The sequence below is a fragment of the Amblyomma mixtum genome, chromosome 1 (genome assembly GCF_055824585.1).
Source record: "Amblyomma mixtum isolate Tamu chromosome 1, ASM5582458v1, whole genome shotgun sequence".
Taxonomy (NCBI): domain Eukaryota; kingdom Metazoa; phylum Arthropoda; class Arachnida; order Ixodida; family Ixodidae; genus Amblyomma; species Amblyomma mixtum.
Window position 1 is genome coordinate 285,298,757 of NC_143012.1, and position 72,089 is coordinate 285,370,845.

Below are 72,089 nucleotides of genomic sequence, written 5' to 3' on the forward strand. Positions count from 1 at the left end.
ATTTCAGGCCCCGGAATACTTCCTGTAAACAGGCGGTGAATAGAATTGGCGAGATCGTTTCTACATCGTTGCCTGGCACCTTGCCTTATTGGATTTTTTTTTTGTTGACTTTGTGGAGGACTATGGTAGCTATGCAATCATTATAAATATCTTCCAATCTACACCGTGATTCCACAATGCCGAGATTTCCACTGCCGAGGTTTCCGAGCAGCCGAGGTTTCCACTGTGTCAAAGGCTTTATAGTAATCAATGAAGTCTATATAAAGGGGTTGGTTATATTCTCCGAATTTCTCTATAACCTTATTGATAGCGTGAATATGGTCTATTGTCGAGTATCCTTTACGAGAGCCTGCCTGATCATTTGATTGATAGAAGTCTGGGGTTGTCCTTGTTGTCTAGGGTTGTCCTGAAGTCTAGGGTTGACTAACTTGTAGGCAACTGACAGTAAGCTAATCGGTCTGTAATTCTTCAAGTCCTTGACGTATCCTTTCTTATAAATTAAGAAAGAAGACTTGCATTCTTGCACTCTTTGCACTCTTTGTTGCATTTATCATAAAGAGGAGGAGGAGGAGGAAGAACATTTATTTCCGCCGAATACGGCGCGGTAGCCACCTAAGTTTCCTTTCGGATTTAGAACTCTCCTGCTCTGTAAAGCAATGATTCTTTTCTTCCAATTTTGTCTCCAGTTTCTAATCCGGGTTTTTGAGGACTTTCTTTTTTATGGTCCTAAAAGGATGTTTTTCTCTGTTGCTGCCTGCGTAGCCTTTCGTAATCTTTCAAGTCGCTTTCCTCCACCGCGCGTGCAAGCTTTTACTGTACGAGTACAGAAAGACTGTTGTTGCCTTGCAGGTTTACAGGGGAAGCTGTTTATGGGCCGTTTTCCACGCAGTGCCACGTGTGGCCCCTCTCGCGCAAGGCCTGTGCAGTCGTCCTGTGACGTCACCGTACCTCGCCAGATTTACCATGTCATACTATGAATTTAGTCCGCAAGAGTCAAGAAGCAGTGGCCGCCAGAGCGTCTCGCCAACTAAGTCAAATGAACGTGGCATCGACACGAACTCCCCTATACTGCGGGGGATACGGACGCCGCCTAAATTAAATTAAATTAAATAAATTGATATTTGGGAAAGGAAATCGTTCAGTATCTGTCACGCCGCTTTACAAAATTTCTGTTCTGCGTTAGAATGGCCTATTTCTGCTCTTGAAGCGCGAAAATCCCTAGCACATAAAGAAGAAATTAGGACGAAGTAGTTAGGGTGCTCAGCTACTGTGCCAGAGTTTCCGGGTTCGAACGCGACCGCGGCGGCCGCATTTCGAAGGAGGCTTCACTCCTACCTTCATCTCTTTCCTTACAGCGCGGTTGAGGTGTCCACTGAGATATGTGAGGTAGATATTGCGCTATTGAAACCGATTTACAATTTGCATATTTGCATAGTTTACATTAACGCAAAAGGCACCCTGTGTGCTGTGCGATGTAAGTGCAACTTAAACATCCCGAGGTTAAACATCCAGCGCGACCTTTAACGTGTACTGGCATCGCACAGCACACAGGCGCCTTTTGCGTTCCACCTCCATCGAAATGCGGCCACCGCGGTCAGGTCGAACCCACGTACTCCAGCTCGGTTAACCACTGAGCCACCGCAGCGGGTAAAATTGTAATGCAACTTTAGTCTTCTGTCTATGTTCCGTCTCTTCTCGCGGTTTTCATTGCACTGAACATGAACTTCGAACAGAGAAAATCTCTTCAGCCGTGAAAATACTGTATAACAGAGCATGCATTCTATTAATGAAGCCTGAGTAGAAGTCATCTGTTTTCGTGCCTTATCCCTTGTCCACGGTGTCCACTATTTCTTACACCGTGCCCTTGTCACGTGCCTGTCAGTGCGTTACTTGAAAAGAAAAATGAATTAATGCTACACTACTCCAAACAACAGGAGGAGGAGGAGGAATAAGAGGAAAGGCAGGGAGGTTAACCGAAGAATAATCAGTTTGCTATTCTACATGGGGCGAAGGGGGTGAGGGTATAAAAAAATGAAAGAGAAAGGAGAGTAAGAGAAACTTGAAGACACATGGAAAGTCATCGTTCGTTAAAGTCACAACCTATCATGCAGACCAGAAGTTCGCAGAAGCGGAGCTATGCCTTGGTGGCCGGTTGCGATGCAAAGACGCCCTGCGGCTGGCGAATGCATTCGTAACCAGTCGAATCCTGTATTCGGCACCGTACCTCCACCTGCGCAAATGCGATGAGAACGCTTTCGAAGTGATTCTCCGAAAAATCTATAAGAGAGCTCTCGACCTCCCAATTGCAACATCCAACCAACGTCTCCTCGGCCAGGGGATGACGAACACCTTTGGGGAGCTGCGCGAGGCTCATCTCAGCAATCAATACTTGCGGTTAAGCAAAACACGTGCGGGTAGCCGCCTACTGACCCGCCTCCACATCAATTACACAACCCAAGAGGAGAAGCGGGTATCCATGCCCGAGGCCTGGCGCTTCGCACTAAAGGTTCGCCCCCTCCCCAATAACATGACAAAAGATGCCCATGATGGCCGCCGCCTCGCGCGAGCGGAGGCCATTTCCAAGCAGTACGGTGCTCGACCAGGGGTATTTTACACGGACGCGGCAGGTCCACACCATGGGGGTTGGTACACGGCTGCCGTTGTCCACCAAAACAACCCAGTTCAGGGCCTCACCTTCCGTGCCCCCAACATTACATTCGCGGAGGAAGTTGCTATCGCACTTGCAGCTGCGGATCCAGCGTCCCGAGTCATTATCACCGACTCAAGAGAAGCTTGCCGCAATTTTCAACAGGGCCAAATTCCAGATCGTGCTTTCCAAATTTTACACAGATGTGAGTACCGGGATTTCCCAACCCGGCGCACCATCATCTGGGCCCCAGCACATGCGGGGATAGAGGGAAATAAGGTAGCGGACACTACCGCCCGCGCGCTTAACCACCGGGCATCGCCTCTCTCGCCGCCTGATCCGGCTACTGATTTTAATCCGGCTATTACTTTTCGGGAGATCTCTCTCCTGTATCAAAACGCTCACGGCCGATACCCACCCCCCTGTAAAGTCCTCAATAAGGCAGAGGAGCGTTGGCTACTTCGCCTCTACACCAACACGGTACTGTGCCCGGCAGTGCTCAAACATTTCAATTCGGCCTTTTCGGGCGAGTGTCCACACTGTGGGGAAGTGTTTGCGGACACGTATCACATGGTGTGGGCATGCCCTGCCAATCCTGCTTTCCCACCCCACCCCCACCCCACCCGAGTGGACTGGGAGGCTGCCCTGCTCGGCTGCTCAACTCTCCAGGACCAACGAGCCCTGGTGACAAGAGCCCGGGCCGCCGCGGAGGCCACATGGGTCCCGGACTAGGGATCCCTCCTAGTGATTGTGAGGGCCGGGCCCTTCAGGCACGGTCCAAGCAATACCTCTCTTGTATATAGTATAAATAAATGTTTTCCACCACCACCACCACCTTCCGCGCCGATGGTCGCCGCGGCCAGTGGCCGAGAATCTTCATTTCCGTCAGTGGGCGTAGATCCACACGCTCCAGCACATGTCTGAGAGACTGCCTTTCGGCGCTGTAAGCAAGGCAGTCACAAAGAATGTGGCATATAGTCACGTCACACCCGCAGATGGCACATGCAGGGCTATCAGCCATTCCGATTAAGAAAGAGTAATGGTTGGTGAAAGCTACACCAAGCCACAGGCGACACAGTAAGGTTTCTTCACGTCGTGGTTGCGTCGCTACAATAGGCGTCGCTAACTTCATTACCGACGCGGTGAGAACTTTAGGCCAACGCAAACAGAGCAATTGTGTGGGCAATGGGCTCTGGCGACAAAAAAGTAAATGTCAGTTTTCAGCGCTCAAAACCTCTATATATTACCTTATCGGTCTACCATAAAACTGCGTAACGAGCTAAATCTTCCAACGGCGATGCAGCGATAAGAGTTAGCAGCTTCATCCGAAGCGATTTGCTTGCTACGTGTAGAGTAATCGTACACTCAAACGCGACACACTCTGAGTCGGCACGGATATTATTGAAGGTGAGGGTGGCGGAAAACTAATTTTCTGTCGCGTAGTCGATAGACAGCGCGTTTCCTGTCTCCATAATGGGGCTGGTCTATGGCACACAAGACTTCTTCCTATAGCTCGAATTATATTAACACTCGCGGTCCCGATAAGGACCCCATGTCACTCTCCTAAGAGGCGGGAGAAAATGTAAGTTGGCGCCTTTTGTCTTCATGGCGGTTGAAAGGCTAATAGCGTACTATGAAGCTTTAAATTTCGCATATCAGACGGCACTTATGTAACAGTCGAAGTTTTGCTGGATGACGAGCGTGAGACCACGAGCGCAGGTTATTCGTACAGCTATAAACTGCCGAACGAGCGCATGCCCGTTCACGGACGTTCCCATATGTGTATTGCAGGGTGCGTGTTCAAAAAGTGCGCAGCGCAGTAGCAAAGCTTTCAAGGCGGAAGCCTTTAATGCCCCACCCCCATCCTCACCCCCACCCTTAACCCCTCCCCCACCCCAACCTCCATGAAGCACCTTAGTTCTGCCGCAAGGTATCGGCCTACTAAATGCAGAAATAAAGACGTTTAAAAAAAATAAATAAAACCGAGTAGGAAATTGGTCGAGTTTGGGAATCGAACCCCGGTCTCCGGTGTACGAGACGAGCACGCAACCACTCCGCCATGCCAGCTTTTTTTTTCTTTATTGCATTTTCACAACGGGCACAAAGAAATAAAACATGTCAGCAACACTTGCACTGACACGGCAAGTTAAAATTTTTTCAGTTCAACCAAGTCATCCAACACATTTAACCAAGTTGGCTGATCAGGCAATGCCTGATACACTTCCCTCAGACGTATGACACCTTCAATCAAATGCTCGCGTGGAGATCTCGCAACTACTTTTGTGTTGTTGTGTTGTGTTGTGTTGGGTTTATTGGCGCATAAGCAGCTAAGGCTATCATGCGCCAAGAACAAGGTATGGAAAAAAATATGCTTGAGCAGAGTGTGAAAACAAAGTTGATAAAAACGGTGATGTAAAGGGCCTAAAAGTTATTTTTATTACCTGGCTGATTAAATACAAACTTTTTAGAAATGGCTGCTTGTAGAAGCTTTTAAAAGTTGGTTAACCTCCGTGGACATCCTTGGCTTGCCAAGGATCTCGAGGCCCTCAACTACTCAGATAAAAAACCTCAGCCTCCCTCTCAGGACTGAGAAAGTAGCTGAGGTGTATCGTTCTAAGTAGAGAAGCACAGGGTCAGAAAATTACAGGTTTTGAAGAACACCGGCTTCCCTTAAAAAGCTAAAAACATCAAGTATACTAACGAGTGCATATTCAGCTAAAATCAACGCTGGATGAAATGGGATATGTTCTTTGTAAAATGTAGCAAAATATTTTTTTCTTAATGATTCAAGTTTTGTGCATGATAGTAGTATGTGGTTTACGGTAAGTTCATGTCCGCATTGCTGGCAAACAGGTTTGTCTTTCTTTGTTAGCAGGAAGTTGTGTGTGAGATGTGTGTGTCCTATACGGAGACGGCATAAAATAACTTCGATGAATCGTTTTTGGTGTGAGCATGATTTCCATTCGTCTAGAATGGGTTTTACTAAATGTAGCTTATTATTTCTTTCGGTATTCCATTGCGACTGCCATTTATTTCTTAATTTGCACTGCACCAACTTCATACCATCTCTGTAGGGAATGTACACTTTCTTTATTTCTTTGTTTCGAGCTTTTCCAGCACATTCATCTGCTTTCTCATTGCCAGCGATTCCAATGTGGCTGGGAACCCAGCAAAATTTTATGTCTTGTCCCTGTATTGTGGCGCTTGTTATGTTATGTATGATATCCCCGATTAGTGGTGTCACTGCATTGCTATGGTGAAGTGAGGTTAGTATGCTTAGAGAATCAGTGTAAATGATACTGTTCTGAATGTTCTCATTTATTATTTTTTCTACAGCCACCAAGACTGCGTAACACTCGGCGGTGAAAATGGATGTACACTCAGGTAGCCGTACTATTTTTTCCCAATTATTCTGAACTACAGCACTTCCCACGTAGTGCGCCGATTTTGATCCATCGGTATAAAATGCTTCGTATTCTCCGTATTTTTCGTTGAGTGCTAAATATTCTTGTAATATCTGTTCATGTGGTGTATGTTTTTTCCGAAATTGTGTTAATGTGAAGTCGCACAGAGATGGTAGGCAGTACCAAGGCGGGAGTGGATCACGTTTGCGGGCAATATTAGGTAATATGTTCATTATGTCTAGTTCTTGGCATTTCTCTTCAAAGCGGAGAAGAAGTGGTCTGATTGCTAGAGGTTTGTTGGTAAATAGTGTTCGAGATGGGCACTTTGTAACGAGTGGGTAACAGATGTGTTTAGGCTGGGAACGGATCTTTAAAATGTATGAGCATGTGAGCATTGTTCGTCTGTCTGCAAGTGGTGGTTCATTGGTTTCTACTTACACGCTTTTTATTGGTGACGTCCTGTATGCACCAGTTGAAAGGCGCAATCCCGAATTGTGCACAGGATCCAGTCGCTTCAAGTACGACGGTCTTGCTGATCCATACACTATGCAAGCATAATCCAGAATGGAACGTACTACAGAGCGATAAATGTGTAGAAGACATACCCGATCAGAACCCCAGTGTTTGCGTGAAAGGACTGAACCCCAGTGTTTGCGTGAAAGTATTTTCAGTGCTAGCGACGCCTTCTTTTTCAGTGCGTTTATGTGAGGCAGGAAAGTAAGTTTTTTATCGAAGGTGATGCCTAGAAATTTGTGTTCGTTTTTGAAAGGCAGCTCGGTTTGGTTGAGGTGTAATGTTGGATTTGTGTGTAAGCCTCGTTTGAGTGAAAAAAGTAAGGCCACTGTTTTCTGTGTTGAGAACTGGAAACCATTCTTGTCTGCCCATGTTGCCATTTTGTTGATTGTAAGCTGCACTTGTCGTTCGCATGTGGATATATTGGAAGATGTGCATGCTATCTGAAGATCATCAACATACATTGAATACATAATGGACCTTGGGATTATTTTTCTAATAGAATTCATTTTTACAACGAAGAGAGTTGTGCTTAAAATGCACCCTTGAGGAACTCCATTTTCCTGAATGAAGTCCCTCGAAAGGGTCGAGCCTAGGCGGACATTAAATGAGCGGTTAGACAAAAAGTCTTTAATTCAGTTGAGCATTCTGCCACGGATGCCGAGCTCAGCTAAGTCCTGGAGAATCCCGAACCTCCAGATTGTATCATATGCTTTTTCTAAATCAAAAAAGACGCTAAGACAGTGTTGTTTGTGTATAAAAGCTTCTCTGACAGTATTTTCAAGGCGGACTAAGTGATCTGTAGTGGAGCATCCTTTTTTAAATCCACACTGATGGATATCAAGCAGTTCACAGGATTGAAGAACAAAGGTTAGTCTTATATTTAGGACACTTTCGAAGGATTTGGCGAGGCAACTAGTTAAGGCTATGGGTCTATAACTGCTAGGAGAGGTTGGGGGTTTACTAGGTTTAAGAAACGGTACAATAATACCTTTCTTCCAGGCTACAGGTATTTTCCCTGACATCCAAACTGTGTTAAAGAACTTTAAAAGTGCCTCGACGGCAGGCTCAGAAAGATGTGCAAGCATTTCATAATGTACATGGTCGGGTCCTGGAGCAGTTTTTTTTCCGGCAGACAGTGCTCTGTTGATTTTTTGGAGGGTAATTAGACTATTGTATTTTTCATTTGCACCTCCAGTTGTTGGCAGCCTCTGTTTTTCAGCTGTATTTTTGTATTTTAAAAAGGACTGCGTGTAGTGTGATGAACTTGAAACTGCAGTGAAATGTTCCCCCAATATGTCTGCCTGTTCCTCTATGCTTGTTTGTGTGCCAGGTGTTGTTAAAAGCGGAATTGTGAATGGTGAAAAGCTACCGTTTAATTTTCGAACCTGCTCCCACATTTTTTTAGATGGGATCTGACTGTTGATAGATGAAACATAATTCTGCCATGAAGCTTTCTCGGCACTGCGACGGACGTACCGAGCTTTAGCTTTTGCCTTTTTAAAAATTAAGAGATTTTCATGTGTCGGATACCTACGGAATTTACCCCAAGCTTTGTTTTGTTGTTTTTTAGCTTCTTTACATTCTTTTGTCCGCCATACTTTATGGTTTTGTCGCGTCACTCCTGACGACTGAGGAATAGCTGTGAGTGCGGCAGTTATGATACAATTAGTAAACTTTTCGTTTATCTGGTCGATAGTAAGATTTTCTAAAACTATATTTTCTAAAGTTGCCTTTGCTCTAAAAAGTGACCAGTCGGCGAGGTGGAGCTTCCAGCGACGTGGCCTTGTGGGGATTATTTCCGGTGGGGATGTTAAAGTGATTAGTACAGGGAGGTGATCGCTGCCATATGGATTGTCAATGACGTCCCAGTTAAAATCATTAAAAACAGAAGGTGAACTAAACGACAAATCTAAAAAGGTCATTTTCCCTGAGGTAGGGGAGCAGTATGTGGCTTTTTCTGTATTTAAAAGACATACATTATTTGTGAGGATAAAATCTTCAATTATTTGACCCCTAGAGTCACGGTGCTCGCTTCCCTAAAAATGGGAGTGAGCGTTAAAGTCCCCAACTACTAGATACGGTTCTGGAAGTTCATTGACAAGTTCTTGTAAATCGTGGACTGTTAATGTGAAATGTGGAGGAATATGTACAGAACAGATAGAAATTGTTTTATGGCTGACAACACTGACCGCAACAGCTTCAAGCTTTGTTTTGAGTGTGATTTCTCGAGCAGGGACGCCGCTTTGCACGACAATCGCGACGCCTCCAGAGAGTCTATTTGCCTGCTCACGATCGCGTCTAAAAGTTTTATAGTGTTTCAGGATATTTGCATGTTGTGGACCAAGATTGGTCTCCTGAAGACATTAAGCTACGGGCGAGATTGACCCTAGAATATCTTTTATGTCACTGTAGTTCCTCGACATTCCTCTACAGCTGCACTGAACCAGAAAAGCCATATTTATGTTTGGGATAGGAGTGATTGAGAGTTTACTTATTTTCTCGGGCCGTTATGACGGTCCTGTCTTTTTTCCGCTCAAGGGAGCTGTTCCGCCGCTGTAAAGCAGGCGGGCTGGGAGTTTGGTCCATCACCTCGCAAGAGGTGCTGGACGACCGCGGGGAAGCCGCGGGTGGGTGAGTGTCAGGCCTCCCCCGACGGGGGGAAGTCTTGCGGGATGTCGACCCATGGGCCGGCACTCCCTGGCTTGGAGTTGGCAGAGCAGCCTTCGCTGTCCCTGCCTGGGGCGTGGGTGGCCCTGCCACAGGCGCAGTAGAACTGGCCTCGGCAGGTGCCGGAGCGCTGTGTGGTGCTACGCCCCCGCGCACCACATCAGCGAAGTTAGGTTTCGCTGTGAAGGAGAATGTGTTGGTAAGCGCAAAACGCCTCCTCGCTTCTTTGAATCAAATGTTTTCTTTGGTCTTAATGGTGATTATTTCTTTTTCCTTTTTCCAGGACGGACACGCCCTGGAGTACGCAGCGTGGTCGCCTTCGCAGTTTGCGCAGCGTAGTGCTGCGTCGCATTGCTCAGACTGATGGTCCTTTGATGCGCATTTCGCGCAGGTTTTGCGGCCGCGGCAGCTCTGTGAGCCATGGCCAAACTTCTGGCAATTGAAACAGCGACGGGGATTGGGTATGTAATGCCTTACGTTGACTTTCAAGTATCCGACATCTATTGTTTCGGGCAAGCTGCTGGTGTTAAATGTGAGCACCATGTGTTTGGTGTCTACTTCCTTGTTATCTTTGCGGATTTTGATCCTGTGGACATCAATTACATTTTGTTCGGATAGTCCTTGAAGCATTTCAGTTTCTGTTAGGTGGATAAAGTCAGCCTCTGAGATTACGCCTTTGACTGTGTTGAGGGATCGGTGGGGAGTTACGGAGACAGAGATGTCCCCTATGGAATCGATGTTTGAGAGTTTTGAGCACTGGATGCTCTCGCGTAGTTCAAGAAGTAGGTCGCCGCTGGCCATTTTTGATACCTTATAGCCAGGCCCTAAGGTATCTGTTAAACATTTGGTTACAAGAAATGGGGATATTATTCGAGCTTGCTTTTCGTCAGTGTTGCTATGTATCACATGAAACTTTGTGAATGTAGGTTTCTTTTTCGAAAAAAAGTCTGCTGCCTCGTTCCACACTCTTTTAAGAGAGCGATCATGTTTGGAAAGGGGGGGACCCATAAAAGATTGATGTTTTTCGGTCATGGTGCCAGCCACCCACCATGGAGTCCAACAAGGGGACGCGACAGGAACTTGAAAGCAAGTCCTGCCAACGCCAGCTGTACACCTTAACTATAACCTAATATGACTCAACTCAGGGTAGTTGGTCACACACGGTTAACCCTCGCCGCCAGGAAAAAGAGGAAAAAACGAAGAAGAGAGGAGGATACAGGAGAGTTCTAAGAAAGGAAATAGGAAAGTGAAAGATAGAGGGGAGGACAGGAAAAGGCGACTGCCGATTTCCTCCGGTCGGGTCAGGCCGGAGGTGCCGTCTACAGGAAGCTGGGACCAAAGTGGTGTGTTGCCTCTGCCGAGGGGCCTTAAGGGTCCAAACGCTCGGCATCGGCTCAACCACCAGGATCCCCTTTTCCCCGGACACGGCGATGCCACGCACGGCTAAGCGCGGATGCTCGGGTCCGTGGTGACGCATTGTTCACCATCATCCCCCTGCGGGGAGGTCCCTGCGGATGCTCGGGTTAACCCCGTGGTGTCGCCACTCACCAACGTCTGCATGCTGCAGACGCCTCCCTGCGGGGAGCAACTACTTTTGAATGGTTGAATTGTGCCCTTGTTTTCCATAAACTATGGAGACCAAGGAGCATAATAGTGTCATAAGGGATGTCCTGTTTTCCTACCGGTAAGAACCTGATGCCATGCGGCTGTAGCGGTAAACCTTTCTTTTTGAAGCACATCCCAGAAGAAAAACGCATCCCAACAATCTAAAAACACGTGACCTATTGTTTCAGGTTTTTTAGATAGAAAACAATCTGTTGACCAAGGGACAAAGAGTCCTTTATCATGCATCCATGTTTTGACCGACAGTGTTCCGGTGTGAAGTTTGAAGAAGAAAGTTTTCAAAGATGGGTAAACTGGCATTCTTTTAACCCTTTTGAGCACATCTGCTCCTAGGCCTCCGCAGTTTGACAATCGGTAAATGGGTACAGGGAGCATTGATTCAATTAAATCTTTATACAGATTTTTTCTAGTGACATTAATGAGGTACTGCATTGAAAATCGCACTTGTAACATTCTGTAGGCAAGCACAACTTCACGCAGATAACCTCTCACGGTACCACGCATGTTTTCAACAGAGCATACTACAATTCCTGGTAGCAATCGACATAAACGAACTTGCATAACTGTGCGAAGAAAAATATCGTTCTGGTCGCGAAGAAACATAAAGCGGGACACAATTTGTCGTACAAATAAATGAACAAGACCGAGACCTCCTCTCTTCACCGGCAAGAATAAGTTTGTTCGACTAGTTCTTTCCCATGTCGACGCCCAAATAAATACTGCAAAAACCCTATGTATCCTTTGAATATTGATCCGCGAGGCGCTCAACACATTCATGACATACCATATCTTGGAGATGAGGAACAGGTTACACACAGTGGCGCGCGAGAACTTTGATAGTGGTCGCGTATGCTAATGACTGTGGGCTCCAATGTGCTCCAGCGAAATCAGAGCTTCTGCATGTCAGAGCGAACCCAAAGGATAGGACAGCAATACACATCTCTCTGTCAGGAGGTCCTATTAGAGAGGTGGAGGAGCTCCGTATTCTGGGCCTTTTCATTCACCAGAGACTCAGACCGGACTCCACTATTGCGAAACTCAAGAGAGTAGGCGAACAGGTAGGGCGCATGATCCGCCGCGTTTCCAACAAGCGGGGTGGTCTGCGGGGCAGGGACGCGCTTCGGCTCGTCTATGCCTTCGGGACTAGCCGGATCCTCTACGCCGTGCCATATCTCCGCACTACTAAGCAAGACGAGGCGCGAATAGACGCCGTCATCCGCAAGGCAACTAAGCGAGCCCTGGATCTCCCGGTGGCTACCTCTAATGCCAAACTCAAGGCATTGGGGGTGCTAAACTCCTAACAGGAGCTGCGGGAGGCCCACCTCGTGAACCAATACACGCGGCTCACGCAGACGGCTCCTGGGCGCCGACTGCTAAACCGCTTACACATCCAACACGACTGCACTCCAGAGGAGGCGGAGCGTATCCCAGTACTATGGCGCCATATGCTCTGGGTCTCCCCGCTCCCCCGTAACATGGACACCGACATGCATGAAAACAGACGACAAGCGCGGGCTCGGGCTCTTGAGAGACAACATTGCTCCCGACCCGGTGTATATTATGTTGACGTATCAGGGCCATCGCCCACGGGATTTTACTCGGCCGCTGTCGTTCACCAGAAAATGCACGTTGATGGACTCTCCTTTCGAGCCCCGAATTCAATGCGGGCCGAGGAAGTAGCGATAGCGCTTGCTGCCGCCCACGCCAATTCGAGAATAATCATCACGGACTCCCGAAAAGCATGTGAACATTACTTGGCAGGGGAGATCTCCCCCTTAGCTGCTTGTATTCTACGACGGACTGCCACTGATCCAACACCCAAACGAATCATTTGGGCTCCTGGCCACCAGGGCTTACGAGGTAATGAGGCCGCTGACGCGGCTGCCCGAGCGCTTACTCACCGGGCTCCTCATCCCAGCTCTTCTGGCTCGGAGACTAACCAGCCGCTGCTGCGATTCAGGGAACTATTAACACATTATAGCGACAACCACCGCCTTTTCCCGGCCCCTGCAAAAGGGCTGAGTAAGACGGAGGAGCGAACTTTAAGGCGCCTGCAGACAGGTCCTCTACCCTGTCCTGCAATAATAAAACATTACGATCCTAACACGGATGGGCGATGCCCACACTGTGGGGAGACCTGTGATATCTTCCACATGGTGTGGGCATGTACTCAAAATCCCCACCTGCCCCCTTCCCCTACCCCTTCCAGAGAGGCATGGGAGACTGCCCTCCTCAACTGCTCCTCGCTTGAGTCCCAAAGGGCTCTGGTGAAACGGGCGAGAGACGGGGCCTCGTCGTGCGGTGTCCCGGACTAGGGACGCCGACCATGTAGCGGGGCCACTCTGTGGTTCACAAACTCTTTTTCCCAAAATAAAAGTTTTCACCACCACCACCCCTGCCACCCACTGGCCCACTCCGCCATGCCAGCTCGATGGTTTGGAATGAACAAAGGCGCGTCTAGTAAATACGATGTCTTCGTTCACTCTCACCTTCCTCCCTTCCCTTATGGCGAGGTTCAGGTGTCCACCAAGATATGCGAGAAAGATACATTTCCTTTCCTCAAAAACCAATTTACCTACGAGCAAGGCGTACAAGCGAACGGGCGACGGTGTTCTATGAACTCCCTGGCAGCGTTGCAAGACGCTGTCGCGTTTCACTCTTAGAGGCGAAGCCTAGCATCTTAACAACGCATCAGTGACACAAGCAGCAACACCGCTCTTAAGGCTTTCGCCTCATCGCACTTTAGGTCAACAAAGTGCCCCCCTGAATTTTATAGCGCAGCCCTTTGGCGCTTTATGCGTTTCGCGGCGTCGCCTTCGTCGCTGGCGTTGTCCGCTGTAACCAGCAGTGGACACCTTAGTCGCGCCGCGCTTTAGGCTGCGAAACCAATGGAACGGGAGCTTGGAAAGGAGATGGAAGGTAAATTGGTTTTTGAGGAAAGGAAATAGCGCAGTATCTGTCTCACATATCTCAGTGGACACCTGAACCGCGCCTCAAGGGAAGGGAGGAAAGTGGTAATGGAAGAAGAGAGGGAGAAAGGTGTGCTCATAACTGCCCTCCTGGAACAGTGGGCAGCTCAATCATGCTTTAAGTCACGTGGCGGTAGTGACAGATGGGCGCTGCATGCGTTGAAATTGACAACGTTGTGCCAGGAACACGACGCTGAAGCCACAGGCCGGCGGCGTTCATTGTGTTCATTGACGTTTGCATTGACAATGTTTTACACTCCGATTATTTTACGGAAAGGAAGTAAGCATAACTAGCTCCCTGGGCCAGTGGATGCCTCAATTACGCTTATAGATACGTGAGGTGATGAGAGAGAGAGAGAGAGAGAGAGATGTGGGTTGCATGCGTTAGCGCCGACAACGGTGAGCAAACGCTTGTAATCAGCCTTTAACTGCCACCTGCCAGGGTGGGTGGTGACTTTAATGCAGATATAAAGACAAACCAGAATTTCTTACCACTTACGTGGGAGAACATCCCGTTCCTCTCGCTCGTAACGCCTCCCACGGCTAAGACAACCTCGTGAAGTATTTGCATAGACCTCGTCTTTGAGAACCAGGCATTGGTGCAGCAAGTCGAGCATATGTCCATCTATTTCTCCCACCTCAAAGCTTCCTTCATGACAAACAACAACTGTTGTTGGTGGAGAGAGAGAGAGAGAGAGAAAACTTTATTTACAAAGGAATTCGGGGCATGCCCCAGGGTCCCCGCACGACCCCACTGCACTCAAGTGTTTATGTTCCTGAGGTCCATAACACTGGCAGCACGGCCGGTGGCGATGGTCTGCACGGCCGGGTCCTCCGAGCGCAGCAGGGTCTCCCAGTCCTCCCAGGTCTTGAGGTTCTCTAGGTCCCGCGGGGGAGGGTCCGCCGGGCAGAGGGAAAGGATGTGGAGGGAAGAAGCGAAGGGTTCTGGGCATAGGGCGCAAGCAGGAGTGGGGAAGGAGGGATGATAGTGGGTTAGGGTAAGGGGCGAGGGGAGAGTATGTGTTTGTAATCTGCGCCAGAGTGTTGCCTGTCTGTTATCTAGGGAGGGGTGGGGCGGGGGGTAGAGCTGGCGAGAGGCTCTGTATGCCTGGGTCAGCTCACTGAATGAGTGCATGCGATCCTTCGTGAATCCCCGATCCGAGGCCACCTGAGCCCGGTTTAAAGAACCTCGGGCTAAAAGGTTGGCGGCCTCGTTTCCGGGATTCCCGGAGTGCGCAGGCACCCATATCAGCTCCACTTGGCGGGGCGGGGGTGCATCGGGCGAGTCCAGTATGCCAAAAGCAGGGACATGAACTCGGCCTCGAGCAAAATTTAGAATCGCAGTTTTAGAGTCAGTTAAAATATACCGGGCTTCCGTGCGGGTTATAGCAAGTGCAATGGCGGCTTCCTCTGCAGCCTCTGGGGACGTGTCTGGAGGGAGAGGTAGTGTGAGGAGGGTGGACGAAGAGGAGTCCACCGCAGCTGCTGTCGCTTCATCACCCGTGCAGGCAGCGTCCACCCATACGGCGTCCGGCTGGGGGCCGTACGCTCGATGGAGTGCCTTCGCACGGGCTCTGCGGCGCTGCTCATGGTGGGACGGGTGCATATTCCTCGGGAGCGGCCTGATGAGGAGCTCCTGGTGAAGGGGTCGTGGGATGGCGAGGAGGGTTGGGTCGTTGGCCGGTATTCTGATTCCGAGGGAGTCCAGTATATACCGACCTGTGGAGGTTTGTGTGAGCCTGATGTATTGGGCCTGTCGGTGGGCCTCCACCAGTTCCCCGATCGTGTTGTGGAGGCCCAGGCCTAGTAATCTGTCTGTGGGTGTGTTGAGGGGAAGATGAAGTGCTACCTTGAATGCCTTGCGAATCAAAGCATCCAAAGCGTTTATGTCATGTTTGGATAGTTGTAAGTATGGGGTAGTGTACAGTGCACGGCTGAGGACAAAGGCATGAATGAGGTGGTGGTGGTGGTGAAAACTTTTAATTTCTGAAATAGAGTTTGGGAGCCACAGAGTGGCCACGCTACATGGTCGGCGTCCCTAGTCCGGGACACCGCATGACAATGCCCCGTCTCTAGCCCGTTTCACCAGAGCCCTTTGGGACTCAAGCGAGGAGCAGTTGAGAAGGGCAGTCTCCCATGCCTCTCTGGAAGGGGTAGGGGAAGGGGGGAGGTGGGGATTTTGAGTACATGCCCACACCATGTGGAAGATATCACAGGTCTCCCCACAGTGTGGGCATCGCCCATCCGTGTTAGGATCGTAATGCTTTAAGATTGCAGGGCAGAGTAGAGTACCTGTCTGCAGGCGCCTTAAAGTTCGCTCCTCCGTCTTACTCAGCCCCTTTGAATGAGGCGACATAGGTCGCGCTCCTTCATGCCTCTATGATGTCCCGAAACCCTGCGGATGAGGTGCGATATCGCGCCTGCAACCTGCTTGAGTTTCTTGAGGGTAGTGGTGTTTTTGCCGGAGTGTTTCTTGAAGATCTGAAACATAAGTTGTCTGTACTTGTACATACACGTCTTGCTCCGCTCGAATTCATTGCCTCAATATATAAAAAAACTGAAACAGCTGGTGAGCTGCGCTCAAATTTCGCATTAGGAAGTAACCTAATTGTAGGCAATGTTTTTTTCCCCACTCTGGCATTCGTTTTTAAGAGAACTTTATTGGACGGTGACCATCGTCGCCTGACACACAAAGAAACAGAACCGCGACTATTGTCACCCGACACACAGAAATGTTACACAACGGAGACTATTGTCGCCCGCACAAAAAAAGGGCCTCCTAAACCGCAATTGGTTAGGGTTATAAACTCGGTCGTATTACTCAAGGACGAGTTAATATGAAACACAAGGCCATTCAAGAGGGACCAGTGGATGATAACGTTGATACAGAGATTGTAACCATATAATTGTCTTAGAATGTTCGGAGTGATATCAGACGATTCAGCGCGTTAGGGACCATAAAATTACTGGTCGAATAAATGCGTAGCATGTCATAGGGATTCACATCGGCAACCTTTGGTTCCCCAAACCGTCACTTCTTGAATCTCCAAGCGTCTTTTACGGCCAAACTAGTTGACATAGGACATTCGAAGTGGCGTCAATTGGTTTGTCTTGTGGCGCTGTATACGTTGATATATAAAAAAGTGGGCGGACGAGTATCTGTTCTCGCTTCGGCGACCGCGGCTTCGGCCGCTTATCTGTTTTTTGAGCAGCGTCCGCTCCGGCGGACGCAGTTGTTGCTGCGACGCGCGTCTTTCCTTTCCTCTCTCTCCTTCCTCTGATCTTTTAACTCTCCTCTATCTGCACGTGGCAGCGGTGGTGGCTTGGCTCGAGCCAGTAGCAGGCACGTGCAATTTCCTTTTCATGCTTCTCTCAGTCACAACAACAACAGTATCTGTCCTCGCTTCCGCGAGCGCGGATTCGGCCGCTTATCTGATTATTATGCGAAGCATACTTCTTTAGCTACCACTTCAGCCCTTCACCATGGTTATGCGCCTCCAAATCACGTGATACATGACGTCACACCACGTGACACGATGACGTCACGACAGTAGAGAAACGGGGGCCCATCTCGCGCCGTCGCTGTGGTTGTGCGCCTCCAAATCACGTGATACATGACGTCACACCACGTGACACGATGACGTCACGACAGTGGAGAAACGGGGGCCCACCTCGCGCCGTCGCTGTGGTTGTGCGCCTCCAAATCACGTGATACATGACGTCACACCACGTGACACGTTGACGTCACGACATTGGAAAAACGGGGGCCCACCTCGCGCCGTCGCTGTGGTTGTGCGCCTCCAAATTACGCGACACGATGATGCTTCGCATTCTCCAGGCTTAACCAAGTTAAGCCTCAGCCATTTTTTCAGCAGCGTCCGCTCCGGCGGACGCAGTTGTTGCTGCGACGCGCGTCTTTTCTTGCCTTTTTCTCTCTCCTCTGATCCCTTACCTCTCCTCTATCTGCACATGGCAGCGGTGGTGGCTTGTCCAGAGCCAGTAGCAGGCCCGTGCAATTTCCTTTTCATCCTTCTCTCAGTCACAACAACAACAACAACAACAGGCAAGTGTTACACCACCAACGCCACCGGATATAACGAAAAATTTGTACCGGATAAAGCGAAGGTTGTTAATCACGCAATATTCGTTCGATATTGCTAACGCTCGATACTCACACGTTTCCTCAGCGTTTTGTTCCTTTTTTTATAAGCTTCGCACCAAGACGTTTCCCGTTAAAATATGGCTAGAGAAAAAGGGTATTTTTGTGCTCAGGGTAAATTGCCGCCTTTGTGGTGCTCCCAAAACGATTGGGCGTTGTTTCATCAATTGTGAAGGTGCAATACTCTTCACGGTTATCATGCAATGGGCATTGAAAAACAGGCACTTTGTCACCGTATTTTGTTCGATACCTCACTGCACTACCGTTTGTTGGCGAACCTTTAGACATGTTATCTCCAACTGAACTACACAGCCTCTGGAAAACATGCGTGACGAACCGACACTGTGAATCCGAAGACCACTTCGGTAGAATGATGATACACCAAACCGATCTGCACGCCCAGGCCGAGTTCGAACCTGAATGGCTCTCACTCTTAGTGCTGTGCTTTGCAATGACTTTCTCCAAGTACTTCTTTCTTATGAGCATCGTATTATGATGTGCCAGTTATGCGCACTGCATTGCCCCTTTTCTCGTTCTCGGTTCCTTAGGTGTGTCGTGTTATACATCGTGCTGATTTGGCACTGATTTCCCAATGTTAGTAAATAGTTCATGTACATGGAACACTGCATCACTGTAATGAATACCATGTTGAATAAAAAAGCGGCTATGATGAAGGGACTTTAAGCAGTGGACAGCGAAGCTTATCTGCTCACGCCTCCAAGGGTTCAGAGCCCCCTCATAGCCATAGAGTGTTTTGCATAGCTGGCCATAAAGCTTGCTGGCAGGTTGCCCACAGCCAGGTGGACAGGTGGTTGCCGCCTGCTCACCGTGGCACATGGGTCATCGGCCAGAGGCCTAGGCAAGACTGACATTGGCCAAATCTGTGATTGGGGTTTTTCGTGCTAACGCACTATAAAACAGCAAACAGAAATTGTCGAGTTGTTGACTAACGAATTACAATGGCCTTGCATGAACCTACCAAACGCTAAGCACGCCATGAGGGTCTCACGCTGCTTAGAACGTGTGTTCCCACATGTCTTACTACCTTGCCGTGTAAGAAATGCGTATAGGGACAGACACGCTGTCACAGTTATTAAATATGAAGTGTGTTATTTGTACATACTGATACTGAGGGTTGTTGAGAGAAATGGTCTGAAATTTTCGCACGCAAAAAAAAAAAAAACTGATCGTAAATCCCAGCGCTTGTACTCAATGCAGTTTTCTATGAGACTTCAGTAATATCAGCTGCGTTGTGTCACGTAAGTGCATACCACAGTGAAACATTCCATGAATACGCAACCATTAGTCATGCTAACTTTGTGCGTTGTGCAGAGAAAGACCACATGTTTCCAAATATTCTGTTTCCTAACACGGTCCAGATGCACTGCAGTTTTATTCGGAGTCTCCGACTCATGATCTTTAAGCTTTCCTTGTTCTTCGCCCGTAAACAAACCCTTTCCAGAATGATGTGCACAACTGACCGGAGAAAATCGCACGTTACCAGTCAATAAAATACACCGAGGGCAAGCTTCGCGCTTCGGAGTGCACTTCCCTGTTATAAACAGCCACGTTCGCACCAAAAAAGAAGTACTGTCTTTTTCTGTAGAACTGAACCATGGCTTTTAGCGGCTGATTACCTCCCGTTCAACAACATAAAGAGGTAATCCGGGAAGCAAGAATTGTCCCTGTAAAACTTTACGGCACCCGTCATGCCGAGAACAGCAAAATAACAGTAATAAAATATAGTAAGGCGCCAGGCCTAAGACAAGATTTTGATGCCTATAAGGAAGTTTGAGAATCCGACAAGCAGAAATATGAAATAAATTGAGGTTTACTTCGTTGGAGGGTGTAAAGACGACATCGAAACGCACTCTGTGATTCACAAACTACGAGAGTTCATCGCTACCTCACAGCCAATCTTTCCGAGCGAAGGTGTGACGGCAGCGCCTACGCAAGATGCACACTTTTCTGAAGCAATGTGTTGCCCTTCCAAAACAAACGGGGCCCGAAAAGAATTGTGCCGAAGCTGAGAGCGGAGGGAGACAGACGCCGGCCGGGAAAGAATTGGCCCTACGAGCTACCGCACCCACCGCCGCAGAAGGCTTTGCGGCTGGCGCGAGAAAATCCTTAAAATCCTCGAAAAGGATGCCAGGAGCCCGGCTCAGAGCATAAGGGTAAATATACGCCTCCTTCTCTATATTCACCTTCGGCTCCTGCGATTATTTTTGCATTCGATAGCGCGCGCTTCGGATTTGCGTCTACTTATCCGGGCTCGTTGCCGTCTCCGCTATATCTGCAAATAAAGGCCGTTTCTTTTCCTCTGTTTTCCTCACCTTATCCGGTGTTATCTTAAGTGCACACTTTCTCGGCGGCGCGCCGTAGACTCAACACGAGTTGCCCTAGTGCCAGGCAAGCCCCAAAATCGCCGACACTCGTATGCCGCCATATTCGCAGTGCTCTCTTTGCCTGACCGCGACAAAGATAACTCTCCTGACGATAACACTTTTAACAGCAGTTGTTAAAACTGCTGTTTGTTTTCAATTGAGTCCTACCCAAGAAATATTACTCTTGAAGGAAGTTTTGTTTTCTAGTACATTAATTAGCCCCAGTTGTGCACGAAACAACTTACAAATAAGGCAGCGGAGTATATTACACAGCTGCTTGTTTGCTCTGAAGCCGACAATAATAAAATACACAGCTCTGGCGAAATTTCAAAGAGACAACATTTTATGCCACCAGATTTATGAAATGTCATCCAAACCTGTTCGGGACGTCCTCACTTCCGCCTTATTCCTCCTACCAAACTCGAACGAAAGAAAACTTTGCCTCTGATAACGACTTCACGGAAGTGCATGTAGGATACTAAAGTTTTCTTTCCAGCTACTTTTTTTCGCTATGCCTTTAAGATGGGCTGTTATTTCGTGCGGCTTATGTTTACAGCCCTCATTTCAACTTCAGTGGCTATAAACATTTGTCATCGCCGTCTATGATCTCCTTCTTGCCGGCAGACGGCAAGCCTGTATCTACTGCTGTCTGTAAGACCACCATGTTTCAAACCTAGAGCCCTGTAAAAAAACGAAAGAAGCAGCGCAATATCACCAAAATATCTAAAATACTGCGAAAACACGTATATAAAGCAAGTGGCGCCACAGACATGAGCTAAAGCCAAAGCTTCTCAGAACGCAAGCAATGGTAGCGTGAAAAATTCATGGCACTGAACGAAAATCGTTTGCCACCACTTAATTGTTCAAGTTCTCTGAAGATATGTATTTTTGTTTTCTTTTTTCAATTTACGTAAACAGTATACCAAGCTGTCGAAGCCTGAAAAGTGGTAAGCACTTTATAGAAACGCCAAAAACCCTTCCTTCTCTTCTTGCTTCTGTGGCTTTCACTCTACGAGGTCTGTTAGAAAAGTATCCGACCTTATTTTTTTTTTTGCGAACACCTGATGGATATGAAACAAGCGCGCTTGCACCAGCAGACCTTGAACCGTCGTGCGCATGCACGAATTTTTTCCCGCCTGTCGATAGCGTCAGTCGCTGGGAGGCAGCGTTTGAGTGATGTATTGCGCAGTGTTCTCGTCGGTTTTTTAGTGCAAGCAAAATGGCGGTGCTACAGGAGCAGCGCTAATGCATCAAATTTTGCCAGAAACGGGACGACAGCCAAGTGGAAACCATTCGGAATATTTAGACGGTTTTCGGTGATGATGCATGGAGCAGCAAACAAATTAAGCAATAGTACAACTGGTTTAAAGATGGCCGCACATCGGTGGAGAGCGAGCCACGCTCCGGTCGGCCATCAACATGCCGAAATGGCCAGGTCATTGCCGAAGTGAACGCTCTGGTGATGCGGGACCGTCGTGTGACTATCCGAGAAATTACGGAAGAGGTGGACATCAGTAGTTTTTCTGCACATTCCATTATCACCGAAGATTTGGCCATGAAGAGAGTTGCGGCGAAATTCGCGCCGAAGCTGCTCACGGTGGAGCAAAAGCAGCTTCGTGTTGAAGTCTCACAGGACCCGCTGGATTCCGCAAACAGTGACCCCGACTTCATCAACATCATAATCACTGGTGACGAGTCTTGGGTGTACGAGTACGACCCGGAAACCAAATCCCAGTCGTCACAGTAGAAGCATTCCACGTCCCCAAGACCAAAGAAGGCTGCCAAATGCTCAGCAACGTCAAGGTGATGCTGACTGCTTTCTTGGACTCTCGCTGTGTGGCACACCACGAGTACGCACGCCCCAGGGTCAAACAATGACCAAAGAGTACAACAGGGATGTCCTCCGTCGCCTACGTGATGCTGTGCGGCGCAAGAGACCGGAGTTGTGGTCAACAGGAAATTGGCGCATCCATCACGACAATGCTCCAGAACATTCTTCGCACTTGATTAAGACTTTTTTGGCGAAAAACCAGACCCCTGTAGTTCAACAGGCTTCTTACTCTTTTGATATGGGCCCCTGCGACTTGTGGTTGTTTCCCAAAATCAAGAGGTCATTGAAAGGAGCGCGATTTCAGACAAGAGAGGACATTATGGCTGTCAGACGAGTGTCGTCGTTAGACGATAGCTTGCGACAGCAGCGGCAACGATAGAAGCGGAGATGCACAGGAAGCACGGCGGAAGCAGCGGTATACGTTGGCCGAGTCGGTCTTCGGGTCACCGGACGGGATGATGCTACGCAAGGTCACGCTGAGCGAGGCTGCTAATTGAAAGACGCTGTGTACTCGAAGAGGTCTCGTGCTTCGGCCATCCGGCGGGGGAGTTCGAGGAGGTCATTCACCTGCGGGGAGACTGCGGGATTCTCCTTTCCCGCGGCGGCAACGCACAGAAGACTAGCCCCAGTGGACAAGGCGACACCTCAGTGTTTGTTGGTGCTCCCGCTCTCATCCCCCGAGCTGTGAGAGAGCGAGAGAGCTTCAGCACCGCCCCGTGCCGTGGGTGGTACCGCCAGCGTCATCAATGGCCCATCCGATTGGACAACGTTATTCGAACTAAGTTCCCCAGTCAGGGATCTGGGGAACGCGAACCGTATTTAACTGGATGTTGTTGTGTGATCGGAGCATTCGATTCGATTCTCTTCTGTAAATATGTAGAATAAACCCTTTTGTACAGTTTCCTCGATAGCGCAGTCCGACAACGTCATTCGGAGCCGGTACCTGTGGGGCTAAACGAGTTAGTCCTCTCCAGGACCCCTCCGTCTTCAACTCTGGTTCCAGCGGTGGGATAGAAGCCCCATCTTTAACACTGGTTCCAGCGGTGGGATTGTGGCCCCGTTCTTAACAGCGCCTGAAAGTTAGTTCAGTGGTTCATGTCACTATAAGAAAAGCAGAGATTTCCTGAATCCAGCTCAGCTTCCGCTTGGTCGCCATACTTGTCTTACTTCAGTGGATGAATGAGAATAACCGGGTCTTCCACAAAGTCAGCCTGCCGCATTGTCGACACAGCCGAGCACTCATAGGGAGCGCTATCAGCAAGATCCGGAAGACACTGAGCCCACTTCTATCGCTTCGTCTCTAGAGGCGCAGCTAAAGCCCAACATCACAAGACTATCGCTTTCCCACCACTTCTCACGAGCACGGCTGAATTTCGGCAATGAAAATTAGAAGCTTGCGGGCTATACCTGCACACGAATCATATGCTTGACTGCGGGCAAAACAACAATACTGTTCTTTCTGCTTCTGAGGCGCACCTAGGAGGACACGAAAACGCAATCCCAAATCAGGTGCCAGCTGACCGCACAGGGACATGCAGAACGGCTTCCCGCCCATAAAAAATGCACGAGCGTCTCTCGCCTTGTGTCTGCGCCCGAATGCCGGTGACCTGGCCGGAAGCCGAGCCTCGGCGCGTTGGCGTGTTGCTTTCTCACGAGGAGGGCCACCCTCAGGACCACCCACCCCGACGATGTGGCCAAAGAAACGCGGTAGCTTGGAGGCCTGTTCGCCGACCGAGTCTGCAAACAACTTGGGGTTCTGCATAAGACGCAGCGGAGATGCTGGGTAAAAAATTGGCAGGAGGTGCACAGCACGCTGCTCATACGATAAAAAAGAAAATTGAACGGGACTTTCGAAAGCAGCAATCCGAAGATTGAAATTGTCTCTGATGTAATGATTTTTCAGAGCAACAGCTCTCAAATGCAGGCTTCCCAGTTCGGCGTCATTGAAGTATACGCACCTCCTACTGATTGCTCAGCCTACAGTGACGTGAGTGCAACTCGCCACGCTGAATGGTTCCAGCACAAGGCGTCATGAGTGACGGCGCAGTGACGTCACACACACTCTACTGGAGAAGATAACTAATCCGGAATAAAACTCTTAGCGATCCTTGGTGGATTATTCGAATGCGTTAGTATTTCCTTTTGCTGTTGATTGGGTTGTAGCTTCGCCTAAGAGTATGACGCGATAACGTTATTGGGTTAATGCTCTTATATGTGGAATCGGTCATTCTCTGCATTTGTACGTCGGTGGGGGTCCGCATATCACTACTGGCGCAGTGGTGCAGCGCTTAAGCCATACGCTACTGCCTTGGCAGGTGGTTTCAAACCAAACCACCGGAGGACCTTGTGAAGCCCCAAGTTGCTCTTCCCGATGAACCTGTCATGACCAGTTATTTAATTTTGTCCTGCCGCGATGGGCAGTTTGCTTGCACTCCGGTGAGCAGGTTTCCAGGTGACACGGTGAGAATGTTGAGATGACGTCACTAAGTCCGCACCGCGCTACGCGTCACGCGTCACTAGTGACGGCGGCTGCCATTTCCGCTTGCACACACCCTTCTATGCTAATGCATTAATATTAAACTAAATTTTTGAAATAAAAGTCTCAACAGCCGCTGTTCCGCAGTGTCTCGGGGGTTAATGTTTTTTTTTTATCAAGTGCAAAGGCGTGGAATCGAACTTGCATGCGGCCCCGCATTTCCACACAGGCGGGGTGCAAAAACACCTGTGTACTGAGATTGCGGTGCGCGTTAAAGAACCGGTGCTGGTAGAAATTTTTCCAAGCACTCAACAAAAGCGTGCCTACTAAGCTACGGAGCAGCTTTAGCACGTGAAATTCAGCCAGTTAATCTTTCCGTCGGTTAGTGGCTCGGTAAGCGAAACCGTACAGCGGATATTCACCGAAACAAGTGAAAGTATACTGAGAGAAGTCTTGTTCTATTGAGAGAAAAGCTCTCTAAATCATGCCCGCGCAACGCAATACAGGCCTGTAAGCCTGTAAGGTCTTCTTTCGCCTTCCTCCATCGTGCCTGTACTCTGCGGATCTTTAAACAACAATTGCACTTAGCAGGGTCTTTTGGTTCTTTTCGTTGAAGAAGCAGAGCTTTTAGAGTCGACTTTCCATTGCTAAGCAATCTGTTACAAATTGTGACATCGTGATAAAAAGATAACAGGGCAGTTCAGTGTAATTTTGAACCCTATTAAATCTTCTCATACTGTAACCTATACGCACCCACTTCTGTTTCAAATTATAAGGAATGTGAAAGAATCCAGCTTATAAATGCTTTGACGAGATGGCGGCTTAATGGAGTGCAAACTTTCTTCTCTCTTTCTGACACCTTTGGTTACTCACCTGCTCCAGAAAAGGTGATGTCTAGAAATCAATTTAGACTGTTCTCAATGTGCTCCGCTGACCGACCAATAAGGACGGAGTACAAAAATGGTAAGATTCAACAAGTCAAAACAGCGAGCACACAAGCAGCTTCGTGCCGATTCGAAGGGAACTTCCCGTGTTTACGAAGCGCAGACCTCACTCGCTCACCCAACTTGCGTCATCAGCATCAACTTGTCTTTTCCGCCTTATTCGTGAGTGTCTTGCCGAGCACTTTGCTCTCAGGGCCGATGAACACTGCCGCGGCACCTGCATGGCAGTCGTCGAACTTTTATCCTTTTTTGCGTTCCATCAGTATCGCCATGTCATTTTCTGCCTTGTTTATGCCCCAGTTTGTGCAGGGTGGCAACTTTTTCTGTAACCCTGCGAAGAATGCGCAGAGTCCCACGGGACTGCGATGGACGGCTGGCGGAGGAGCACCGATGCTAATGGCCGAACGCGTTAATGCAGCTCCCGACAATGCCCGGACGGTGGTTTTCATCCCGGGAGGGCAGCCTGCGTGAGTTGGCCTGTTAAGAAGTGCCAGGCAGGGGCCACCAGACGTCGGAAGGCCGTACCTCTGCTGTCGCCTTGCTAGGGCATCTCTTTGCAAGTTTACCGAGGGTTTTCTGACGCTGCCGGGAATAAGGACACCTTTCCTCTATTATTAAAAAGACAGTAAGACTGAGAAACCTGGTGGTCAGTCTTTTACAACCGCTGCATTGTGTGGAAACTTAGCTCGAATGCCTGACTGGTTCTCCCGGCTGTTATGAGATGTTTTTCGGGGCACTAAAGCAGCGAGAAGACTGATTACACTGTCTTGATCAGCCGTTTTCAATATTTTGTCGCCTTGCCTTTGAACGCATGCTGCGGCTGCATAAGACCCAATTCTTTTTCTTGCAGTTTTGTTTTTCCTGACCCTCCGCCACGGCGACTAACTCGTAGGTGATGGAAAAGAGAGAGAGAGAAAAAAAACTTTATTTACACAGGGATTCGGGGCACGCCCCAGGCACAGCCTCTACGCTGACGATATCACCTTGTGGACCGCCGAGGGCAGTGATGCCGAAATCGAAGAGAGACTCCAGCGTGCCATCGATATCGTGGGGAACTATGTAGACCCCAGGGGGCTGCGGTGCTCTCCAGCCAAATCTGAATTTCTCATATTCCGCAAAATCAGATCCCTTGCGCAACCCCCACCGGCCATCGAGTATTCGCGGAGTCCCCATTCCTCGAGTACCCAAAATTAAAATCTTGGGCCTAATTCTACAAGAACACGGCTTCAATGGTGACGTAATTCAGAAGCTTCAGGGAACCTCGCAGCAAATTATGCGACTCATTCGCCGCATTAGTAACCGCCACTCGGGTTTGAGGGAAAGCAATACTCTCCGTTTAGTACAAGCCTTTGTGATCAGCCGCATCGCTTACGTATGCCCTTACCTACATCTCAAGTCAGCTGAAAAAGAGAAAGTGGAAGCCATAATCAGAAAATGCGTCAAACAGGCAGTTGGGCTACCCATGCACACAGCGACTGAGAAAGTCTTAGGTCTCGGTCTTCATAACACCCTAAGTGAGATTATTGAAGCGGTAACCATCTCGCAGTACGAACGACTAACGGCCACACCAACTGGCAGACACATTCTGTCCACACTCGGCATAACATACGAACGACAAGGCGGACCAACAACTGACCTTCCCAAACATATACGCCAGCTTCTGGTCATTCCTCCACTGCAGAGAGAGCCAAATCATTAGGCAAACGCTTCCTTAATGATACCTCTGTGGTATATGTTGATGCAGCAAATTCTTCTGCTGACAAGATGGTAGCTGTGGTCACCACGGAATGTGGTACACTCATAACTGGGGGCACTATACGTACTCAGCACACACATGTTGGAGAAGAAACAGCCACTGCTCTAGCCATTGCGGGATCCTCGGCAGAAACCATTGTCAGCGACTCAAAATTGGCAATACGTAACTACACGTTTGGAAGAATCTCTCCACAAGCAGCACGGATTCTGCTAAATTATCAGCCCACGCGGCGCATTCGCCTAATCTGGACGCCTGCTCATGCCTCCCTTGCTGGTAATGAGGCGGCTCATAACCTAGCTCGAGAACTATCCCGCCGAGCTGGGTCGTGCAGTCCACCCGCCCTATACTCCGGCAAGGAGAGGTTGTTTTCTTACAGAGAAATCCTGCAGCACTACAGGCTTGCAAGACTCAGATTTCCCCCAGCAGATAAAACGCTTTCCAAGCAACAGGCCAAAGCCTGGCGTAAACTTCAAACTAAAACCTATCCAAATCCCCAATTGTCTAGCTTCTATTCGGATGGACTCTACTCAGACAAATGCAAAAATTGTGATGCAAAGCCGATCTAAATCATATGATCTGGAACTGCCCGCAGTCCCTACCCGCGAGTCGCTTCATTACCGACTCTGATCATTGGAAGGCTCTATTGCTCAGCCCCGACCCGGGGACACAGATCAAGCTCCTCCAGCTGGCTGAAGACGCCGCCGCTGCCCAAGGGATAGCGGCCGCCGTTTAAGAGGGGGGCGACTTCGGGTCGCTCCTCTATATCCGCTGGAAATAAAGTTCCACCACCACCACCACGACCCAGGGTCCCCGCACGACCCCACTGCACTCAAATGTTTATGTTCCGAAGGTCCATAACACTGGCAGCACGGCCGGTGGCGATGGTCTGCACAGCCGGCTCCTCCGAGCGCAGCAGGGTCTCCCAGTCCTCCCAGGTCTTGAGGTTCTCTAGGTCCCGCGGGGGAGGTTCCGCCGGGCAGAGGGAAATGATGTGGAGGGAAGAGGCGAAGGGTTCTGGGCATAGGGCGCATGCAGGAGTGGTGAAGGATGGATGATAGTGGGCTAGGGTAAGGGGTGAAGGGAGAGTGTGTGTCTGTAGTCTGCGCCAGAGTGTTGCGTGTTTGTTATCTAGGGAGGGTTGGGGCGGGGGGTAGAGCTGGCGAGAGGCTCTGTATGCCTGGGTCAACTCACTAAATGAGTGCATGCGCTCCTTCGTGAATCCCCGATCAGAGGCCACCCGAGCCCGGTTTAAAGAACCTCAGGCTAAAAGATTGGCGGCCTCGTTTCCGGGATTCCCGGAGTGCGCAGGCACCCATATCAGCTCCACATGGCGGGGCGGGGGAAAATTCGCCATATAGCATGGAAGAATTTTTTTCAGGAATAATTGTGCCTACATTATCCAGATTATAGATTCCACGCACATTTCCAGTCTGATCATACTCGTACGTTAAAATGCGTATGTTGTCATACCTTCCTATCAAATAATTTCTTCAGATTTTCCATGACTTGTACCTGTATAGGAACTCTTGTGAGGAATGCGCTGTTATTTCTAATTCTCTTTTTTAAATGTGCAGTTAAAACTCTATCTAACTAATCCAGATTTTACGAACTTCCTGATCTAGCGAACGAATTTCAACACGCTGGAAATTATCCAAAGAGTTGAGTGTTCTTAATAACCCAAAATGGCGACCAGTAAATCCGATTTCAGGGACTTTTTTTTGGGAATAATTGAGTAAAATATGGCTAAAAAAAAGCTATTTCTCACGAATTTTGCTCACGATTACTCGCAGCTTGTTGTGTCAGTATTGGCATCTAGGCTTCTAACTCACGGCCAAGGTTTTGTTCTGCGGGGGCTGCAAGCTGCTCCGCTGCGCGGAACAGAGGACTCGGCAGTGGCCGGCGTTTCACATCTTGGCTTCGAATCCATTTTACCAGATGACACTTTCACGCATGAGTGAAACGGGCCGCTTGTACGTAAAAGGCGCGGGTTGTCAGCATATACGATGCCGCGGTAGTTATTGGTTGCCGCTATGCTATGATTTTAGATCTAAAATGAAAAAAAAAATGCGTTCTTGGATTACATGAACTTCTCGATTTATCGAAATAATTCGTGGCTGGTCTTCCTTTCTTTAAATTGAGCTATAACTGCAAACATGTCGGGCTGTCTCACAGGTGACACCGCAGACGCGGGCGCTGCTGCGACTCTCCCATGTGTACATCAACGAAAAGGTGTTAGTGCTTAGGCGTCTCCAAAAGGGGCACACGAGATTTCAGACACCTCAGAGAAACAGATAAAATTGGCGTTGTTTACGCCAAGGATTCCATGGTAATCTTTGGAATGGCGCCGAAAATTTCCCCTGCGTATACTAAGTATGGATAATCCTCAGCGAGCAGTTATTGAAATCCGTATTCATTCTACACTTATCAAATCAAATCAAATCAAATCAAATCATCTTTATTTTCTCTCTCAAGGAGAAAAGGGGGTGTAGGGTAAAAGCCGCATAACTGCGGCTGGAGAAATCCCGGCCTCTTCTATGTACAGTTCGGCAGTAGTGCTCGTGCAGATTATATAGGATTCAATTTATAATTGCTATTTTTAACAAGTCGACTCTCGAACTGTTTTCACGTTGGAACGCATCTCAGGAATTTTGTTTTTGAATCTTCGTTCAAAACCTATCTGCACTTCTCTAGGCTTGTTCAAGAGTGCGCGTACGGTGGACATCTTTGTGCGCGCATTGTCGCGCCTTGCTTAGCACTCTGTTTTTTTACTTATATGCTATTATTTCGAAAAAGTAAGAGAAATTTTTCTACAGCGAGTTACTTCCCAAGTTTCGTAGGAGTATACCTCTTACGCCAGCCAGAAAAAGCTGAGGCGTTCCCTAAAATAAAACAAACAGGTCGCAACTGCCACTCGAGACTAGTGCCACGATTCTGGCGGCTAGGATATACCGAAACAGTAGCCCGTCAACTTGCATCACAATACAGATGCAGAAAAATGTGTCAGGTGAGGTAAGGAGCAGATAAACAGGACTGGGCCAACTAACGAATACCGATTCACACACATATACATGCATTGGTGTAGTAACAAACACCGCTGTGTGTTGTGTCCCTCTTCATAGTTACCACAGTTCCCACAGACCCTGTGCAGATCCTCCGTCTTAGTCATCCATAGCGGCCAGGTTCATGAAGGCGGGCAAAAGAGAGCGAGAGAGACCAACTTCATTTTAGAAGGTGAGATCTGTTCACCCAAGGAAAGACGGTCACCGCTCCTCGCCCAGCACTTGGGAAGGGAACGGGTGGCGGAAGCAGGGAGTGTCACTCGTCTTAATGCAAGCTGTCTTAAGGGCGCCTCTAAACTGCGGGAAAGACTGTAAAAGGTGAGGCTCAGGAAATTATGCCCCCCCCCCCCCCCCTCCCGCCCTTTTTGCACTGGAATCCTGGCTCCTGCCAATGTGCACGTGAAAAGGATTCGTGAAGCGGTGTTCATGCCACAGTCAACCATTTCTGAAGACAACTTTCAGAGCGATCAGACGGAGGCAGTGGAGAGCTCTTCAAATTCTTTAGAAGAAGATGCGGAAATGTTCTCAACGTTCAGCTGGAATATTTACTGCCGCATTTTAATGCATTTATTCATGACGGCATGACCGCTAGATTTTTAGTCTTCCTCTTTCCTTTTTGTTTCACTTTGCCATTCTGTTAGGACTTTTCTCTTTTGACAAATGAGATTTCGAGGACGACTGCTGCAGGGTTCAGAAACTGCACTAGTATTCAGTAAAAAGAACAAGAGATTCATGCTGTGCTCCGAAACGAACAATACAAAGTCCGACTGCTGCTAACAGAAAAGGTTCGGCACTAGTGAAATCTTCGTTAGAAAGCTGGAGTTGATCGTTACGCAAGGTGGTAGTAATCGGCCGTAAGTAAACGAAAGTGCTGGCCTGCATATGTTCAAAACCCCATTTCTCTGCACAGCCATTGAACACCACTCATGCATTGTTCTAAGACAATGAGGACATGACAAACCACCTTGTGACATGCACGAGTGTTCCAAGCACAGAGGCGTTTTGTAGGGTACGAAAAGACACTAAGGTAATTATTACCAGAAAAACCAGGGTAGAAGAAGAAGCGAAAGACACAAGATAACCACGGTTCCGCTTTATTGACAAGCGTGCGGAGTGCGAAATGTTAGAAGAATAGAGTTTTGACTTTTCCTGAGTCTGCATGCATAAAGAGCCTCCGCACCCATGAAATAAACGAGCTTCGTCGATGCCGATATCAACGGCAAGCGCGAAGCCAAAATTTTCTCGCGATACCGAAATTGCTCCGGCTAGGCATGCAGCGCGTCAGAGGTGGTCGCCTGTTGAGAAAATGTAGCTGAAATGGTTGAAAATTATCGCCGTTGCCGGCTCGTTTCGCTAAGCGGCACAATATGTCACACATTGTCTTTTACTATGTGAGTACTTTTCGCTGCAGCTACTGCTGCTTCTGGCGTCTGTACAAATGCGGCGAGAATTGACTCAGCCTGGTGCATGCGTTATTACTAGACGCCGGATTTTTAGGCACTAAAAAGCACGTTTTAGGCGCCATAAATAGGCGGCTAAAATTGCGTTTTAGGCACCTAACGGAGAAAAATAGGCACTATAAACATTATCAAAAGTGCACACAGTTCCGAACTTCAGCGCGCAATATCTGCGTAAAATAAAACAAAAACACAGCAGGAATGGTTTGGTTTGGTTTATTGCGGTTTAGCGTCCCGAAGCAACTCAGGCTATGAGGGACGCCCTAGTGAAGAGCTGCGGAAATTTCGACCACCTGGGGTTCTTTAAAGTGCACTGACATCGCACAGCACACGGGCCTCTGGAATTTCGCCTTCATCGAAATTCGGCCGCCGCGGACGGGATCGAACCCGCGTCTTTCGGGTCAGCAGCCGAGCGCCGTAACCACTCAGCCACCGCGGCGGGGCACATCAGGAATGATTTGGGACCTTAAGCAAGATGCAAACATTAGGAGCCGTTTTTTTTAAGGCTGTCGCGCAACTTTTCGCACAATACACATGCTTCAGCAGACGAAAAGGGACGGTTACCAACCCTTTTAAAACACTTTGGTATACCTCGAAACAAACAATTCGCTTGTCGTGTACAAAAGTAGAAACAATGAACACCTTAACAGGAGGCCATGTATTTATAAATTGATGGAAACATTGTCAATTCAAAGCATCTGACAAATGAGTTCAGTCTTCGTTCACACAGGAATGGAACTTATTTATTGCAGGCATCACGATGCTTCAATATTAATAAATATGTTGTCATTTGTGTAAATAGTTTGTGGCTTCACGTGTCTGGAGCCAAAGGGTGCTTGCCAATAGAAGGGTCTGGAAACCATAAATACTAGATGCTAGAAAATGTTACACACACTGCTGCTTGATGCGGAATATGCCGAAAAGAATCATAGTTCTGCACGGGCCTACGTACATCCACGAGGATCCATGGTAAAGTAAACATCATCCATCTAGAAATCACTTTTAAAGCTATGGAAGCAGTAACAGACAAGCACCATCTGGGGCACAAGAAACGAAAATACGGCAGGTTAGCCAGGTGGAAATTTTAATCAGTTAAACTGTTTCCAGCAGGTTTATGGAACATTTTACATTTGGTTTCAATTGAAACCAACTGGAATTATTTGGACGAACCTATAACTTATTCCGTATACTTTCCGAAATGTGGTGCCATCTGGTCAACTACTACTTTAACAGCCAAAATCATTAACAAGCTTCCAAGATAAAATGGCAGAAAATAGGAAAAAGGTTGCTTCGATATTTTCGGCTGACGTGGTTGGTATTGTGTACACAGCCGGCGTAGGTGCAGTGTTCATCACAGCCAACTGACGAGGTCATCTACTGTTGCCACGTGTGTGCTCTACTCAAAACCGAAATGGATTCGAAAGCAAAAAGAATCTGAAAGCAAAACCACAGCGTATTACAGGCCCCTTTTCTCTAAAATAGGGCATTTTTAGGCACCGACATCGGAAATAGGCATTTATAGGCACTGACACCCAAAATAGGCATTTATAGGCACTATAAAAAGAGTATTAAACATATTGTCAACACCTAATTCGTGCTCATATGTAAAAATGGTGCGCCTACGAAGCGTTGAAAAAAAATAGGCATTCGCCTAAAATCCGGTCTCTAGTTATTACACTCCCATATTACTGTGTTTCGCGGTTCAAGAACAAAAATAAAACGTCTAAAAATAAAGGGCTACACAGAGGCAGCAGCTACGCAAGGAGCGAACAAGGTGCCGGAACAGATTCTTGCACAGGGGTCTGGCGCGGCGCAATAAATGAGCAACAGCGCGCACAAGGAAAGTGTTCCACCTCGCTCTGTTATCATGCGTTCGTTGCTCATATTGTTCACAGAAGCGTGCCACCTAGCGAAGAATACACGTGACATAGCACTTTCTTTAACTGCGTATCTTCCTGTATCGTGCTTAGCCTCTTATCCAGAGTCGTCTGCCGCTCTAAATTTAAAGAATAAAAAGAGGAAAAGTACATAGACGTTGAGCTGCTTTTAAAGGAGCTGCTTCGGATGTTTTTCTTTTGCAAGACAAGGGGACTGGGGGAGTTAGGAACATGCAGAGTCAAAACGGCGGTTATTAACAGGTGAATCTTTAAGCACGCAGCCGAGCGGTAGACACCTCCCTCGGACAAAGGAAAACTGACTTTAGTGCAAATACATTTCGAGTGAGTGAGGTAACACGAGGAAGAGGTAGGAAGATAGGCGGGCAGGAGTGAGAGAGAGAGTGAGACTACTCCAGTGGGCACAGATTCAAAACCTGCGTCTCGGCACACACAGATGTCTGAATTACTATTCAATTATGAGTCGGTCTCTTTTCCTCGCGTTCCTCATCCGCTGCTCCTTTCATACCAGGATGACATTTTCTCTGTGAGCACTTGCTTTTTAACGGCGTGTTCTTTTCTCTGTAGCTTGCTTCTTTCTTTGCGCGCCTCCCTATCCCCATCCGCTTCGTGTTTTGCGTCGCGGGTTTTCTCTTCTCCTGCATTCCTCCTCACTACGTGATGGGGCGGAGGTCAATGTTTTCGCTTTTGTACAGGCGCTCCTAAGACGTAGCTTTTATCTCCACACTTCCTACCCTCCAACGAGCGCCTGGAGCAAACCACCCGGAGAAAAAAATGCAGAAATGTAGAATGACTTTTCAGATTTCTTGTGCCTAATGCGAACTTAGGAGCGAAAGAAAGAGATAGAGAAAAGCGCTGAGAAAAGAGAAGCAAATTCACCGAAGATTCAGTGCTACGACGAGGACACCAAGCAGCATAGACGAGCTCTGAGCATGTGTGTTCTGCATAAAAAAATGGATGCACAAAGAAAACTGTGGATATTCCGCGCTAAAACTGCGATGGCAACCGAACCTTCTATTGGCCCGCCCTTTCAGCAAATAGAAGGGTGCGGTCAAAGCAAAGGAAGACAACAAAAATGAATAGCGGGAGTTACGAGAGAAACAAAAAAAGTAACAAAAAGCTAGCATTGACAAATATCACCATGCGGTTACAATCTACTGAAATCATAGGGGGAACGAAGTTTTTGAGAGTGTAATCTGGCGCTCTAGCTATCCACGGATGCCTCTGAATGTTGCTCTTTAATTCCTCAAGAATTGACGGCCACGTAGACAGCGATTAATTCCCTCCCGCACATACCCCTCAAGTCAATGTATTCAGACGAAAGCAGGCTAGAGTTAACCTGATCACTACTAGGGCTAATGCAACTTGGCAAACGAAGTCAGCTGCTTCTTTATGTGGCCCCTTCATGCTGCTCCCCCTCAGAATGCTTTGAAAGCACCGGCCGGAAGCCAAGTGCTAAAGAACCGGCGCTAAGCCAGGGCGTGGCACCAACCGCTCAACAAGGCACACACAACAGCCTCCCGGCTACCCGGAAAGTTCACGTAAGAGAATTATGAGTGAAGGCCACGTGAGTGATGGGGACTCAAACCAAGGAAGAAGCAGCGAATACACCCAATGTAAAAGCAATGATCGTGATCTGTATTCTCCCGACGCCATCGTTTATTGACTCCCGAAGCACTTTTACAACTGTGGATATATTTTCTCCCGATCAAGACGGCACAGGCCACATCCGAGATCGTCCCTGTCTTCCACCAGGCCTTGCCGGAGTTACCTACGTCTCCGTTGTGCCGTTGCTTCGCCCTTCTGCGCCACTCCCTTCTTTCCCGCTTGTTGCAGGCTGTCTTTCGTGTAGGGAACATGATGAATTACTTATTGTTCCGGACCCTTGACTTTGAGCCTCAAAACACCGCTGCTCATAGGAACAAAGGGGACCCGGTAACTTTGGTGTGAAATGACAGGTTCGCAAAGAGATCGATCTTACGGATGCGGTAAGGGACCCCAAGCGCCAAATACGTGAAGCGAAAAACTACGCTTGCGGTTCTGGCTCAGCGCTATGGGCATGCAAGCTAAAGTGGTGGTAATGGTAAGCATTTTACTGAATAAAAAGCTCTGCCCCCCCCCCCCCCCGCCCCCCCCAGAACAGGACGATCTCTTAGTCCAGGGCTCCTACGATCTCAAGTGCTTTCTCCACCCGCCGAACTAGCAACCAGCTGCCATTGGTCCTGTGAACTTGAATGGATAGCACAGCCTTCACCTATAGTTCATTTTCTGGGAAGCTAAAAGAAACGACGGGAACGAAGCAGACACAGTAAAATCGGCATATTTTTTCGATTTCAAGTGCTTAGCAACTATAGTTCAATATCATTGACATTTATACAATTATATATTTTTCTAAGCGGCCGCCAATTGTCGTACTTCCGTATTTGAGAAGCAGTGGTCCGCAAAAGCTAGATAAATTAGACAACTCATGCGCCTAAGGTGGGCGTGAATATACAGGTCTAACCAATCATCATGGTCATCAATATCATCATCAGCCTGACTACGCCCACTGCAGGGCAAAGGCCTCTCCCATGTCTCTCCAATTAGCCCTGTGCTTTGTCAGCTGTAGCCACCGTATCCACGCAAACTTCTTAATCTCATCTGCACACCTAACTTTCTGTCGCCCCCTATTTCCCGTCACGAAATTTTTTACATAGTCTATAGATTGGCGATAGACTTCTCTCTTTAAAGACAATAAACTCCCTATAGACATATGGTAGAGAACAGTAAATAGGCAATACAAAAAGCTATAGGCAGTATAGACAATCTACAGATTTATGGCCATACATTTTTATAAGACTGTCTATAGACACTCTATAGACTATGAATAAATCAAAAGAAATATCTAAAGGAAGCCAATAGAGTCTATAACAAGTCTATAGACTCTCTATAGACCATTTTTTATAAGAGATTTGCCTTTTCGTGGAATCCACTCCGTACTCATAAGGACCAGCGGCTGTCTTGCCTTCGCATTGCATGTCCTACCTGTCAGTTCTGACTACACAGTGTTAGTTTGACATTTTACTTTAATATTTGTCATTATTAGATGGGTGGATCAAACGGCTTGCGTTACGCAGTAGAGTAAAAAAAAAAAAAACTCGCCCGGGCGCGGAAGCAGCTTGAACTGAGGAACGGATTTTTTGTCCAAAATCAAGAGTAAGAGGTTTAGAAGAGCAAGGTTCCGGCTAGTTGCTAATGCTTTTAAAGGAAGAAACAGCGCGACGAAACACGGACACACGAAGAAACGACACACACACGAGCGTTGACTCACAACTGAAAGTTTATTCTGGTAAGTTCTAGTAAGAGGTGTATTGTTTTCTTTTAATAGACTGGCCTATCCTGGTTTATACGGCTGCTGGGAGTTGCAACGCGAAGCACAACTCCAGGCTACGCCTCACAACGTCGTTGTGGAGCGGAATCTGAACCCGCGGGGACGACTTTGACAAGCGTGTTGCTCTAAAAGAACTGGTGTGCGGGCTAGATGATTTACGTTTTCAGGAAGCACATAGCGTATATAACAGGCAAACACAGAAGAGGGAATGGACACAGGACTGGCGCTAAACTTTCGTCTAGGTTTATTGGCTGACAGGCTAGCAATATATGCCGAAGCAACAAGGCATGGACAGTATGAGCTTTCGTGTTGCTCAGGTGTTGAAGAGTGGTCTACTCAGTGCAGAATCGCCGTCGAGCTCGTATATTAAACTTCGCATTAAAGAGGTTATGAGGGTGCGTTTTGTACAAAGATGATTTAGTAGTCAACATTTTAACGAATATCATCATAGCAGTCTGTGCAGAAAGTACGCACTTTCATAATGAGGCGCAGAGAAAGATGTGGAGCTACTTGACAAGCGTGGCCTGTGCGCGATCATACTCTGGTCGCTCTGGAGCACTGGTCATCTTGGAGTGTTTATGACTATCTGATGAAAAAGCGAACGGCGCTGTCATGTCACATAGCTGATAGTTCAAGAAAGTGCGGCGCTGCAAAGACGCTGGAACGATTATGCTTAACCGAGTGTTTGTGAGGATTTCGGAAAACTCGCCAATGAAAGTTCTTTAATAAAGCGTTTATGCGCTCTAGTTGCTTCAGTTGCTTCATGTCTGCTGAATTTTTTTTTGAGAAGGCTGCTATAATGGCTGCTTGAGTATGTGCGAGCTATGAAGTTGGCTGCAATCTTAGGTTATCTGAGCCTGGGATTTCGCTCCCAAGAATGAACAGTTGGAAGTCTGTGTCCGAGGCGACATATTTGTTTCTGCGCGGTCTATTCTCATGCTTTTGCAGTTTTAACTTCCTTGAAAATTTCCACTGCTTTCCACACGCGGTACCTAATAGAGGGAGACAGATATGCTAGTGATTCTGCTCGGGTGCCACAGCGCCTAGTAGCACAGCAGCCCGTCAAGCTCGCTGGCGACCTTTCACAATTGCTCGCGCCCTTGTTCAGAGGGCGTGGCACAATAGTTTCTTCATTGATGCCATGATGAGTACGACTCTGGGGAGGAGAGCGAAATGAAGCCTAGAGCCGGCGTACCCGCCTTGGCAATAATCTGACACTGCCGTGGCGCCGTCGCGCCTACCCTCTGGTCATAGGTGTCGCTCGACTATGTTCCTCTGCGGCGCTGGAGACGATGAGCCCCGCACCCGCTGTCAGCGCGCATCGCTCGCTTGTACGTAAAGAGCGAGCGATGTGGGACGACGGTGCCCCCCCCCCCCCCCTCTTGTTCGCCCCTATCGATCGCTAGGTCAACGCGCTAATCAGCTCAAAGACAAAGTGTCCGAGCAAGAGCCCCTCCCTCCACTTTCCCGTGACCAAATTATGTTTGCTGATTGAGCAACTTTTCTCGCCCTCTGACCCGCAGTCGTCGCACACTTTTGCCAAAGGCTACGGCACACTCCTCTGACCAGCGCAGTTGTTCGATCTTCTCTGCGCGCTCTCTCCTTTCATCGTCCATGTTGTTCAGGATATTTTACTCGCATTTTTTGTTTTCGCCTGTCTTTGTTTTGATATTCTCCCGATCGAGGTAGGTGCACGCGGATGAGAGCTGCTCTGGCTACGGTTTGTGGGCGCTAATGAATTGGATCGATCCACCCTGCCAATGTGAGCGTGAACGGTTCCGAGCATGGTGGGCTCGAACATAGGTGGCGGATGCCTTCATTAGGCATTTGCAGCCCTCGTAAACGAAAGTCCTCCGCCACGGCGCGTGGGTGCTAGCGTGGACACGGCGCAAAGTATTCACAGCTCGAATGACTTCTGAAGCACCGAGTATGCATCACGTTAACACGCACGGCGCGAATGAGCACCAAAAAATTCAGGGGACACTTTGTTGACCTAAAGTGCGGAGAGGCGAAAGCCTTATGCGCGGTGTTGCTGCTTGTGTCACTGATGTGTGGTTAAGACGTTAAGCTTCGCCTCTAAGAACGGAACTCGACAGCGTCTTGCAACGCTGCCAGGGTGTCCCTATGACGCCATCGCCCGTTCAGTTCTACGCCTTGCTCGTCGGTGAATTGCTTTTTGTGGAAAGGAAATGTATTTGTCTCTCATATCTCGGTGGACACCTGAACCTCGATGTAACGGGAAGGGAGGAAGATGGGAGTGAACTAAGGCACCGTATTCACTAGACGCCCCTTTGTTCATTCCTAACCATCGAGCTGGCATGGAGGAGTGGTAGCGTGCTCGTCTCGCTACCTGGGGTTCGATTCCCGAGTTCTCAGGTTCCCGAGTTCCCGAGTTCCCAGGAGTTCCCGAGACTGGGGTTCGATTCCCGAGTTCGGCCAAATTCCTACTCGGTTTTATTTATTTATCTCGTCTGATTAGAAAGGTTAATTAGGCTAATTGGTTAGGTAAGCAATTTACTAAACTCAGTCCCACTTGCTTGGAGCATCACTATAAGATCCGTTTAATTGGTTGCATGGTTAGAAGCCAAAGTACAATTGGCCCCGTTTGAAATTCGCTCACTGTGACGTCACGACCGTTTGGACCAATTGAAAAGCGTGACATTTCTATCGACAACCCCTGCTTACAACGATGAGGCATTAAAGGCTTCCGCCTTAATATCTTTCACAGATATACAAGCTGTCATTCCTGCCAGAAGAGTATAACGATTACGCAGTAGATAAAGAGAAATAGAAAAATTTAATGCTTTGGTTGCAATCACGCAAGATCTCTTTGGTTGTGCAGGTGGTCATTTCTGTTCGGATTATTTTCTTAAAGAAACACTCAGGAATAAATTGAAGATGACGCGTATCGATAGATCTCCGCGATTTTACGAAAACGAGACAACTCTAACTGGAAACGCAGCTTCTGTAAGATGGAAAGAAAAGCTAAATCTATGTATCGCTGGCATCGCTTGCTTTCGCCCGCAGATTACGATGATGCCAACAGCACGGATCGATAAGGCCAGTCTATACCGTAATTGATTTCCAAATAATGATCGCGGCACCATTTCCGGAATTGAGGTCGCGAGATTGTAAGGAATGATGGAATGAACTATCCATTTTTAAGTTTAATTTTCTCAGGAAAAAATCATGCCGAAGAAACGCCAATGCAGCAAGAAAGAGCCATAACTCACCTCCCATACCACATACTCACTCAGCGGAAAACACAACAGGCAGACATCCTAATACGCACGGCTGTCACCTCCGGCCTACGTCTTCCACGGACGGTTAGCACGAAACGCCTCCTTGCCACTGGTACCCACAATACAGTGATCGAATTAATAGAGGCTCAACGCACCAACCAATTAGTCCGCCTGAGTCGCACAGAAACAGGACAACGCCTACTACGACAGCTACGTCTCAATCCACCCATTCCCACCCCAACAAGTCCTACACCTTACATGATTTCTCTGCCCACTCAGGATCACATATATCAGAAGCTACTACCGCGCAATATGAGCGCTAGTCTCCATCAGGGCAGGCGGCAGGCACGAGCGAGCTATTACACGAAAACATACAGCAACCGCTCCGATATCCTTTATGTCGGCGCGGCAGAAAATTCGAAACCAGTATATTTCACGGCAGTCGCAGCCCATGAAGACGGCACAGTGGGGGCCGCCGCCACCATCCGGACTAATTCGCCTGCAGAAGCGGAAGGAGCCGCCATCGCACTTTCTCTGGCCCACTCGACCATTGACAAAAACGTAACCGAAATTTGCACAGATTCCCAGGCCGCGTACCGCCACTACCTAAAAGGCGTGGCGACGCCGGCAACACATCGTATTCTTCCCACAGTCACCTCTCTCGACCGAACGGTTACTCTGTCGTGGGTCCCTGGGCATGCCTCGATCCCCGGTAATGAGCGCGTTCATGCGCTGGCCGGGAAACTCTCCTCCCGGGCCCCGGATGATCAGGCACCCAACCCTGCGAAAGAGGCCCCGTCGGTCCTCTCTACATATCATCAAATCACAACACTACAAACTCAAGCCGCCGCGGTGGCTCAGCGGTTATGGTGCTCGGCTGCTGACCCGAACGACGCGGGTTCGATCCCGGCCGCGGCGGTTGAATTTCTTTGGAGGAGAAATTCTAGAGGCCCGTGTACTGTGCGATGTCAGTGCACGTTAAAGAACCCCAGGTGGTCGAAATTTCCGGAGCCCTCCACTACGGCGTCTCTCATAGCCTTAGTTGCTTTGGGACGTTAAACCCCATAAACCAAACCAACTACAAACTAAGCCGCATGACACTGCGACCACCCCACAGTACCTTTTCGCCCTCATCCAGCGCCACATGGCGACAATTACAGACAGGCTGTTTTATTTCCCCCCACCGTCTCTCATGCTTTCACCCCACCTTTCCTCCTGATTGTACCGCCTGTGGCGGGCCCAGATCCACACTTTTCTACTACCTTTGGGAATGTCTTTCCCCAAAGGCAGTACCCCCCATCCCCAATCCCACTCATTCTTCCTGGGAGGCTGCTTTGCGGACCGCTCAGCCCGCCGGCCAGAAATGGCTGGTGGATCGGGCTTTACGTAAAGCACAATCCCGTGGACTCCTGGACCAGTAGGGGACCACCCTGGAAGATTTGTTTTCTTTTGTGTAATAAAGTTGTTTCCGTCCATCCATTTATACAAAAGACCGAAAAGTTGGTAGCTTTTAGTTTGGTTTGGTTTGGATTATTGGGATTTAACGTCCCAAAGCAACTCAGGCTATGAGGGACGCTGTAGTGAAGGACTCCGTAAATTTCGACGACCTGGGATTCCTTAACGTGCACTGACATCGCACAGTACACGGGCCTCTAGAATTTCGCCTCCACCAAAAATTCGACCGTCACGGCCGGGACCGAACCCGCGTCTTTCGGGCCAGCAGCCGAGCGCAGTAACCACTGAGCCACCGCGGCAGGTAAGGACCAAAAAGTAAGTGCAGTACTTTTGGTTCTAAAGACCCGCTTAAGCCTGTTAAATAATTCCCCTTCCTTTTACACCTGTTTCTTCTTAACACTGTAGCGTGTGCCGAAGATAGCCGCCCTGTCTGGAGTCTCAATGACGGCTATTCGACCATTTCTTTTCTGCGCCGCTAATTCTCTCGCGGTCGTCGTGACATGTAAGAATGCCGCTGTAGAAAGCGCTGCCAAGAAGCACAGATTTTGTCAAAACTATTGAGAAGTAAAAAAGGAATGCCATCTTTGTAAAAGTGCGCTTCCCTCAGCTCGGAAATGCCGGGGCGTGCGAGCTTCGAATCTGTCTTGTCAAGCGTTTGGTCGGAAATAAGGATTCGGCCTCTGAAACTCACCAGCGTTGTGAGACTTTCCACTGTGCACTGGTTTACTTAATTTAATAGTGCATTTTGTTGTACTGTAATAAATATTGTTGCTAGTTAGTGTTCCATACTGTGGGCCTTCGGATATGAGCAAAGCCTTTATATGAGGTCAGCCTCGAGGAATATCGTACTCCTTCAGCTGAACGTCCATTTTTGCGAATTGGACCTTAGCAAAATTTTGCTTGCACTTAAGCAAAAGGTCTGCAGTATTGTATAAATCAACAGTTAAACTAAGTACGCCATCTTCACTTCCAGGCATTCGAGTGGTGGATGAACTATCACAACGCATTTTCCAATAGGGGCATTGTTTGGCAAACTTAATGCGGGAAGCAGGCGGTGAAAGCTATACACCTCGCTAGCCTAGCGCTAAGACTGAAGGCAGGCAACGGGCTAACACTTCGAAAAAAGTCACCGCTAGAGCTCTGGTAACCAATGCCACAGTGCGCCCTCGATAGAGCACCGAGCCAGAAGAATGTGCCATAGCCCTGGCAGTACGATTACTGAAAACCTAATCAATATATAATCATCAATACTGACTCGCAGTCTTCATCTTGCAACTACGCACAGGCATCCATCCGCGCAGTCGCGCAAAGCGTCCTACATTGCACCCACCCCATCCTGAAGACCCACCTCGTCTGGACACCTGGGCATACGTCTCTCCCTAGCATTTTGGTGTGTTCATATGACAGCCCGAGAACTCATCCCCAGGGCGCCAATGAAAGGCCATCCAAACCCAGAGGAGGTAGAGTTCGTCACACTCTCGTATTCGCACATACTCGAAAATTTCCAACTATGCTGCAGAACATGCTCACCACCTGACAAAAATATTCGAAGACAAGAGGCTAAGCATTGTGTGAACTCGTAGAGAAGGGGAAACAGTGGTGAGGCGTTGGTTCGGTGTACCCCTCCCTCTCGTTCCGCCAGTGGACCCTCCCGCCTTTCCGACATTCCCCACGGGCGAGGACAGCAGTAATTACGCGAGCAATGAGTGATAACGATCTCTCCTCCAATACTGGGGACCCCACACGGCCGACTACAGCAGCCTGGGCGCCACGCAAGCAACGGCCGGAAATGAGTAACCGGAAGCACTTCATTCGAATTTTTACACGCGTTCTTTCCGTTCCCCCGGTCACATGCACTGGCCTGGAGGAGGCAAGGGCGCGCTGCGTATAGCCGTGACCACAGAAAGACAAAGCTCAATGAAAGACAAAGACAATGATGGGCTTGCGAGTATGTTTTTGCAGGCTAGTTGGTGCCTAAGAAGACAATGATGGGAGTCGTACGAGGGGGTACCCAAAAGAAACCGGACTTATTTTTGTTTGAACTTATTTGTTCACATTTTAAGCACGGACCTTCAATCTCCTTCAAAGTATTCCCCACTTGCAATGATACGCTTGTCGAATGTTTCATTCCATTTTTCAAAACATTGTTGAAATTCATCTTTTGTGATGCTTGACAGTGCCTCCGTCGTTTTTTTCTTCACCTCAGCAACATCAGCGAAACGCTTTCCATTCACCTATTATTTTATTCTTTGGAACAAAGAAAGTAGCACGGGGCAAGGTCGGGAGAGTATGAGGGTTGAGGAATAGGGGTCATGCCATTTTTGGTCCAAAATTGTCATACAGACAGGGCTGTGTGAGCAGGGGCATTGCCATGATGGAAAAACCAGTCACCCGACCGCCACAAATCTGGCCGCTTCCACCGCACACTGTTGCCCAATCTTTTCAAAACATCCAAGTAGAAAGCCTGGCTAACTGTCTGACTCTGCGGAAGAAATTCTCAATGGACGACTCCTCTGAGGTAGAAAAAAACAAATCAGCATTGTTTTGTGGTTTGCTTTCACCTGACGAGCTTTCTTGAGGCGATGTGAATTTGAAGTTTTCCATTGGCATGATTGTTGCTTTGATTCAGGATTCGATTCAGGAACACTTGAGTTGTCCCCATAGCATCGTCCTTGTACGTCTTTCTTAATATTTCAAGAGTTTCTATTCAACTTTTTCCGAGCAAAAATCAGAATTTCACCGGCGCACGCTGTTCACGAAAATCAGCCATTGCAAAAACGACATTCACACAAAACTGTCCTCACTCTAAAACTCTGTATAAACTAGTCTGACATCCTTCAACGACGGCACTCGGCTTACTGACTCTGGAATGTTCGTTCTATGCGCTCCTAGTGGCAAAACGCGGTACCACAGAAGCTTTGCCGATCAAAAAATTTAGTCCGATTTCTTTTGGGTACCCCCTCGTACACGTTGGCCCAACAGCAATTTTTATGAACGTAGTTATAAACCTCCCGCCTTAAACGACAGAGGCGGGAACGTAATGACATGGAGCTGATTTTCCGCTTGTGGAGTTAGTCTTCACTTAATTCAAGATACCATGAGCGAAGAGGATTATCGGGGAATTATTGAAAAGGTTGTGCTTCCAAAGTCACGCGGGAATCTGGAATTTGGCGATGTGTTTCAACAAAAATACGACCCTGAATCAGTCCTCAAGGCTTCTGAAAAAGTCGATGAAGAAGTGGACTATATTTAGATAAGCAATATATTTGGATAAGTGAATAGATTTGGATAAGCATCGCACATCGTCCGAGCGACAAAAAAGCCAGCAGCGCCATGCCGAGCTGAAGATTCGAGAAGCTGCTGCAGAAGATGGAAAAACCTGGACCATATGTTCACTGACAGCTTTCTGGACTCCAGTCAAGCAGTCAACGACAGGAAAGGCTGGCGTGTGGAGTACTGATGCATTAGGCTGCTGTGAAAAGGCATTCCTTAAATTATTAGCGCATTTTTTGTTAAGGATCCGAATAATAGCTGATACCTGCACACCGCACAGAAAGTAATTCATCAATAAGTTTGCTGTGGGAGCGAATTGCTTCAGAATATGAGGAGTAACACTAATTGCTATTGCGTTAAAAGTAAAACAATTTTGTCTCGAAAACCTCGCACATAAATTTTATTGAGAAAAAAAATGTTGTTTTCGAAAAATTGAAATAGCGTGTCTTTTTCTCCACTACTGTAAGTGCATCAGTGCCTTACAGTTCGTCAAAGATGCAAAATATTTTAGCGATTTTCAGGAAGTAGTCTTTCAGGCCTTAAAACGCATCGTGGCACTGGTGCATCAAGACTAGCACATTTTTTTTTTCAAGCGCAGTCCACTTTAAAATTAACAGCAGCAATAAGGCAACAAACACTAAAACAAGAAAGGAAAGAAACCTGGCCCCATTTCATTCATTTCCAGTCCTCTGACATAGTCGGGCGTACTGCCGAATAGCTATGATTGCGGTCTTCCACGCCATCTCCAAGTTTCCCATATTTGCCTATAGGAGAGGAGTGGTGGTGGTGGAAAACATTTATTTACACATGCACTACTGGAGGTATTGCATGAGCTGACCCAGAGGGGGCCAGCCCTTACAAGTACTAGGTGGAGGTCCCTAGTTCGGGACCCCAGTGGCGTCGGCCGCCGCCCGGGCTCGCGCGTCTAAGGCCCGTTGGGCCTGCAGGTCAGAGCAGCCGAGCAGGGTCGCCTCCCAGTCCTCCCGGGTTGGGTTGGGGTGAGGGGGGATAGCAGGGTTGGAGGGGCAGGCCCACACCATGTGGTAAATGTCCGAAGACTTCTCCGCACAGTGCGGACAGCTGCCCGAGAAAGAAGGGTCGAAGTGTTTGAGAGCTGCCGGGCACAGCAAAGTATTGGTATACAGGCGAAGCAAAAGCCGCTCCTCCGCCTTTGAGAGACCTTTACACGGGCGGGGATAAAGACCATGGCCAGATTGATAATGTAAAACAATGTCTTTAAAGGAGTAAGCGGGAGTGAATTCGAGTTCCTGATCGTCGGGGTCGGAGGGGAATGTCCGGTGAGAGAGCGCGCGGGCGGCGGCGTCAGCTGCCTCATTTCCCTCAAGGCCCATGTGAGCAGGAGCCCAAACGATACGCCGGTGCGCGGGGTCCCCGGTGTAGACGCTCTTTTGGAGAATGCGGTAGGCTAGATATGGTACCCAGCCCTGCTCGACGTTCCGACATGCCCCTCGCGAGTCGGAAATAATTGTTTTTGAATTGGAATCAGATGCAGCCAACGCAATGGCGACCTCCTCCGCGTGTGTTATGTCACGGGCTCGGAAAGTAAGGCCGTTCACTGTTTTGGATTGGTGGACGACTGCGGCAGTGTACCATCCCCCGTGGTGGGGGCCGGAGGCATCCACGTAGAATACGCCGGGTTTCGATCCATAGTGGCGGGCCAGGGCTTCCGCCCGCGCCAGGCGCCGGCCATTATGGTCTTCACGGTTCATGTTCGCGGGAAGAGGGCGCACGTGGAGGGCGCATCTCCACTGGGATGGAATACGTACGCGCTCTTCCATAAGAGTGGTGTGTTGGATGTGCAGTCGGGCAAGCAGGCGGCGACCCGACGATGTCTTTGAGAGACGTGTGTATTGGTTGGTCAAGTGGGCTTCCCGGAGCTCCCGAAATGTGTTCACCATGCCCAGCCCCAGGAGGCGCTTGTTGGAGGTGTTCACGGGGAGGCCCAGAGCTCGCTTAATAATTTTGCGGAGGATGACTTCGAGTGAATCCTCGTCTTGCTTCCGCAGGTGGAGGTATGGAGTCGAATATAGAATTCGACTGGTTACAAATGCATGCGCCAGCCGCAAGGCGTCCTTACATCGTAACCCCCCGCGCTTGTTAGAAACCCGGCGGACCAAGCGGCCCACCTGGTCCCCCACCTGACGGAGTTTGGCCAATGTTGTTTCTGACCGTCTGTTTTGATGTATGAAGAGCCCCAGTACCCGGACTTCGATATTTTCAGGAATTGGACCTGTCTCAAGAGACAATGAAATTTTGGCTGTGCACTTTGGTGAGGGGCGTATGTGCACAAATTCAGACTTTTGGGTGGAGCATTGGAGGCCGCAGCGGCGAGCATAACGGTCCACTATGGTCGCCGCCTCCTGCAGGTTGGCCTCAATGTCTCCAAGGGAACCCTGTGTAGCCCACAGGGTGATGTCATCGGCGTACAGCGCATGCTGCACACCGGCGACAGCGCCCAGCTGGGCCGGTAGGTGCATCATAGCCAAATTGAACAACAGGGGAGACAGCACCGCGCCCTGGGGTGTACCCCTGGTTCCAAAATGAGAAGGGCCATGTTCTTTATCCTGGACTCGAATGTAAGATTGTCTGTCGGTTAAAAATTGCCGAATGTATTGAAAGGCGTTTTTGCCGCAGTTAGTTTGAGAGAGGTGGGTGAGAATGATCTCGTGGGTAACGTTGTCGAATGCACCCTTCAAATCCAAGGCGAGTACGACCTTGTCATTGTGAGGGCATTCGACGGGGTCGAGGACATCCCGATTTAGTTGTAGCAGGACATCCTGTGCAGATCTTTGTGGGCGAAACCCGAACATGGTGTCTGCGAAAAGGTGTTTGGATTCCATGAACTCGGACAACCTGTCACGTACCATCGTCTCCATGAGTTTGCCCACACAGGAAGTCAGAGAGATGGGGCGGAGGTTGTCCGTGTTGATGGCCTTGCCAGCTTTAGGAATGAAGGTGACTAGGGCGGTCTTCCACTCGATGGGGAGTGGCACTTCCCCAAGCCAGATTGAGTTAATGTAATTCAATAAAGACAGGTATGCCAGGTCGGGGAGGTTGGCTAACAATTTGACTGTAATTTTGTCCCGACCCGGAGCGGTGCCGCGTTTCATTTTTGCCAGGGCCGCCCTCAGGTCGTGGAGCTGGAACGGTTGATGCAGCTCAACGTTCTCAGAACCTGCATAAGAGTACGCCGGCCCGCGGGGGTCCTGTGTGGTGCACAAGTACTGGTCCCGGAGCTTGTGCGCCAATTGAGTTGTGTTGCCCTGAAAGCTGTGTATTGCTATTTGGAGGTGTTTTTGAGTTTCCATGCGTGTTTGCGTTGGGTCAATTAGGGCGCGAAAGAGCCGCCACGTGTTCCGGCTGGACATTTGCCGCGCGGCCGTATTGCATCGGGCCACCCAGTTGGAGTCGGCGAGTTGGGCCGCATACTCAGCCGCTCGTTGAGTGAGCTCGGCGATGCGAGCTTTAAGTTTTCGGTTGTGCTTTTGCCGGCGCCACCGACGGACGAGGCAATGCCGGGCCTCCCAGAGGTGGAGCAGGTGGTTGTCCACATCCGAGACCGCCTCTGAGAGTTGAATTTGAGTTTCGGAGGAGCGAAGGCAAGAGACCAAATGTTGTGACCAAGACTGGTAGCCTTGCTCATGTATGGGTGTGGTAGTGTTATAATTTTGCCTGAACTTGGTCCAATCTGGGAGTCGGGCTTGCGTTGTTGGTCGTTCGAAAGGATGGGTCCTAATCATTGTGTTCAGGAGGCAGTGGTCGCTGCCGAGGGTTTCCTCGGTGTTGACCCAGTCTGCATACTGAATGTTGCGGGTGAAGGTCAAGTCCGGACAGGTATCCCTAGTCACGGAGTTGCCTATACGAGTTGGATGGAGGGGGTCAGTGTGAAGAGTGAGGCCCAGCGTTGACGCAAGCTCCGCCAACTTGCGTCCCCGCTTCTCTTCACGACAGTAACCCCACATCCGAGCGGGAGCGTTGAAATCTCCCACAATCAGGAGGGGGTCCCGACCCGCAACTCTCAGCGCGCGGCTAAAGAGGTCAGCGAATGATACATTCGGCAATTTCGGATTGCAGTATACATTGAGTATGTGTAGCGGTGCATCCTGCTTGCGCAGTGGGAGGAGGGTCACCATTAAATAGGAGTATTCAAGTTGTATGTCTAAGTCGACCTGGTTGGCTGTATAATTTCTATGGACTAACAGACAAGACGAGGGGTCCTCCTGGAACGTCGTATAATTTGTTAGTGCGGCGCCTTTCCCTGGCTCTTGGAGGGCAACCACGGCTGGCAAATGCTCAAAGGTTGAAAGGAAAAGTCGGAGGAGAGGAGAGCGCCGTTCGCATACAAATATTTGCTGAAACTTCTCGCGAAAAACTCATTCCCCTGTGCTCCCGCGCAAAAGCTTGTTTATTTTCGTATCGGCACTAAATAAATTAAATTGATTTTTGAGGAAAGGAAATGGCGCAGTATCTGTCTCGCAAATCTTGGCGGACACCTGAACCGCGCCCTAAGAGAAGGGAGGAAGGTGGGAGTGAAAGAAGAAAGGGACAAAGAGGTGCCGTCGTGGAGGTCTCCGGAATAATATCGACCACCTGGGGATCTTTAACGTGCACTGACATCGCATATCACACAAGCGCTTCTTGCGTTTCGCCTCCATCGAAACGCGGCCGCCGTGGTTGGGTTCGAACCCGGGTACTCCGGCTTGGTAGACGAGCGATATCGGTACTAACTTTTCCAAATTTTACAAGAGAAGGCAGGCAGATTGGAAAACAATGTAAGAGACATCTGTACTGCCGTGGATGTCTAATGAAGCTGAGGAGCATCGTGGTTAAGCAGGGAATCTGTTTTCTTCCACGAATAGACCTCACCGAATATGCAGAGAAAAGAAAAAGATGCCAGCTCGACCTAAGAAGGTCTGTGAGGGAATTTTCATTCAGATGAATTGAATTTATTTTTTTCCTTGTTATACAATGAAACATTATTGTAGAATAATGAATAATAATAAAAATGAATAAATTGATACACCCCCTCCCCCATTCCTTCCTGTGGTTCCAAGTTACCCATTCCATCACCAAAATCTAAGATAGGATTAAGGATACCCTAGGACTTTTAATAACAGCAAAATTTGCATGTTCGTGACATCAGTACGAGACAGAAGTGTATATATGCGATGAAAACAGGTCTAAGATCCTTCATATGATGTTTCACATGTATATTGGCATAAAAAGCCTCGTCTGAATTAACTGCACGAATGTAGCGTATTTTGTTATTTCTGCTTTAATAAATGCAAAACGAAAAGGTGGATGTGTACAATGCTAAGCTGCTATGTCTGTTTATTTTTTTTTGCTCAGCGCTGGGGCTTAAAGACTAGAAAACATGGCACTCTCATTAGCCAGACAACAGTGCTAGAACTTGGGCACCTTGCGAAAGCGAGCTCCTATTCTTTATACCGAACAAGAAGCATGTTTCCCTCACTCTAATACCTTTATAAACACTATTTAAGTTCGTGTCCCATCTTTTTGCTGGCTCTCTCAAGAAAGTAATTTTCATTTTCAGCCTAAATTTTACGCTTCCTTTACTTCTACGAAAACAAAATTGTCACTGAAGTAGGCCAACTTTTCCACATGAAAATTAACTACTGCAGCTGCTACAATTCTTCAGGCAACGATCTCAGGCTAGAACAGCCCACGATTGTGCACTTGCTTTAACAGGGTCGCCGCACCTCAACCGGGCGAAAATTCCCAACGTGTCAACAAACTAGCCATTACGGCCACGGATGAGTTGGTGTGGTGAATTTCTTCTCGCCTCTTCACGCTAGATGCATGCTTACAGACCAGGGAGAAAGATACATGTATACGCTTTTCTTTCAATGTTACCGCCACAAGATCTCTGCCTGAGTCATTCGACAGACAGACGACGACATTTTGGCGGGTTTGGGTGCAGTTAGGAGATCTCGCCTCAAGTGTGAGTGATGCAACTGAGGAAATGTGCAGGTTAAATAAACTAGTACAAGGTAAGAAACTAGAAAGGAGAAGGAACGGCCTCTATTCGCCCGCTGTTTTCCCAGCAGACGGATATTCGAAAGCTCCCATAAGTGCACGCAGATCCGGAGCTCTCGTTCTCGGGGAGCCTATCAGCAGCAGACGGATGATGGAATGGAGGGGGCGTATACTTACCGTTATGCTCCGAGCAGGGATCTGGCCATCCGGTGGCTCAGCGGTTATGGTGCTCGGCTGCTGACCCGAAAGACGCGGGTTCGATCCCGGCCGCTGCGGCTAGAATTTCTTTGGAGGAGAAATTCTAGAGGCCCGTGTACTGTGCGATGTCAGTACACGTTAAAGAACCCCAGGTGGTCGAAATTTCCGGAGCCCTCCTCTACGGCGTCTCTCATAGCCTTAGTCGCTTTGGGACGTTAAACCCCATAAACCAAACCAAACCATTTCGAAGATTTAAGGTTTCACCGTGGCAGCGTCTATGACGGCGGGTGCGGTAGATTGCAACGCCAATTCTTTATTGGACGACGCCTATTTCCCTACGCTTGCTGCAGTGCCCCAATTCTTCAATTCTTATTTATTCCCGGTTGTTTGGAAAATTGGTGCTGCCGAAACTCTTGCGCATGGAAAGCTTCGCTGCTGCGTAGTCGGGATGAACGCTCGTAGTTTGTACATCACAGAGCGCGTTTAGATGCCATTCGCAGTGGCACGCAGTAAGCCTAAATTGATTTCGCCATTTTTCTTGTCTAGTTCTCTGAATTCTCGTCAGCCTTAAATGTGTGCAAAGACGTGTTTTCTTTGTCGTGATGTTTAGTAGCGGTTTATTAATAAAAAATCACAGAAGGATAAGGTAAAGACGTTGCCAGCCACGGCAAATGTTATCTAATATATTTAACTCCTGAGCTGCGTCTGACAGAAATATAGGACCAGGGGGAGGATAGCAAGGCGAAGTACCAAGGGTAAGGATAGAGAGAAAGGACAGGGTAGGTCTCATACACTATGTACAATATTTGTAAGCATATAAAAAATGATAAGTTTGCGACGCTCGCGCGCGAGTGCACAGACTTATTTGGCTGCTTTGTTGTTGTTGTTGTTGTGACTGAGAGAAGGATGAAAAGGAAATTGCACGGGCCTGCTACTGGCTCGAGCCAAGCCACCACCGCTGCCACGTGCAGATAGAGGAGAGCTAAAAGATCAGAGGAAAGATAAAAAGGAAAGAAAAGACGCGCGTCGCAGCAACAACTGCGTCCGCCGGAGCGGACGCTGCTCAAAAAGAAGCGGCCGAAGCCGCGCTCGCCGCAGCGAGAGCAGATACTCCTTTAGCGAATATAAGTGCACTAAAGATTTCTAAGCTCCTTCTTGCTTTCGGTACAATGTTACTGAACGAGCAGGTAACCGGCAGGCAAGAGGCGCAGTCCATTTTTAGAGAAAATTATTTTTTTTTCGGTGTAAGCGCAGCTGTTTATATATTAAGCAAGCCCGCTCTGAAACGCGGACTTTGTACTCGATTCATTTATGAGAGAAAACACGGGATTTTCTACCCCCATAATTAATTGTGGAGATGACTTGTTTACAGGAGTAAGAAAAGCGCAAATGTGGTTATTCGGAGACTCCGAAGATAACTGCCTCGCATCTTGATAACCGGAGCAGAAAACGTGCGCTTTTATGTCAGCACAATAAAGAAGATCAGCCCGAGTAAAGAATATATATTGATAATGTGCTTCTGTACACGATGTACATATAGCACACAATGCTGGTGTTACCTTTGGGCTGCCAAAGAAAAGGGCGTTCACGATAAGCCTTTAGGTCGACGCAGAGTCATTTTTCTTTTAAAATGCAAGCCTATGGTTACTTCAAGAATGCTTGGTATTGGTACGCACTAATAACAAAGTTGTTCACTGTAGAGACTTGGCAGGAAGTCGGGATTCTTCAGAAAACAAAACATAGTGCACAAGGTTTCGGTAAGGGGGAGAGTCTCGGTCTGCTTCGCCAGCGTTTTGCCGAGCCAGACGAAACAAATCATTGTCAAAACCTTTGCTAGGCAAACTGAGCTCCCCTCTCAACCCTTGTTCACGTTGTTTTGTGTTGTTAATAACCCACTAGTTGTTTAGGATCTGTGATGGCGTGCTTGTCCCTAGAACGAACTTCGTACCTGTCAGTGTAACCCTGTCAGTCCTGCTATGCGGCGTACAACGTTCTCGTAGAGTCTTTAACGGTTGAAAAGCTCATGCAAGACCACGGTAATTAGGTAGTTAGCACCTCTAGGAGTGCTATTCGCGATTTGTTTTTGTCTATCTAGCCTCTTAAAAGCCCCAGTGAAGATTATAGCGTCTTTCTTTTTTCCCCCGTTCACTACTCCTTCTTATTTTGAGACGTTCTGCCTCCAGCCATGCTTGGTATCTAAACAAACTACTTTATCACACAATTTGAAAGGTAGAGGCACAGCCTTTGCTCAAGGGCTTGTCCTGTGGAGAAAGCATAGAACCACAATATGCGAGGCGAGTGCTTTGAAGTGTTCTAACTGCCGCACCTCATAACGCCTTGTTTAAAGATTAGTTATGATAAATAGAGAATTGTCTTTGATATCTTCAACTATGCTAAATTCAAAGCTTCATAGTACGCTATCTCCTAGTATCAGCCGTCATGAAAGCGAACGCTTTCAACTCGCTGAGTGGTGTCTCAGTGCCTCCTTGTTTCTTAAGATTTTCTCCCACGCCTCTCTATCTCATCGAAAGAGGGTGCCTTGTTTTCCCTATTGGTCGTAGATGTAGACATAGTTAGCGCCAGGAACAAGTGCTCTTTTAATCAAGCTACCAGCCCCGACATGCCGACACGAAAGGCGCTGTCTTTCGATGACGCGACAGGAAATTGGTTTTCCTCCACCTTCGCCCTTCAGTCCCCCCTTCGCTGGCGCAAGGAGCGTCGCGCTTGGGTTTATGCATACTTTATACGTCGGAAGCAAATCATTTCGGATGAAGATAAGCGGATAACTTTGAACGTTGCGTCGCCACTAGAAGATTTAACTCTATTACAGAGATGGACAGCAAGGGAATATGATAATACATCTTGTCTTCAAGCGTTGAAAGCATTTGCTCGTTCTCCCCCCCCCCCCCCCCCCCTCCGCATTTTTTCAGTGATAACAGAGCGAGAGTACTAGCTTGCCGAGTGTTAAAGGTGGTCCGAAACTCTCTCAACTCAACTCGGGAAGCGACGACGTATCGTAAACATCATTAGACGCCTGTCTTGCCCTAGCCATTAATCGGAAACTGTCAGCGGCTCGAGATGGCGGTGTGATCGAAAGCTTGTTTATTTACGGCGCCGAGAGGGTTCGGTGAGGAGATCGGCGAGGAGATGCCTCCCTTCTCGTCTTATATGACGGCGATGCATCGCCGCTCGAGCCCATTGTCCGCACGGTCCGCCGTGTTTACTTTAGCCTAGCATGCCCACCGCACCCGCTAATGGAGTTAGCGACACCCAACAGAAGGACGCTGGTGTCGTCTTGCCTGCTTTGTTGTCCTAGAGAACAGCAGTGTTAATTAATTTTTCTTTTCAGGTGACTCAATGACATGCAGCCGATATGGCACAAAAACAGGCTTGATTTTGAAGAAACGTTAACTCTGTTCTATGGCTCAAGAGACTTTTTAAGTTCACGTGCCATGTTATCAAAAAAGCGCGGAGAGAAGGCAGAGAAACACTGAAGAAAACAGCGACGTTATTTCCACCTTTTCGTTCAAGGAGTCGAAAACCTTGCAATATATATTAAAAAATAGTTTTAAAATATTACACAATATATATGCTATCCTGTATAAATTGTGAAACTTAGCGAAAGCTGTATGTGGAGCGATGGCAGTTGCGCTTTTGCTTCCGGTCAAGACATTGTATTGCACTACATCGTACACAGCTTTTACTTGGTGTAACTATATATACAAGATGGCGCAATTTTTAAGCAGCATTTGCTAGTTCAATTACTTTATTTCAATACCAGAGCGTGTTGCCTGTTAGAACCTTTCAATCATTTCAGGGTGCAACGCGCAATCACAGTGCATCACAATTAAACATCAACGCCATTCGCACATCCGGTCCGCGGTGACGCTGTCGCAGCCCGTCAATGTTGCCCCACTGAGGATGCGGTGTGAGACGCCACCGCCACATCCCGGTTGGCCGCACTGCCACATGAGTTCATTATACTACCCTAGTACTTAGGAGGCTATAGCTTAAACCAGTAGACTCAAGAAGCGTCGGCCGCCAGTAGTGAACACAGCGTTTGAGCCTCTTGTACTACATAATGATGGTTCAACAGCGCAAACACACACAGACCAAGAATGAGCCAAGATACACACACAGCGCTGAGCTTACAACTGATTTTTATTAGGAACAAGCACGTCATATTATACACATGCAAAAAAACAGCGCACATGCACAATGTCAACAATCTACTAGAGCTGGTAAAAGGTAAAACCGCTTTAAAAGAACGTGTGCCTCCACAGAACCGCTATCCACTATGTAGCATATTCATTTCTCGAAGAGATAATGTTACAGATCGCGTACTCACGCACCCTTTATCTTTCCGGATAATATGAAAGGCTTCAGCAATTTTTTCTAGTGCGCCACTACGCCTATGCCAACTTATGCCAAAACTGTGCCAAACTATGCCAAGACTAGCATAGTTTTTTAAATCCCCCTGTCCTCTGGCCTTACCTACATAGGCCAGACTGGCCTCTGTATTAACGTGCGGCTCATGGAGCACGCTAATTCTTTAGAGAAGAAAGGAACTAAACTAGCGAAGCATTGTTCCACATGCAAATGCACGCCGTTTTTTGGTCACACTGATGAGTTGGTTTTTCATTCTGACTAGGAATATTATTCGGAAAGATAAAGGGTGCGTGATTACGCCATCTGTAACATTATCTCTTCGAGAAATGAATATGCTACATAGTGGATAGCGGCTCTGCGGATGCACACGTGCTTTTAAAGCGGTTTTACTTTTTACCAGCTCTAGTAGATTGTTGGCATTGCGCATGTTCGTTGTTTTTTCGTGTGTGTGTATATAATGACGTGCTTCTTCCTAATAAAAAAAATCAGTTGTAAGTTCAGCGCTGTGTGTGTCTGTCTTGTCTCCTTCTTGGTCTGTGTGTGTTTGCGCTGTTGAACCATCATTATGAATCTACACCAACTAGCCTAATCTGCAGTTCTTCTCCTGAACTACGTCTAACGAATGCGGCATCGATATAAATTTCCGTTCAGCTTGCAATATCCTGTTTATGCAAAAGGAGTAGGCTGTTGTCACATCACAAAGAAATTTCGGCAAACGGAGCCTGCATGCGACGCAATGCACGAGAGCTTGTGTCGGCGCGGCGTTCATTTCACCTCACTTGTCTCCACTAGGGGCTGGATGGCGTATCGGGCGCGCGAAAGTTGTCACCGATAGTTACAGGTCTTGCTCCCCTAGTCAGGCTTTCGCATCGCACTGGAGGGGACGTACCAAGTACAGTTCTCGAGTTTTTGTACGAAAATGCATGCTGCCTGTTGCGTCGTTAACTGCTCAAGAAGACCAGAACATCGTTTGGGAATACCTTTTACGTGTAAGTGTTTCGAAGTACTGCGTAATTTTCATTATACCAATCGTGTTGCAGTCCCCAAGGCTGAAGTCGCTGACACTTGATTTTAATGTTACGCAGGTACCGGCACTATAAGACCAAATTTCAACAAAAATACCGGATAAAATTTTTAAACAATGAGCGGAAACTCGGGGCAGCTTACTTTGATGTTTCCCGCTTTACCGAGCCGTTTTCTCACTGCAAAAGCGCCAAGGCGCCGCTGGTTCCTGATAAGCTGTCGATGATGTTTTCCTTTTGTGAACACTTATAGAAAGTATGGCACTGCGTTTAAAACTGAGGATATGAATATTGTTTGGTATCGTACCGAACTACTAAGCCTAAATTGGTTTTTCTTCGTCGCGTCAGGGGTTATCCACCGTTCTTTTTTCTTGTCGGCCGCTTCACTAGCTGTGTGCACATTTGACAAGCAAAGTTCCACAGAGTTCTTCGTTCTCGCCGTCGTTTCTCTCGAACTGGTTATTTCTAAATACGCTTCCCCGACTCTCCCAGGCTGCATCGCAGTGCCTGTCTCATGCGTGTGGGCTGAGCCTTCTGTCAGGTTGGAGGAGCAAGGAGCTCCACTGCAACGCCAGTCTCACGCGTGCGGACATGCACAGGGGTGATGTCAGGCTGGAGGACCAAGCTGCTCCATAGCATATGCTTCACGCATGTGCGTAGGATACACACATTGCCCTTTCCCCTTCCGACAAATACTTCGTTACTGCAACTTGGGTTACAATAATAAAGCATTTCTCTCTCTCTCTCTCTCTCTCTCTAACGGTCGCGTCTATTGCACAAGGACTGCTTCGGAAGGGCCTTTCTTTCTAGACGGCGTCGCCTTCAACGTGTCCATCGATGGGCGGACACAGCAATCGCTTGCCGCACTGCGACTGTTTCCAAAATGGGCGGCTGAGTAAATGTTCTCGGGAGTATAAGGCGACGTGATGTGCGGGGTTTATACAGGCCGGTGAGGGGGAGAGCTCTTCATGGGAAAGGGTAGTGTGGTCAGCTGTCTCTCCCAGTTTTATAGGAGTGATCCGAGTACATGATAAGGAGAGGCGACGCAATGGCTTTTCATTCGTCGACTTTTTGGCTTGTAGTAAAACAAAAAGCCACGTTTACTTGATTTCATACATTCAGTAATTTTTCCATATAGCCGTCTTTGTCAAACCAAGTTCAATTTTTATTTTATGCCCGTACCAGATGCAAAATTAGTAACATTTTAGCATTAGTAGCATTTTAAAGAAAACTAAAGAACAAGACCGGAACGCACTGAGTGTTCAATACGGATACAAACAAAAAAAAGTAGGCTCTCTACTACCATCCGAATGTATAATCAAAATTCTTCTGTACGCAGCTTTCACGCACTTGTACACCCGCCTAAAATGTTTTTTTCTGGTTATGCTGTTCATACGAGGCAGTGTCTAGCATCCACTAACGGTACAGCTTACTGAATTTTCTGAATTTAAAGACAAGTAGTATGAATTCCAAGAGCGTAGGCATGCCGAGAACACACTGAGTGATTCCGTAAGGACTGCAACAATTTTATTAGTTACTATGCTGAGATATTCGTTAGATAGCAAAAAAAAACTACACAGCTCAAGCTAGCATAAATATGAAAGCCCACAAAGCTTATGCGCAAGCTCTGCGCTTCTCGCATTTTGCTAAGCATGGCCGAGTTAGAGAGAGCTGCAACAGAAATAAAAATGGTAGAGCAAAGCGTCGCCTTCCTTAGATTTGTTTCCGCACTGTAGCACAAGGATCTACAGAAATTTCCTGAAAACGCTGTGTTATCCTGCCTCTTCAATGATTCATTTACGCTTGCTCGGTAGCAATCGTTATCGAAAAAGGTAAAAGAGAAGAGAAGAAGAAGATATAACTCCAAGTGCAAAGTGGGTCAGCAGCCGCTATGCGCGCATCGGGAAGAACTGCCTTTCTTCCTTTTCGAACTCTGTCGGCAGAACAAATACTTGCAGACGCTGCTTGGGAATTTCATCAGCTATGCTAATGTACTCAAGCCGCGTTATACCCGCAACTTAAGGGAGCAGAGCGACTATTTGGACGTAGTAGCGGCTGCTGCTCCTTCTCCGACTCTTTCTTCTCTTCGTGCTCTCATTCTAAGGGACACTTCCTCACAAAATTAGATGCTTTCACGCATACGAAATGCATGAACTCAAAAGAAGACGACGGAGGAAGGTGACTGTGACGGGAACAAAGGAGGGCCCCGTGCGCCCTCGCAGAGGAGGAAATAATGATGGAACGCAACAGAAAAAACATGCACGATCTAGGGGGGTAACCCTCCCGGAAGTGAATTGAAACACAAGCAGCTCTTAAAATATTTATTTTAGAGCATCTAGGATGTACAAGTGCGAGGCAAACGTCAATTAAAATAAGGCAATCCTAAGCAGCTTATGCAAGAGTTTTCTAATCCATCAGCAGGCCGGAATCAAGGCCAGCTGACTCGATTAAAATCTGGCTGCAGCAGCACCAAAACGCCACAAACAAAGGGCCGCCTGGCTGACTTGGTCGCGGTTCTTTTCAAGAGGGAGCAGGCTGCGCGAGTACAACATATATGCGACACGTTGGCTCCTCTAAACGCAGCCGCAAGCAATATGCAAAACACGCTCATTCAAGGCAGGACTCGACAAACGTCAAAGAGAGGAAGGAAAATGGAAAGGCACGGGCAGAAAGTCGAGAGGGCCTCAGATTTAGCTAGACGGCGGCGCATTTTGAAAGGAGCCTCTTGACTGACAATCGGAAGTTCTTCATTGAGAGCTGCTAGGAGAGGTAATATAAATCGGCCGGCAGCAGAGCTACTTGAAGAGGCTGGCTTTGTGTGCGCAGCCGAAGGAATTCTCTGAGTGTGTGTCTCAGTTACTGCGCCAGTAATTTCTGAGCTCCTTCTGCCGCCTTTCTTTCCCCTGTTTTATTCCTTTTCTCCTGTATACAGGACGCAGACCCTGCCCCGTCGACGTGACTGTCACCTGGGGACGTGCTCCGGGCTCTGTCTACGCCATCGCGTTCGTGCAGGCTGTGTGCCGCATTGCAATTAGGACACGACGAAAATCCACTGTGCGCAAGCACGAGATTATTGCTTTGCGTCGTGCAGCGGTCACGTGTCTTCCCAACAGGTACTTGAAGGAATTTGTCAGTGGAGCAGAGAGGAAGTGTAAAAGATAAGAAAGATGAGAAAGCAATCACATAACACATAACATCACTTCAAGTGAAATGAAGCGATTTGAGGCCCGGATTGAGCAACTGGGTGGCTCAGCGGAAAGGGCGAAGGTAATGTTGGCAAGGTCAGACAAGCTTATTGAGCATAAACGTAAAATGAACAAAAAATGGACTAACAATTAGCAAATCAGACTTCAGCACCGAGTGTAAGGGGGGGGGGGGGTCATTTTGTCTAAATAGTTTTATGATGAAAACCTTCCTAAATGATGCTTTTGCTTTTGGCGCTTTTCGAACTTTGCTTTATCGAAAGGCCTGAACATGTGTCAAATCATTCCGTATTTCCTTTTGATAGTTTACCTGAACGGGCAGTAGTATTGCATTCACTTTTGATTGGCAGGCTCCCTTGCCCGCGCCGCCATTGATTTTGATGAATGACTAAGCGCAATGCTGGCCGCTGTCGTTCTGCTGAATGGTGTGGCCATCACGTCCAGCCACCTCTGTGTCCTCGCTGGCGTCTGAAATCCGTCCTACCTGCAATACTGGGGCTTGATCCTTCCCCTGCGATAGGGCCAGCGGAAAAGCGTGATCTTTCAGCGGGCGACAATTGACGAGAGGAGAGGGAAAGGTGCGAAGACATTGAATTTTAAATTCTGACTTCAGATAACTCAGCTTCTATACAGCAAAGAAAAAAAATCTTTCTGCAGGATATACGTGAAGCGGAGTTGTTCAACTTGACAGGAATGCCACAAATTTATTACAGCCCCTCTCGGAGCCCCTTAATCATCTGGACTGTAAGGTGGTTGAAAACTGTTGTTGTCAGTGAAACTTGCTACAGCACAAGCTGCGTACATACAATTAGCGATATTCGTATTGTTTGCGCGAAATATTTGGGTCAGAAAATAACGCTGAAGAGAATTACACCACAGAAGTACACGCCGTTTCACACTTTGCGTGTGCCCTTAACAAGGCTACGCCAACAATGCGTTTCGAAATGCGGTGCTGCTTTTCTCGTTTCAGTGATAAGTATATAAATTTTAGAGCTTATCCAAGATTGACATTTTGTTGTAGATAAAAAATCGTTTTCTTTTTTTCCCCCGTCCAGAGATGTGGGTTCCGGGCTCTTCGATGTGCTGCACCTTCCGTGTGCTGCAGCAAAAGACAACAATAAATGCTGGAAAAACGGCAAAACGCAAGACAAAAGCTGCAAAAGTAAAACTCAGAAGCTCCTTGGTTTTTTAAGAGTGCACATGTAAGAAAGCGTCGCCGCTTTCGGTGGTTTTTGGTTCCTTCTGTTTTACAGACACGCTGTAACTTCGGCGGGTGCCTGCGAATTTCAGGCGAGACGATCAACGCGGAGGGTTTATTATCCCTCACCGACATCTTCCTTCTCGCCAAATGACCACGCCGTAAAATACAGCCAATATTAAGGCGTGCCTCAGATGACGGGATTAAAAGCAGCCACACTGGAGCTGGGAGAGAGCAATGAATTGGGTGCAGAAGTGGCTCCAATTCCCCGCCACACGAGTGTCCCTGCGCCGTCGTGTTGGGTTCCAACTGTGGACAGAGTGAGTGGAAAATCGAAGTTTTCAGGCCTCCGGAATGCAATAGCCGCGCGTATTTTACGAGACGAATATGAAATAAAACCACCCAAGGCGTCTTATGCAGAGATACAGCAAAAAGATACGTGCTAAATGAGCCCCAAGCAGAAACCGAGAGCAGGTTTTTAATGCTGTCGAAAGTTCTAAACTTACTTATGGGCGGACCGAATTGCGAAACGCATTTCGCGTTTCTATGCCGTGACAACTACTTTTGCTTCAACAGAGATGCAAGTCCTTTTTTTTTCCTGTAATCACAGAGTAAACTCACTGCGGAGATATCGTTAAAACTCTTTTAATCAGAGGGCTTGATTTCGAGGAGCGTGGATAAGGAAGAAATTGGTGAATAATGACATCCGCATTATCCTTTCATTATTTTTTATGCGCTAAGACCGAACCCAGGTTTAGAATTCTGTTTACCCCTCGTCCCCACCTTTTTGGCAATCTGTCGCCTTATAAGTCGCGTAGTGTAGTTAGTACAGAAATGTGGAATGAATATCCGCTTGCTTCACTAAAATGCAGCGAACGCTGTCTGACGTGATGAGTAAATGGCAACGGCGCTGTGCTGCTGTGCAAAGCACAACGTTGTGAGTTCGATCACCGGTAACGAAAAAAGCATTTTCATGCCCGCGAAATACAAGTTCACATGCTCTGATATTTCTGTGCGTGCTAAGTAATACAAGGTCATCAAGCGTAGAGTCTTTGAAAGCTCATCTTGACGCACGCCTTTTGCTTCTATCAATATGCTCTTATTTTAAAACGATGGTGCTCCTGTCAAACGAATGGCGCGATATGATTTTTTGGTCGTTCTTGCCCAAGGAACATAATTTCAGCGGTAAAACCTAACCATGTGTGGGCTTAAAGGTGCACTGAAGAGGAATCTGAACTCGTCTTTTTGCCGCGGGAACTCAATCTACACGTTCCGAGCATTCTTAGAAACTTCGATTTATTGCCCTGTCTGGCCGATTTCCGTAATTAAATCAAATTAACGCCCGGCTCCCGCCTTTTTTTTTTAATTCTCCCTCGTACGGGGGGCGGAGTCGACCAACGCGGGGAGTGCCTTTCACCCAGTCCCGTGGCGGCTTGCCGCTCTGCCATCGGCGGAGTAATACGTAGTAGTCCGTAGAAGCAAATAGTCCGCGCGTATTTTTATTTCTGCGGCCTTATTTTGCCGTTATATTATCTGCAAATGAAACTATTTATTCACGGAAACCAAAAAACAAAATGAAGCGAAAGCAAAGCGTCCACGGAGCTGGCTGAAAGGCACTCCCCGCGTTGGTCGACTCCGCCCACCGTACGAGGCAGAATTAAAAAAAAAAGGCGGGAGCCGGGCGTTAATTCGATTTAATTAGAGAAATCGGCCACACAGGGCAATAAGTCGCAGTTTCTAAGAATGCTAGGAACGTGTAGATAGAGTTCCCGCGGCAAAAAGAAGAGTTCAGATTCCTCTTCAGTGCACCTTTAAGTCTCAATTAAGGAGCCAAATTTGGCTAATGAGGTATTACAGTTGGACTTGTGAAAAAAAAAATAAACAAGGAAGCACCTGGGTGGCAGCAGCGGTACTGTGCGCTGACGCTTCACACGTTGTTGCTCCAGCGCGGCCCACCAAACAGAACCTCAACCAGACGTCAGTCGGGAAAGTTTAAGGTTCGGCTTCCACGGATTGTCGCCGACGCCACTCTCGCTCCGGCGAGGTCTCCATCGCCCGCTGTTCCTCGGTCTGGATACGCCGCCGATCAGCTTCTCACTCGCTAACAAGCCCAACTGGCTCTTGTCGACGGCTGGCCTCGCGAGTGCGACGATCGTCCTTCACATTGCCTAAAGTAGTCAGACATGGCATCTGCTGCGCCATATCTGCACGGACTGGTTTTTCTCCATCATCTTTTTTTGTGCGACTAGCGGCAGAAATAGTTTCGGTGCATCCCCTTCACACGCACTAAATATGGTCATCAAATGCTGCACCATAACGTTCCAGTTTTACTAAATAAATTTCTCTCGAAGAATGTTTGTATTGACACCTGCCTTCTACAAAACATTCGGAACATGTGTTTACGACTGTAATCACATGTGTGTTACTTGTGCTTCAGACTTCATTTGATCGCTTGACGCACTTCTTTTTCTAGTATATTTCTGAATTAGTCACTGCCCCGATTGGCATGTTTTTGGTGTCTCCTTGGTGCAGAAAATTTTAACTGGATTTTCATCTTAAGTGTCAAATGCTTTGTGCTTTATTTAGCACGCAACTCATATCCGTGCTCTTTAATTGTTTTATGCGCCATGTCCTTTAACGCGGCAAACCATGCGTACGGGGGGCACAGGAAGTTTCAAGTAAAAATTGTTTCCACTTTTTGCCCGGGCCCGCCCTCATAATTTTCTGATGAAAACAAACCTATTGATTGATTGATTGATTGATTGATTGATCGATTGATTGATTGATTGACTGACTGATTAGCTGACTGATAGATTGATTGGGATAGGTCGATCGATCGATCTTGGCTGAGCTCAACAAGGATTCTTCCACGGGACGCAGAAGAAAAAAATTACATACGTGTGTTTAGACTCTAACAGAATTAATACAGTCCAGTGTCGATGTCCCATGACGCTGTTTGTTCGCAACACCTCTTTCACTCTCTCCTCTATTTACCAAGTTTGTCTGTTTCGCTCAAAAAAAAAACTGTGGTGAAACTTATCTGATATAGGACGGAGGTCGGAGCTGCGCGCACTGGAGTAGAGATACGACGAGAGCAGCTCCGCACGATAAGAGACAAAGTCAGTATCGAGGAGGAAAAGTAGCCTGGAAGAATTAACATCAGAATGGAGGGTATCGAACCAGTTTTCTCCACTTCGCGTCCAAAGAGGTCCTTGAAGCGGAAAATGCAGCCGAGGAATTGGGAGCCTCGGGGCGACATTGTGAGCCGCCTGCCAGAGAGGGGGCGAGTGCTCTGTAGCCGTCTTGTTGACTCTGTGAAGAAACAGCCTCCTTTCAGAAGCGTCAGGAATCGGAGGGGCGGTTTTAACGAGAGAAAGGAGCTAACAAAGCGCCATCGGATTTCAGCCCTGCTCATGGCATGAGCGAGAACTTTCCTGCCACAGTTTGCTCCCAGATGCTATGTGCGCCAGTAAAGGGATGAAATGGGACGAAAACGCACATCGCTGACTGCGAAAGCTAGATTGGAAAGCAACAAAATCGAATTGAAGCCGAAATCAGGGAATAAGGGGTCGACAGAGGAGAGAAAAAATACGAGAGCGATTTTGTTTTTTGGATCAAAAAGCCCTCAAAAGCTTCGGTTGAAAGCCTTGTACGTCGGCGTCTTCTGTTTTGGCCTTTCCTTTGGGAATCTCTGCCGGCAGCCATTCCGGCTTTATCCTTAACGCGGGCTTTTGCCAGTCGTCGTACGATCATTCTCTGTCAAGAGCAGAATGTGACGGGATAGTCTAAGAGGATGAAATGGGACGAAAACGCACATCGCTGACTGCGAAATCTAGATTGGAAAGCAACAAAATTGAATTGAAGCCGAATTCAGCCGAATTCAGCCGGTTAAGAACGTGGGTGGCGCTCGTGAACACTCCCAAGTTCAGGTTATTTGTAAACATAAATACCCCCGAAAGCAGAAGATTTGACAGCCGTCGCCGTAGCTCAGCGGTAGAGCACCGGACGCGTAATTCGGAGGTCATGGGTTGGGATCCCACCGGCGGCATGTGGTTGTTTTTACTTCTGCTTTTCTAATCAATTAGCTTTAAGCGATAACATATTCAGTAATATTATAAATTGATCAACACCACTAAATAAATAAATAAAGTACAAAAAATCTCCTGTGCCAATTTGTTTCTGTGGCTGTTGGCTTCTCTCATAAGAGGGTAGCAGCAAGACAAAGAGGAACACAGCGAATTTGAGTCGGCTGCGTACCGGTATTAAAGAAAGCCGCGACACGCAATTGACTATAAGCTATGGATCGATGAATTAAGGGCAACAAATTAAATTTGAAGACTCTTTTGTCATCTTGCAGTTAACCAAGATTTCTCGTCTAAGCGTGTTCATGCAAATAAGAAAACAGATCGACTCAGTGAAGTATAAAGGCAATGGAAGGCTGATAAATTCTAAATTACCCATAACCTTCGCTCGGAAGTCTGCACACATTTCCACGCTGACCCGGAGTATGGTCATGTTGGAGTGTTCAAGACCTGCCATCGCATCCGACTACGATATGATTGGCGTAGCATGTACACGTTCATCCTCAAATTCTTGCGGTCGTGCCTTACCTGTCAACGTCGCAAGCCACCTCCTTATCGTTCTGCTGGAGAACTGCAACCACTACCTTGCCCGCCATGCCCATTTGACCGCGTTGGCACTGATTTATACGGCCCCCTTCCGTACACATCAGCCGTCAACCACTGGGCTATCGTCGTGATTGACCATTTGACAAGGTATGCCGAAACCTCTGCCCTTCCGGCTGCCACAGCCTCAGAAGTTGCCATAGGCCTTCATAGGGAAAGTAATATAATACCGATCAGAAAAGTATCTGACAAGGAGACATGGTCTGTAAAGTATTGTCTATCGCATTTTTGCAGGACGAATTCAGAACACTGGATTAAGAAGAGGTGGGGATGAAAGCATTGAGCATGAAGAAGTCAGTGCTAAAGCGTACTTACATGGCGCTGGTCAGTGTTTTATGCTCCTTAGAGACTTTATGCTCCTATCGCATTGTTTAATTTCCCTACCGCGCCTCTCTAGACTCACGATGAAGAGGTTAAGCCGCTGTAAACGCAGCGTAGACGACTCCGCTGAAGAAGTGACGCCATGTTGAAGTGTGTGGTGATACCCGCTACCGTCAACGCGCCTCTTCTCGAAACTCTGTAAACTGCTACGTGTGCTTTCTTCGAGCCGGCGAAGGTCTCTTGACTATCGCAATATATTATGGCGACAATTACAAAAACGTTTGTTCTTACAGTTCGCGTGTTGGCGGTGGCGGCAGCCACGGTGGCGGCCACTGTATTCAGCAGTCCATACACAAACCTCGTACCTTATGCCAGATGTGTCCGGGAAGGGGATGATTAATTAAAAAGAATAGCATTTTTGAGCTAAAGAGAAGCTCCTTGCGGCGTAGTAATACCTGTGTTTGTGGATGTCAAAAAACAGGTGAATCGTGTTAACTAGTGCAGTGATTAACTAAATTCTAACTGTTCACTTTTTAACTATTACCGATAGGCACCTGATTGGAATTAGAGATTTGATGTCGGATGTTAGCGACAACCATATCAGTTTTCCGAATTATGAAAACGCGATTACCGTCTGCTTTGCAGCTCGACAAAATTTCGTTATTTCGACTAGTTACGTGCACAGGATGAGTTCCTTTGCCTGCGTGTTTTTCGAAAGCCCATGTATTTTGGCACGATGGCAGTTGTCCCAGCTTAGACACGGCGGAACTCTTAGCGTTAGGATCGGCCATAAAAGCGAAGGAGGGCGCGATCAAGCCTCAGTTAAGTACAGCAAACACATCCTCCAAAGAAGAAGCGCCGAGTGCCTCGAAGAAAAATGCCGGGTTATAGCTACCAAGCGCAGTCGTTCGTAAACGTGCATTCACACAAACCAGCGGCACTCCACTGCGCCAGCACCGAGGACACTTTCCTGAATTAACCGCCGGAACCGTGGGGAAGACAAAACGCGCCTTGCAAAAGACTGAACCTGTAACCGGCTGACTGCGAAGCTAGCTTTTAATTGCGCGTGTAAAAGAGTCGGCCGCCGGGCTGCCAGGAGTAATCACAGGTGGGCGGCGCGCTGTCTTCGAGGCGCTTGCTGCGTTCGTCTGCATCTGGGGACGAAGACAGCCTGCAGGGGACGCCCCCTTCTCAGGAGGCACGCACCTGGAGGCACGTGCTGGCAGCAAGTCTTTTGTTTCTCAGCCGGAACTTCTTCCTTGTAGCCAAGAACAGTTAGTCCCAGGTATAAGGCTGCGTGACCAGCTTTAGCGGCGGCGCCCCCGCTCAACGTGACGAAGCGAACCGGCACAGATAAAGTCCGAGTGAGGCGCGCGGCGCTTTTGCGTTCTCTCTACATGCTCGTCCTTTCTTTCTCTAATACTATTTCTGCCCGCGTCCAATTTCCTTTGTGAACGACCTTCGACAGGTCTAACAATAAGCGTGGGCGCCGTAGGCGATGAGGGAGGTGCCTTTGTCAGAATGCCTAACCAACGCGGCAGCAGCTAAGGGAGGGGTCGGGGTGGGTGATAACAGGATTTCGATGTTTTCTGTGTGGCACTAACGGCACCAGAATTACGGTATACTGCTGTGTAAGTTGCAGAGACAGTTTAAACCTGAGAACCCTTGAGTATGAAGGCACGGTACTCGCGCCTGCCATGTTGCGGTCCAAAAGCGCGCAGAAAAGTTTGTCGGGCATCATCAACGCTAGTTATGTAACAGAAGAAATTAGGCTCATGTGCGTTAACACTTGCATCTTAATTTAAACTTATTACTTCAGCTGCATCCGCGGGCATTCCTTTTTGTGTAGCTCACAAGAACTAAGAAGACTACAGAGAGACGGGGAACAGATAGAGAGGGATCAGATAGAGGGAAAATCCTTTCAATAAAAAATGAGGATTTTAGGCAGTATGTAAAAGCAGCCGACATGCTGCTTCGTGTCAAAGAGGTCCTCAGAGAGAAAAGCTATAGGTTTCGTGCAATGCATTCCTTTACTATTTATGCAGTCCATCATATTCTACATTGCGCCTTACAACACTTAAGCGGAGCGGTAACTACGGACACATGTCGATGACTTCCAGATCAATACTGTTGGTTCAGAACCGCATGAAGACTACACTCATGTTCATGCCATCACCTCGCTCTCCTATCTCCTATTCCATTGGCATTATAATTTCAATGGATGTGCGCACATTGTTGAACGCCGCCTGTATTCTTCATCTGTATACAAACCCCAACCCTTAGTGTAGACAGAGAGAGAGACAAACTTTATTTGAAGAGGATTTCGGGGCACGCCCCAGGGTCCCCGCACGATCCCACTGCACTCAAGTGTTTATGTTCCGAAGGTCCGTAACACTGGCAGCCCGGCCGGTGGCGATGGTCTGCATGGCCAGGTCCTCCGAGCGCAGCAGGGTCTCCCAGTCCTCCCAGGTCTTGAGGTTCTCTAGGTCCCGCGGAGGACGGTCCGTCGGGCAGATGGAAAGGATGTGGAGGGAAGAAGTGAAGGGTTCTGGGCATAGGGCGCATGCCGGAGTGGGGAAGGATGGATGATAGTGGGCTAGGGTAAGGGATGAGGGGAGAGAGTGTGTCTGTAGTCTGCGTCGGCGTGTTGCTCGTTTGTTATCTAGGGAGGAGTGGGGCAGTGGGTAGAGCTGGCGAGAGGCTCTGTAGGCCTGCGTAAGCTCGCTGAATGAGTGCATGCGCTCCTTCGTGAATCGCCGATCCGAGGCTACCTGAGCCCGGCTTAAACAACCTCGGGCTAAAAGATTGGTGGCCTCGTTCCCGCGATTCCCGGAGTGCGCAGGCACCTATATCAGCTGCACTTGGCGGGGTGGGGGTGGATCGGGCGAGTCCGGTATGCCAAAAGCATGGACATGGACTCGGCTTCGAACAAAATTTAGCATCGCAGTTTTTGAATCACTTAAAATGTACCGGGCTTCCGTGCGAGTGATAGCAAGTGCAATGGCTGCTTCCTCTGCAGCCTCTGGGGAGGTGTCTGGAGGGAGAGATAGTGTCAGGACGGCGGATAAAGAGAAGTCCACCACAGCTGATGTCGCTTCATCACCCGTGCAGGCAGCGTCCACCCATACGGCGTCCCGCTCGTAGCCATACCCCCGATGCAGTGCCTTCGCACAAACTCTGCGGCGCTGCTCATGGTGGGACGGGTGCATAATCGTCGAGAGCGGTCTGATGAGGAGCTCCCGGTGAAAGAGTCGTTGGATGGCGAGGAGGGTTGGGTCGTTGGCCGGTATTCTGATTCCAAGCGAGTCCAGGATATACCGACCTGTGAAGGTTTGTGTGAGCCTGATGTATTGGGCCTGTCCGTGGGCCCCCACCAGTTCCCCGATCGTGTTGCGTAGGCCCAGGCCTAGTAATCTGTGTGCGGGTGTGTTGAGGGGAAGATGAAGTGCTACCCTGAATGCCTTGCGAATCAAAGGATCCAAAGCGTTTATGTCATGTTTGGATTAGAGAAGTTTATTAACATATTTAGTTAATCAGCGGATGAATTAAAGCAGTTTTCCTCTTGCCTGGCGCCCGCCGTAGCCTCCAGTATAGCCCCAGTGCTAAAATAAATCTAAAGCAATTTACCTTTTTTTTTAAATTTTGGACCTTCTAAAAAAACACCCGGTATTTTATGTTGAACCCACATGGCAACCATTGCGCTCATTTTTCTGTATAATGCACCCCTTATGTAATACCCCTGCGGGGGTCTTTAAGGTAATATATTGAACTGAACTGAACTGAGAGATATTTAAAATGATCAGAAACAACATTCGCAGTCTTGCGCAGCGTTATTTTCTTCTGGTCGTTGCTACAGCCAGCATTTTTTAAAATGCGATATCTTGTTTCCTATACATAACTTCATCGGACTTCAGTACCTGAGCCCAGTCTTCACCGCTGTAGCGGTTAAAGGGCCGTATTGAATTACAGCGGAACTTGCTAAGGCTTCTGCTAATTAGCTGTGCAAGAAGGAGAGTGTCACTGTCGGAAGCCAAGAATAGCCGGTAAAATCACGGGAACGTACTTATGGCAGCACCTTTCTTTCGCTTTTATTCAGTTTCTCCTTGCTTTTCACTACTTTCGCTTTTACTGCCTTTGACAGCTTCCCTTTCGTGTTGTTTCCTCTCGTGTGCCTACTTCTGCTTCAATTTGCTCCTCTGGCCGTCATCATTTTGAACGGAGAGAAACCGGGTTTTTAATCAGGGATGTGCTTATATTGCATCAGTAGCCCAGCCTGGGACGGAAGATTGTTCTCATGTACACACCGCCTGTAACCTTTGACAATTTTAACGAATTCATAAAGTGGTTCAAGCAACTTAGATTAATTATATTTTTAAGTGTCAGGCTTCTTATGGGCATCAGCGTTGCTATACTTGATAACTAAGGATCCAGGCAAAGAAATTTAATATAAATAATATATAGAAAGACCCATAGCCGTAGTGTGAGTGCCAGGCAGTTTCTATTTGGCACCTTTTGGTGAAAAGTGTGAATAGGTTTTAGTGTAGTAGTTTTGCATTTTCGGCACCAAGGTAATTTATAAGAAATATAGAAAAAGAACACAGCACTGGACTGTTACCGCGCACCCCACGGCCGAAAATAATCGCACTGGATGCCACACAAGGCGTAACTCTAAGGCTTTTTATTAAGTGCTGCTCGTTACGGATAAAGAACTGAAAAAGTATGCTTGTCCTAAATAGAGTGCGGTATGTTCGAGCAAGACGCGATATAGTCTAGTTCTCTCCAACAAAGATAGTTCACTATAGCGGCGGATGCACAGGCCGGGGGAGGGGCCCCTACGCTCTCGGGGAAAAACTTTTCTTCAAAAAACCCTACTGATTCGTTTTTTTTTTCTTGAATGAGGAAAAAAAAATCGTGGCACTTATGAGAACGACAAAAAAAAAAGGAATGAAAGGAAAAATTCTGATAACAGGGCAGGGGAAGGAAAAGAGACGAACAGCGAGCCAGCCAAGAGTATAGATCTCGCACAATGCGAGCGTCCATTGGCAGCCGTCAGCTTGCCCGAGCGGGCGCTTATACCAGATGTGACGCGGCTCGGGTGGCACTGAGTTCATCGGTTTTGATATGCGCTGCAAACTGCACGCATACGTGGCAGGGAGTGCCAAGCCACACGACAGCGGTCGGCACAGGAGCAGTGTCTTGGCTTTTTTTGCTAATTAGGCTTAATATTCGCCCGTCGCCTTCCCTCTTTGCGCGTCAACATGCAGCGCCAGTACCGGAGGAAATCAATGACCGGCACCTGGTACTTCTCCGTGACATCGTCCCGGCTGGCTGACTCAGCAGAAAAAACCAGCGTCATGCGTGTAATTGCATTAAAGGGACTGGCTTTTATTCGTGCGGAATCAAACAAGCAGTAATATCAGAACATTGGTAGCCTTTGCATTTTTCGTATAGCGGCCTTGAAACAATGATAACTGTCAGAACGCAGGGCAAGGCCTTTAAAATGAAAATATTTTTCCTTTCCCGACTACTCACTGAAGTGCTGGGCTGTGTACACATGAAGTTCCGCTCTTCTACATTAAGGGCGGACCGAGAACTGTTAGCCGTTATGTTGCGTTTATAGACGTTACAATGACTGGTGTGCTTCTCGCGTTTCACCAGCAGCCTGAGTGTCTGTGAGTAATGTCAGTTGATTATATTTTCTACCTCTAGCTTAAGTTTTCTCTGCAGAAAGCATAAATCGAACACATGATGATTCTTGTCCAACCAACCAAAAAAGTGAGAAAAAACAATCACCACGTGCGCTATTGAAAAAGCCCTTAGCTAGTAGCACTGGTGAACTTGTTATATATTTATTTATTTATTTATTTAAACTCAGCGGCCCCATTAAAGGGTTATTACATGAGGGAGTGGACTTCAGGGTTCATGGTT